Raw genomic sequence first — 70,941 nt, forward strand, 5'->3', positions numbered from 1 at the left:
CTAAGTGACATGTTACTGATTTAAGAATAACCAAAAAACGGACACTCAGGCTAGCTTGATGTGTAGCTATCCATAGAAGGGGCTGACAGCTCTGACAGTTTAACAACGTCAGCTCCCATTAGACACCGCAGTTTTCTAATGCAGAAGTCACAGTACATGTTTGAGTTATTAAGTCGTTTTAGATGTATATTGCGATTTAAAACATCCAAATTATAATACTATAATCCAGGGGTGTCATAGATTCTAACATAGATTATATATATAGCAGACTCGAGCACAGACTCTTTAATATTGACTGGGAGGGCAGGTAAGGTCTATGGTAGAATTTGCTATTATAGCTGTTAAAATGCAGATTTTTTGTCCGGACTTGTTTTTTGATATCTTTGTAGGTAACATTTTATAGTAAGACTAACAAGATTAATATAGTAAATTATAAGGTTCAGTGTTTGTGGATTTTCTGTTATTTCTTTCCAAAACAGTGAATCATCCATAGTTACAAATGCCTGCCCTCTATACAAAATTATAACCTCAAATTCTCCCATGTCATAAACATAACCTATTTTTATCAACTTGTGTGTATCTTAGCCTAATTTCTTTTTTCTTTTTCTTTCCAGGGAAATCAAATGTGGTAGCCAAAGAAGCAGTCTCCAGATGGACAGGTGCGTCATTAATTTATTGTGAAGCGAAAGTTTGTGCACAAATGTTCCCTCCTGCTAACTCCCTGCAATTAGCACACTGCACGCCTCTGTGCTCCAGCTGACCCCGCCTCGTAACCTAGGCAACGGGTGACCTTTAGAGATAATGATGAGCAAAGACGCTGGTTGAATGCGCACCATTAGGTCAACATTGTCTGGTGCAGATCAGCAAAGTTGACTGTTCACATTTTTGCTCGGAGTCAGTGAAGCTTTAGCTTTTACTCCTTTGCAGCAAAAAAAGATGGGTCTATTGTTATATTATACAAACCAATTAAACATTTAAATAAACTTATCACCTACTTTTTATGACATTACATTATCTAAATCTTAACATACAATTAGTGAGTGTTATCTAAATTAGGTATATCTTTAAATAGTTTTTCTGTTGGGGACTCTCTATTTATAGCACTCCAATGTTGCTATAAAAATACCAAAAAATACCTCAAAACATGTGGAAAGACTGTGAGCAGCCTCACCGCTCCACAAATTTGACCTATAGCTTGTCCTGGTGTTGTCCATGGAGGTATGTTCAGTGTCATATTATATATATTCCAGGCAAAGCAATAATATCACCATGGAAACAAGCAGGTAGCACATAGTGCACCAGCTGTGTACTGTATTGCTCATAAGTATAATGCCATTAGTTTCAAATTACTGACCACTGCATAAAAATGTATATATTCTTTTATTGTGTGCAGATAATGTTTTTGCCATAAAGTCATGGACCAAGAAGAAGTTCTCCTTTGACGAAAATCGCATTAACAAAGCTTTTGGGATCCCCGATGACTTTGACTACATGGACTAAGTGTTGACCCTTGAACTCTTGCTCCTGCCTGCATACACTGAGAATGTTTGATGTAGCACAAACCTTAAACCTACACATCTGGCTCCCTGATTCTTATTCCGTCCTAACACACACATCAAGATTCAGGTCAAATGGTCTGAGGATATCAGTGTAAAATATTGGTCACAAAAAAGCCTCTTGCTACGATGAGAGAAGGGACTGAAACAAAGTCAGTCGTATGTGATGAAAGTGTAGCACTATTTACACAAGCACTAGCCTTTAGCAGCTAGTCTGTAGCCACACCTGTTTGCGTGGAAACCAAGCCTTGAGTCGATTAATAGGAATCAACAATTTATACTTCTTTGACAGTTATGTTCCTATACATTTTAACACCCTTGCATAGTATGCATTTGTGTTTTGGTTTTCTTAGTGCACTTTTTAGTTTTTCTAAGTCTATTGATAGTACACTATTTCTTTGTTTATAAGATTTTTTACTGTTTCATGAAAATTAAAAAAGAATAATATTGCTGTTGTACATTGTTTATAACTTTGTCACAAATTATTTTCCTGGCAAATCCAGAACGATATCTGTATTTTTATGCAGATGGATATCAGCCAGGTCCCCACGCCCTTTCTTACGACCAAACATTACCGTTCAATTAGATTATTTTCTTTTTTCAGTGACTTATGTTAAACAAAGGAGATCATTGGTCATCTATCATTTACAAACAAAAACACATTTCTTTCACCTCAAATTAACCTCAGAGTTCAGTGCTTCACTCTTCTGCAGAAATACGCTGTTTTTCCAAAGCCTTGTGATATTTTTTCCCTATTGTTTTTCTCATAAGCAGTCATATTTGCATCAAAATCAAATCAAAAAGACTTTATTTATATCCAAGGGGAAATTCAGATTGTAGGATATAGACGGACCGTGCTTTTCCCTGACTGACTAATCCACCTTTCAATCACACCAATCTGGCCACTGATAAAACTCCCCATGTTCAAAGTATTGAAAAATTGTGTTTTCTGGATCCCCAGCTAACACATATTGCATGCAAACAAGGAGCTAGTTAACAAGAAGCTCTGCTGTTTTGTCCATATTCAAATATAAGTCACCATATTTGTTTCAATCTGTGTTATGGCAACAGCGTCCTACTTCAGCTTTTCTCTATGTGTAGCAATAACTGTGTTTGGTGGAGCGGACACACCCACCAGAAGAGTCACCTACATTTACAAGTGTCTACCTGCCTAACCTGTCCAACTATGATTCATGAGACTAACACGCCACTGCTGCTGCCTTAACTACAGGAAAAAAAAGCAGAATTCTAGCCAACTTATAGTAGATTTACATTCCAAAGTAATTAAAGTAATTTGTAAATGAATTCTGTAATGCATTAACAAAATTTAGAGTTATGAATCGTTGGAGGGCAAAGGCCAATATATTACTCTAATGTAACTATGGGCAATTCACTGCTTTTTAAATTGAAAGTCTTCATTGTTAAGAGTTGCATCCATAAAATTGCCATAACAATCTTGTGGCCTGAGGTGCTTTCAACTGAAAATTCTTCCACTAATTTTTGTATGTCATAAATATAAAAAAATTATATATATATATACATATATACATATATACACATATATACACACACACACACACATATATATATATATATATTTTATTTTTTTTGTATATTTATTTTTTGTATCCTACAAAACATTTCTTTGTAATACCTCAGTCTTCCAGGTATGCCATAGCAAGCAAAAAAATCACTCTTCACTCTACAGTTGACAGAATGGAAAAACATTGACAAAACATTGGACTTTAGTTATTAACATAAAAACAATAAGCATAAAGTAACTAGAAATATAAACCATGACATAGGTCTATTAATATCTGCATTTTGACAGTTTTTAGGCAAATTCTATGAATTCTGACGTACCTGTGCCTCAGTTTTTATCTACGGCAGACCCAATTAAAGGTATATAAGATTTAGTTATCATTTTGTGAAGAGATGAGCCTGTGCCATCTACGACTATTTGGAGGGCACTAGATTTCAGAAGTTTGGCTGATCAATTAATCCATATTAGACAATGGACTGAAGCTAAACTATCCAGTAAGAACCATGGGGAGTCACGCAGTGGCCATCTGGAGTTTGTAATCTTCCCTCTTCAAGCCTCAATCAAGCCTCATAAAAATATTGACTTATAATTAACTAGTAATAATAACTTGAGTCCCAACAGTGCGTGAAAGAAGAAAAAAATAGCTAAATAAAGATTTAGTATGGAGAAGAAAAAAAAATACAGAAAATGTGTGTTAACTGAGATCATTCTGTTGTAAAATTTTCATTACATTTTTACCAGGACTACATCACCAGACACCTGTCAATCTGAAGACAACCCAGGAGCCCTCAGACTAGTGACTATGTGCATTTCGACAGAACAGTCCCAGAGAGAGGCGGTGTGCCCCATGAGCAAACCTCTGCTGGTTCTTGAGTGTACATTGTGCAGCGGGAGGGAAAAGAAAGAAAGGAGGGAGGGAGCTTGTGTGCGCTGCTCGCTCAAAGAAAGACCAACACAGCGAAACACACAAGGCTGGCTGCGACTAGAGAGACAGAGCCAGCAGGGCAGGCAGCATGGCGGGGCCGCAGGACTTCCAACAAGGCAGCCACTGTCACAGGAAAACGTGGATCAATATATTACTAGGAATACTACAATTACTTTTACCATGCGTACAGCACGGAGGAGCCCAGCTGCAAGGTCTGTGCGCACCTTTAGCACCTCTGCAGTTTAAATGTAACGTCTGTGCAGTTAGCCAGCCTGCACTGTCGCAAATAGATTAATGTATTATTCTGTCATAAACCTGCAACATGCATTTTTGATTAATTTGCCTTCATATGCAAGCTGTTAGTGTTCAGTTGCTTGCTTAACCACATTATGCTTAGTTGCTCCCATGAGGGCTGTGTGGGTACAGTTTTGTCACAGGGCTAGTAGTTATGCTAGCTGTAAATGTGAAACCAACTTGTCCGTACTGTCACGCTACACATGGTACTCTTTAAAGCGCATTTGTAGCCTATTATATTAGCGTCACAAACCACGTAAATATACACAATGTGCTAAACTGACGCGGAGCAGTGCGGGAAATTAATACATGTTGTTTGCAAGTTGGTTAGCCTGCGTGCTAAACCTGTGCTAAAGCAGCAGCTAGCTCCCTGTCTTTGTCAGTCTGCAGCAGAGGCGAAGTCATTTCCTCGCTGGACTGTACAGTGTGCATCCAATCTCAGGTTTATGTAAGAAATCTATTTATGAGAAAATACAACATACTTTCAATCTTTATATGCTACACTGAACTACTGTAGATGAATTTATAATGTTTTACAAATCACTTTCTCTGTAATGTAGCTGTAGTATAATGTTATACTACAGCTACAGAAAAAATATCCACAAGTTCTTCTTAACATCATTTAATAGAATTGAAAAAACGTTTTAAAATTCTTTGGTAAGTTATTTGCTGTTTGTGTATTTTTTCCAATTTGTAACAAGTAACAACACTATTGGAATAGATTCAAATTAAATTAAATATAATTGAGTTTTTAACCTATGCGGATAATTCATTAGGCCTACTAATTATTTTCCAATTGCTCATATACTTTTTTTGCATTTACTTATTGTATGTTTTTCTTTCTAAAGCCCTGAGTCAGATTTCTACCAGCGTTGTGGAGGTTTGGCAGCCGGAGGATGCAGAACCTTTAATTCCGCTTCAGGTATTGAAATGTACTTTTTTTTTTGCATATGTAAATGTTTTATACACAGTGACACTATGTTCCAGGTCTTGGCCTGCTTCTTTAGGCTTGTTCCTCTGTATGAGCCATGCGTTATCCTGCCTCTGCCTTTTGTGTATCATTTGCAAATGGTCCAGTGATCGCAGTAATTTTGTGTAGTCTTTTGAAACCGGAGTGTGAGGCCACCTGCCACTTGGCTCCTCCTCGTTTTCTTTTGTACATAGTGTTCATTGTGAGGCGACTATAGTGCACACTTATGGGGCACACTCCGGCATGTAGGGATCGAGCATGCCTGAGTGTAGCTGAGGCTTTACTTACTTGTGTCTGATCCATATTAGTTGTGCCTTTTAACAAGATTACATAAGATGACAATAGTAGTAGCAGCTTGTTTTTACTGATAACCTGTCAGGAGGTCACTTAGCTGTCTGTCTTGTTACCTGTGGGTGTGGCGCTCTAATGTAAACATGTGAGTGGAGTAGGTATTGAGTTACAGAAAAACATTCCCTGCAGAATATAAGTAATTACTCACTGCTTAGCACAAAGGCTGATTTTTATTTATTTTTTTATTATATGCATTGGAATTAGATTTGCAATTTATGTTTTAATAGAATTCTGTTCAAAGTTCACATTTTAAACACATCCCGAAGATTTGGCAAAAGTATGAAAAATCATATGTATTTCTTTGTCTGTTTGTACATATCTAAACTACAGCAGCAGATTAGCAGTTTTTTATGCAGAATAAAACAGAATTTTGTTTGTGGAGGAACTTATGGTACTTTGCATAACTTCACAATTTTACTCATTGTACCCATCCATTCATGTGATTTTGATTCCAATTACGGTAATCTTGCTGGCCTGCTTGGCACACTGCTGTCCAGCATATGTCTTGGACAATGTGCAATAGTTGCCCTTACCTACTGAGCATAATATAACGGTAGAATGCATTTTATACATCTTCTTAATGTTAAGTGACAAATGCAGTGTACCATGAGTGAACAACATGTTTAGAATTCACTTGTTAGCCCTGCCCACTTTGTCTCTCCTGTCACTTTGAACCATGACAGAAACAACTGTTTGGTAATTATAGATAATTGTTTCCCAATTTCTGATAGGGTAACATTCCCCAGCCTTTGTAGCTGCTTTGTTTTTAAAATGTAGTGAATCTATGATTTTTTTCTTTCTTTTTCTTCTTCTGAATGGGCTGATTCCACATCATACATCCTCACTGCGCTGCGCCATGCACTGCGTAGTAATGGCACACCTGTTGTAGGGAATGAGCGCTGTTCCCCCTCCCGTGTATGTGCTGCGCTGGTGCTCCACCACTCCGCCACCCTCTGACAAAATTTTGAGCCAAATCTATTTTCTTCTCCGCTGGTGTCCGGCCAGATCGATCTTCACAGTTCAGAACACACCAAACAGAAAAGAGAACGTGAACTACATCCGGATTGACAGAGTAAATATACTCTGCACAAACTTTATTTTCATCAGAAGACTTCTAATAGATGTGTTTACATTGGGTTCCCTAGACTGTTAACTTTCACTTTATATCACTGAAATGCCGCTATGTGAAACATTGTATTGGACTTGTTCATGTAACAGTTTAATGCCTAATTACCCTTTGTGGGGGACAAAAAACATGTGTAAATTGATGTGACGTGATGTAACTCAAGTAATTTATCAGTGATCTGCTCCTGTTTTACAATAAATTCTTATTTTTATCCTAAATTTACTTCACAAACTCGGGCTCTCTGCGCACGCTCTTTTCAGGCTCGTAGCCCTGCGTGGCGGAGCCATGAGGAGACAAAACACATCCAGTGAGTGAAGGTCTGTGCCCTTTGTCGTAGACGATTCAGTGGCATGGTGGAACAACATGATGCCATAAAACATTACAAATGCCAGTTTAAATCTCTTGTTGATCTCTATGCAAGTATATAATATTATATAATTATATATTATATAATATTTATTGTGTGCAAGTTTTTATACAATCGTGGAATCAAGTGGCACTTTTTACTAGCATCCATAAAGTTGGGAACATGCCATGTAATGCACTGACTCAAAATGCATATATATGCAGTTGCTGTCTGTTTATTGTTCAGTTCTGGAGTTGGCAAATAAAATGAAATGACAGCTTGTGCAAGTTTGCGTTGTATGTCAGGCCATTTAAACATATTTTGTGCACTGTCTTTTTTGACTGATGCTGCTGCAGAAGTAACACAGGAACTAACACATGTACAGTGGAAGGCCTCCTTAAATGTACTCATCTCACCACCTAAGCACATTTCAGTTGTTCTGGCTTGTTATTCATCAGAATGGGAAATTTCTCATGACTAGATGATTTGGAGACAAGTCTTTTTTCCTTACTCCAGTTATTAATTAATTATTGTGATACTGTAGCTGTACTTTTGATACTGTAGGTGTACTTTTGTTGATTTTCAAGATATCACTATAAACAAATATACTTTAACCATTATTGAATAACAGAACAGTGAATAATTCAGTCTGTGATGTTAGCAGTTTTTTTTACCTTACACCCCTGCCAAGAATACAGTAAACTAGAAACTAGTAAACATTTATTTTTGTCAAGGTTAATTATTTGTTTTGTTTTCAGGTGGAGAAGGATAGAAGAAAAGAGGGTCTTCCACTGGAGGAAAGGTAACTAACATGATTTGGCACTTATTGGGTTTCCATGTTTTCATACCAGTGTCCTTTAAAAATGCCAGTTTATCGATCAGGGAAAATGCAGTCATTCTATTCATATGACAACTCAATTTCATTATACAATTTGTAGCTAATTTATAGTAGTCATCATTAGATAAACTCAAAAGTCTACTGACTAACCTTTCACTAAACCGCTAAACTAATCTAACTAGACATATTACCTAGTACACAGTACACTGAAGTTTTGAGAAAAGACATTGTATTTGGCTTATTTACCGGTAAACTTTTTTTTTTTTTTTTTTTACATCATTATCTAGAACTAGTGAATGACTAAACAGAATAATATTTGTAAATCAAAAAAATATTTTTCTTCTTAGGAAAATAGTTTGTTTTTTTTTCATCATTTTCATCTTTTATTTCACTGAAAAACTGTACTGACTGTGAGTGGGCTTGCATCTCCACAACCCTGACTCTTATTTGGCCTGGAGTAGGGCCTCTTCCAGCTTGTTTCCATGGAAATGTTGTTCCTTTGGCTATAATGTTTCAGTATGGAACAAAACTTATCTGCATGGAAAATATTCCGAAGTATGTGCCACCTCCAGAAAGTTAGGCGCTGTTGCTTTTACTTTTATAATACTGAGTGGGTCATATTGTTTATACTAAAAAAAATCAAACCTAAAAGATAAAAGAATTTATATAAAAATGCTGTATGACTTTTCATGCAATACTTAAACATGCCTGTACATGTCTTGGTTGAGGTTTAAGTACATTTCTAATGGTTTCTGATGGAGGATAAAAAATAAAGGGATTCATTGTTGTGATTATTTCCCACCCTGAGGAAGATATGGTTCATAACTGTACTTGGACTGTCTGTTCAGTTTACCTGAGTGCTCTGTCATTGTGATGGCTTTTGGATAGCCTTCTAGTTTATTTAACTTTGTAGTGGACAGACTAAAGTATTATTTATGCTGATGTCACAGTGGGCCAACAACATTTTAATAGTTGTTAAGCCTCATTTTGTAATGTGAGGCTTAAATGTATGAGCGTGATTGCGAGGACATGATTCTATCCTGGCACAGCCCAATGACACACTGTGGTTTGAGCACAGGGCTGCTGACTGTAAAAGGCCTTTTAAAAGTGGTCCTTATGCTCACCATGTTGTTTATATTGGGGAGTTAAGGAGAGTGGGGTGAGTGAGGGGAGAGTTTGTGACGACGAGGGTTTGGGGGCGTGTGTCCGGCAGGCACACAACCAAATTCCTGACTAATTTTAGAACTCCTTGAAAGAAAACGGAGGGAATGAGCGGTGTCTTTCCCAGCTGTTTGGTGCCCGCAGTGAATTGTTCGGAAAAATAAGTGTTTTCGTCAAATGTCATGTCGTCATGGAAATATATTTTATAAAAATAGATTGTTCTGCTTGGTTTCTTGTGAACAGACACCGCTAGTTTACTTTGGCTTGTCATTTAAATTTAAGGTACAATGTGCAACATTTCTGTTTAAGGGTCCATCACCTGTTTGTTTTGATGGAGATGTTCTATTGCTATGACCATCTCTGTTGAGGAGAGCTCCCACTCACAATAAGATTGCATGTTTTTGAAGGCATTATTGGGTACCGTAATTAATGCTAGATGGCTATGGCTAAGAAATGGTATCTCCATGGAGACAAGTGAGGGATTGACCCTGGAAAAGTTGCATAATGGGCTTTTTAAATTGTTGCTTTGTATGGTGTTCCACAAGGTTCGTTTTTATTACATTGTGGATAGCTTGTGCTACCACAAGTTCTACTCATTTGGTCCAATAGCTATTGACTTGAATAATATTCAAAGCCATTCAGTCAAGTGATGTGCACTATGGTAACAATGTGACAACAATATCTGATGTGTTTACTTTTACTGTATTGAGGAAATGTCAATAAGTGGTTTGTATTTCTGTAAATATTCAGATATCCTCTGATGCAACCCACATTCGTGTCTTAGTTAATTTACTTTGACTCATATATTAGATTACCCTGTACATCAAAAGACCTGTGTGCAGACTTGGGTGAAGACGTTTCAAGGAGGTTTGTTAGTGCTGGTTGACATGGGGTTATCCTCTGCTCTGGGCTGAGAGGGACTCGTGCTCGGGTTATCAGTTAGGGAAAGGCTGCTATCACTCCAACAGCACTAGAACCAGCTGCAGCCTATGCAAAGTTCAGACTCTACTTTTAAACGAATAATAAGACCTATGGGGCTACACAATATATCATACAAGTATTAAAGCTGGGGTATCCAATTTCTAAAAGGAGGAAGTAGGTATTTAAATCTAACTAGTTGGCTCTTCCAAATCTTGTGTCACATAATATCCATGTGCATTCATTGATTTAATGCTGGCTTAACAGACCTCGACAGTTGAGTTGGGGGTCTGGAGGAGATGACTTTCAACAGGGGCTGAAGTCAATTCTTTATTTGTTAAGCTGTCCACCTATATACACCCATCATTCCTTTGGCCTGCATGTTTGCTTAGACCTGCTGTGGAGTGTTATTGTTTCTGTCCTTGAGGTCTCTGACCTTGACCTTAGCTGTGACCTCTCTGCTGGAGCATGGCTGATGTCGTGGCTCATGTCCTCTTTTATTTGAGCGCGATCCCAGGATCAAACAGTGCTAAACATAACGTGTTATTTCTGTAGCACGGCTCCTGGAATATCGACAGTGGTGTGCGTGTTTTGAGGTGACACTTCTCCCTCCCCATTTTAACATTTAAGGGAAACCACACCTTGCCAATGAATGTCAATGCTTTGCAATGAAGCAAAAACAAAAAAAAATTACACATTTCCAGTGGTGTGAATTGTTTTTGTTTTGTTGTTGTTGTTTTTTTTAATAGTAGTTTGTAGAACTTGTGGGGTGTGTCTTTAAGGACATTTGCCACACAGTAATGAAATTGTATTTGTTTTTCAAACAAAGACAGTTATAGGATACTGTCAAGGAAGTGCATGTATGTTTTACCCTAGCAGCACCTTGGGTGGCTAACTCTCACAGCAAGAACTTCCAGGTCTCTCTAGCCTTTAGAGTTTGCATGTTTTTTCCTGTGTCTGATGACTTTCCTCTGGCCAACCCATCAGACCCGTGAACAAAAATGCATAATAGGCAAAATCCTCCAGCTAAGGTAGTCATGAAGAACATATGACTTTTCTGTGACTGGGGTCGCCTCTCTAAATGACTGACTTGTAGTTTGGTCGACAAGTGCCAGAAGAAAGATTATTAGAGAAAAGATTATTTTTCTGACAAACGCAACACTTTTTAAAATCACATTTTTATCATGTAGCATGACCATACTCAGCCTTTTCCATCTATTAAACAGCTGTCTATGAATGATGAAAAACAATAAATCAGTTAAATATGGCTTCCAATTTGGGCCTGTCGCTATTAGATTCCACACCAGCAGTTTCCAATCAAAAGACCTTTTTGTTAGACACACAACATCGTAGTAATTGAATCTCATAGTGATGCAGTCTGACATTTAGAATACCTTGTTAGCTGAGCCAGTGGACATGGAAAAAACTATCAATAATGACTCTAGCTTCATTTCACGCTGCTCTTTTTGTCCTGGGGATCAATGCCAGCAGCTCAATAGTCGAATACACAACTGCTCTAACCTAGCATGAGTGTGTTTAATTTAGACTGCACTGCCAGGATCTGTGTTTAAAGGAAGTGGTATCACAGGAAGGAAGATGAGATGATATGACTGACGTCTGGCTTTGTTTTGCAAGTATAGTTGTAGTACTTTTTTAGTATTTTTATGAAGTGACCAGATGTTATGACTATGATGTTGGGTGTGTGTATCTACGAACTCAAATATAAATCTATCAGAAGTGGGGTTTTTTTGTTTTAAAGAACACTTAAAGGACATATTGTGCTTTTGTCCTCTATATAGTTGTAATCTATGACATTGGTGGATCATTATGTTGTATTATGGTTGGACATTTAAAATTTAGGCATTTAAAACTGCAATATTGATGTAAAAGGTTTGCTTTCAGTTTAGAAACTTGTGATGCCAACTGACGTATTGCCCCTATGCCTTATTGCCTCTTTGTAACACAATAGCTGCAACGCTGCAGAATCCTACATTTATCACCGATTAAGAAAATACAATTGGAAAATAAAGTAAAGACCTGTAGGCATGTACCAGTCGTGGTGAAAATGAATTTAAACATTAATCTCTAAATTCAACTTTGAGTGGGTAATGAGAAGGGAATACAATTATAATATGGTTAAAAGCTCTGAAAAGTCAAATTTGCACAATATGTTTCCTTTTAGTATAATAATATACTAAATAATTGTAAATTGTAATTGTAAATAATAATTTACAATACAAAACATTTCTTTAATTTTTTATACTTTTTTGAATCAATTGGATTAATTTCTTAGTTAATCATTTATACAGCCTTACAAACCTTTAGATGAAACTCATTTATTTGGTCACTTTGGTCACATTTGACAGTTTAAAAATTTTACATTACATTTCTACATAAATCTATACATTTTTAGAATTGTTCTCAAAATGTATTCAGTTGTATACTGCATTTTGAGTAAATGAAAATGACCCAAAACTCATGTCACTGTGCATATTCCCTGTGTGTGGACTGTTGTGGCCCCAGCAGGTCACAGCTGTGTCAGTTGTCTATCAGCGGGTCGGCCATGTTTTCACTGCCACACACACTGTTGGGTTTCCATGCTTTATGAGGACATTCCATTGACTTGCATTTATTTCCTAGAGATCATTCCTAACCTTAAAGGGCCTATATTGCACTATTTTTTTTGGAAATCTATGTCATATTGTATCCTCATCAAAACATATCTGGGGTTTGTTCACAAATGTTTAACACATAAATCATGTATATTTATGCTGTGTTACACTCCATTTTCACCTTGTGATGCCATGAAGTGGTAATACAGGAAGCTCTGCACTGTTTTAAACTCCATACACCTTCACTAATAGTCTAATAATTTGTATGATTTCAGCCACGGAACTGCCAAGCTTTGAAGCTATATCTGTTGTTAAAACAACAGGGGCATTAGAAGATATTGTAGACTTTCTGTAACAATCTCAACTGAACAAAGGGCAAAACAAAAATATAAAAAAATTTAAGAAACGATTTTTCTATTCCAGAGTATTGAAGAGTAAAGGAGTTCAATTGAGGCTAAAAATAGTGGTTAGCTTTAAAACTACCACTTGATGACTTCACAAGGTGAAACTAAACATTTTGAGCTTTGGAGATATAGACTGCCGAATAATCTTGGATTACTCAAATGTGTAAATGAAACAAAATACAACTCAAGGTTTTGTTTTTTTTTTGTTTGTTTTTTTTGTTTTTTTTAGGGGAATTAGTCAATTTTACGTAATATAGGCCCTTTAACCATAATTATTATTTGCCCAAGTTTAACCTAAACCTTAACCTTGATCTAAATTAACCAGTACCATAAATTAAAACCATGTTGTTGTTCAAATATTAAGGACTTTGATTGTTGGTCCCCACAAAGCTAAAGTTCACCAAGAAATGATTGAGTGCATGTAGATTTCAGTCCCCATAATGCGATGAATACCCACCGCCATACAACAACACTACACACTACACACTGATACTGCATTATCAGCTGCTGTGTGACCTGTGCTCCGGCATTCCCAGCTCATTAGCACAGGCTGTCCCATACAGCGTAATCAATTACACTCCACACATGTCCCTAAGGTACCCCTCTCACAAATGACATGTATAAAGTGCACTTTGGAGTTTAGTCTCAAATTACTGTTAAAGTGACAATATTGAAATATTCTAACTTGACATCCACCTACCTACTTGTCTCTATGGAGATAAGAAATCGAATACTGTACTACTGTACTATGGGACCTTCTAGGCAAAGCACAACAGAAAACATTTGGACAAGATATTTCCTACCTTATAAACCAGTAAATTATATTATCCCCACTTAGGGTTGTCAAAAAGTATTGAAAATTAGATACTAGTCGATGGTAAAACTAGTATAGTACACTCATTTGAGCAAGTAGATACTAAGAAGTCCAATTTGCAAGACACAAATGAACCTTTCCTGAATAGCTTTAGAATGATCTTAAGCTGTATCAGAACAAGACCACATAGGCTAGTATAAGCCCATGGACCACTGTGGAATCTACCTGGACGACTGAAGAATTACACAGATATAAGACCACATGGTAATATAAAAGAAAGGACTACCATTTAATTCTAAGGAAATTACATTCTATTGTCTAAAGAGTGTTTTTTATTCATATTGTGGTAGCAGAATTGGTATGGAGTATCAATTCTATTCCTTAGTATCAAAATCGAGTTCGACATTTGACAACACTTGACTAGATATTTCTGACCTTTATAAACTAATACATTATGTTATATCCCCATTTAATCTGAAACAAAGAATTATTTAATTGCAACCTTTTTTACTATGTTGTATTGTGTGTGCTTTTAATATGTATAATTTGAACTAGCTAGTTAAACAGTCCATGCCTTGTCTTTTCCAGCTCTTCTTCCTACAGCCAGGAGAGTGGGAGGCCTCTGCACTTTCAGCCATCCGCGCTGGAGTTTGGGACACAGTACGTACACCACTCTACTACAATACAGCCCAATGCACTTTTTCCCCCTTTGTTATTATGCATCTACCAACCTAGCATTTTGGCTAATGTAGACAGATTAGCGACAGTTTCTGAAATGCCATGTTGCCAAGAGTGAATGTCATTATTGCGGACAGCAGCAAGCAGGATATATCCAAGTACGGCTATGAGCTAAGTTTCCCAGCATCCAGCACATACCAGAGAGGGCTTGCTCCAACTGTTCTCCTCCTGCTCTCTCTCTCTCAAAACAAATCAAATCTAGAATGGTCACAAGCCCCAGAGTTTAGAACGCAAAACAAATAAAATCAAGTGAATTCAACTACAAATTTGCAGCACGTTTTAGCTTTGTGTCATTTGGGGCTGTGGGGCCATTATGAAGTCCCATATGTTTACTTGTTGAGATTTTACAATGTGTTAATTGAAGAAGTGAGTGGTCCATTAGAGCTGATTTTAACTGGACAGTCACTGAAAGTAGTGCTCAAAGCTGCAGACGGACCTAATCTGCTTTATCTTTTTTGCTAAGGTTAAAATAGTTTTGAATGCATTGAAAATGTCTGTATTCAATTTTGAACCATAAGCAAAGAATATGTTTCCAGTTGAACTGTTATCCCCGCCCACGTAGTCCTTTCTGTCTGTTGTTGAACTATGACAAGGAAATATTGTATGCCTTGGATAATTACTGGCAGATGTTTCCACATGGGTCTCACCTGATCTCTGGATAACATTTCTAGGTGTTTTTGCAAATTATCTGTTGAGCTTTTGCCTAAACTCCCTACATTTGTATATTAGACATGTTTTCTTAAAATGCTCAGCTTTCAATTAGTTATATTCCATCCGTAATGGTGTGTATCAAGGAAGCTGTAAGGCTATAAAGGTTGGGTCTAAACATCAAAAAGTTTACCGCATTAGCAAGCCATACAAAATCTTCATAGAGATGCATTAGCTAAACCATTATGAAAATTAAACAAAAGAACTGTCTAACATTACCCTGATATTAAGCTGCTGTGCCACTACTCGTATACATTTATCACAATGCTGTTAAATACTAGGCTCTGTGTTCATTCAAAAACAGTTTGTGCGTGTGTGCGTGGGTGCGTCCTCCACACAACTGTAAACCTTTAAGTCAGCTATGATGTTGACTACTCTGTTCAACTTCCCTCTAAAAATAATTTTCAGCTATATCGTTTTAAACCTTAAGGTCAACTCTAAACATAAAGCCCCATAAAATGCAGTCTGAAATGGAAAGTAACTGTCCAAAACAGGAAGCTGAAAGCATCCATCTATGTGGCTCTTGTGTGTGGTGTTTTTTTCTGTTGTTATTAGAGCATTACACTCACCTCACATTTCATATAGCGTTACTAATTGACTTGCCCATTTTAGGCTGTAGTGTAGATAATGACATTAAAAATGTTGTAATGTTTAACTATCCCTTTGTTTATTCAAGTGGCAGCTGCTTGCATACGTGTTTTGTGAGTGCAATAGAAAAACACTGGGCCAAACACAAAAACCTCATTGACTAGACACTAATTACATCAGGTCTCCCCCCCAGACAGATTCCATGTTGTACCATGTGTGCAGTCCAGCACAAGTACTACATGTAGTGTGTACCTATACCAAGAGAGCCTACTTACATGTTACTAAATAGGATCATAGAAGTAACATTACGTTGACTTTCTTCCAATATTTAAATTTCATGAAACTTTTTCTCATGTTCTGCCTATGTTTTCTTCCAACAATCCCACCATAGTACAGTACTTCAACACCGCTTTAGGATTTATAAACAAAATGTCTTGTTGTACATTGTAGAAATATCAATAAAACACATTTAGTCTCAGAAGCCAAAGCATTTAAGTATATAAAAAAACTTATAGAAAATATGTTATTTATATATTCTGAAGTTTTACGCAAGATATGAAGCTTTTAATATTAAGAAGAAGTTGTATTCATTATTGGCTGAACCAGTACCTCAGCTGTGACTGTTGTTCAGTTACCAGGGATATGCACATACTCATTACACAAAACAAGTAGCATGTGTAAAATTAGCTGAGATGTGACCACTTTGGTTTGCCTGTCTGGATGTCTGTACGCTCCAGAGGCAAAAGGAAAATGTACTTTCAAAACTATGCTCAGTTAGGTGTCTCTTGATTTGATAGTGTGCACTTTTTATAGTTGAGTTCATTAGTAAAGTCTTCTGGATGAAATGTCAATAGTATAGTATAAGATATTGTGGCAGTGTTTATTCAACACAAGCATTAGCTTTGCTCGTCTGCAACTAAACACACTGCCTTCCTACTTCAGCAGACATTTCCTTATTTGGACAGATTGTCTTTGACACTGAGGGCTTTGTTAAATATGTATTACTCTGATCTGTTTAAGGGGTGTACCATGTATTTAGAATGCAAAGCAAAGGTTACTGAATAACTAAGGTTTATTGTACAAGGATGTGTTCCAGTGATAAGTGCAAACAGACATGTAGAACTCTTTAGTATGTCATCATGGATCATAGCACATAGTGTCATACATGACACATAAGCACAGAGACTGCCTCCTCTCCTTTTCAGAAGGTACTGGTCTGTCTGCTGCTCTTTGAATGTAAAATGAAGAGTTGTGCAGAGGCAGAGCAGCTGTTTATCCTGTCCTTGTGTGGTTGCAGGCCGCTGGGGCTGCCCAGAGCAGAAACCATATATATACACAACCCCAGCCAGGAAGTCCCTGTGACGCTGCTGTCCATGTTTACGTCCAGCAGCCATTTTTACATCCCTTCCTTTCACAGAAGAGTGAGTAGGACATTCTCAACAACAGTTCAGTATGTTCACCTCCTAACTTCTATATCTTTTGCAGGTGATCCCACCCAGAGGGAAGGCTTCTTTTAAACTTATATTCCTCCCATCAGAGGAGGGCAATGTAGAAAACACATTATTTATAAACACATCAGCCCATGGGCTGCTGTCATACCAGGTGAGTCGTCTGCTCTAAAAGACATTTAACATAAGCAGTAAGATTTCAAATGTTCCCTTTTAAACTTCCCTTTCCCTTTTCTAAGCATGTTGAAAGTCAGTAACTAGACCGCAGAGCATATCAAAATATTTTATGTACACTGTAGACTATAAATATGATTAATAATCTCAAAAGAAAGTTATTTACCATACAGTGCCTTTAGTGAAGGGGAGTTGGGAAATTAATTGACTATCATGTTTATTAATGCAAATTAGTTTTGTGCATTAATGTAGAATCATGTTTGATATACAAACCTGAATCTGGCCCATATGAAGTCATGTGAAAGTATTTTGGCCTTCCTAACTGTTTTTAGGTGCCATTAAAAGCAACATGCCACCAGTGATATGCTCCTGTCTAATATTACACAAAGCCATGTGGAAAAGGCTGTTCATTTATAGCTTGCATTGGATGAGACTAATGAGAGGCTGGGAATCATGATCCTTCCACCGCACTGCATACAGTCTAACACTAGGATTTTACTCTAACCCACTAGTTAAAATGAAAAGGAAACAATACTAATTAAACTGACACTAAAACAACTTAAACAAATACACTACATATAAAACATTATTTTGCTTTTTTCCCAGGTATTTGGTGTGGGAGTTCAGTGGGGCTCTTTAAAGTCTGTTCACAGAAAGGACAGCCTGCTTCTATTCCCCCACATTCAGAGCATTAAGCTGACCCAAACTCAGGTACTGTCCTCTCCTGAACTTCTGCATCATATTTATTCTACAGCCAATTTTTCACTAACAAACCACACACACATTTTACTTGACAGACAAAACTGTTTTGTGTCATCTGAGTGCATAGTCTAAGATACAGTCACAGACACAGATGTCAGTTGTGTGAATGTGTCAATTCTCAGTGCCGCCGCAACAGGAAGTGGAGACACAAATGTCACATATGCTGTTACACTTACCTCAAAACACTCTATTAACTAACTATTCTGCATGAATGTATGGCTGACAAGATTTACAATTTGTCTTGCAAACAATATTATTTTCACAGTGAACAGAAAACTGAAAAATGAACTAATAAGAGGCCGCCATGTATTTTCAAACATGCTTGTGAAGGTATAAAGAACAGGATATTTTGTTTTTGCAGAGGGAATTATGTTTCAAATATTCTGCCTTAAATTATTCAAATTGCAATTTCTATGCAAATGGAAATAGATCTTGTTGCTGTTGGGACTACTGTAATCTTCCTTGTTATTTTTAGTATAATATTAAAACGATCATTCAAATGTATTATGATGGTTATAGTTGCTTAACTGGCTTTGAGTGCCTTGAAGGGGTAAAGGCCCTATGTGAAAATGTGATCATTTGCCCTCTTTTTATTTTTGCTTTTGTAGGAAGATGCCTCAAACATCACCATTCTGGGTCTTCTTCTTGAGTGCAGCTTGCCCAAGAACTTGTTCAACAGTCCAGAGGTATTGCATTTTCTCTGTAGACACTAAAATGTATCTAATCTGATGCTATGTTGAACAGTTGTAAAAACAACCACAAAAACAAAAAGATAGAGTTGGATGAGAAATGTACTTAGTATAATTAAAATTAAAACATTTTTTAAATCTATTGTCCAGACAATGATGTTTTCTCTGGTCCATGACCCTCATTTGGAGCAAGGTCTGGTAGTCTTTGTGGTGGTTAGGACATTACAGACTGCACTGGGTCATGGTCTGAACTCCTACTGTTGTCTCTAAAGACCACACTGGACCCTCTTTTCCTGTCTGACTTTGCTTTCTCCTGTGACTCCATAATAGGCAAGACAAATTTATTTGTATCGCACAATTCATAGACAAAGTTTTTCAAAGTGCTTTGCCGAATAACAGGCATGGGAATAAAAAAAAACCCATAAATATCATAATTTCATAAGCAGAGTTCACTTCACTAAAGTTCCTGTGTTCTCTGCTGCAGTCTTTCAGTGAACCCCCTCCCTCTGTACTCCTGTGCGCCAATCAAACCCTCTCATTGTTGGCTCATGTTTAGGTAAATGTCATTCAGAACACACTTTGCATACTCCTGTTTATAGTGAAATGGGGATGTGACGTGAGGCAAGGTAATGTGCACAGATTTGTGCTGTAGGTGTGATCTGTGAGGACGAAATGACCTGCTGTGTGTGCAGAGGGTTTAATAAATCACAATATATTTGTATGCAACTGAATTTGTTTTCTCCCCACATACTCATTTAGTCAGAGTTCCACGTACTGTTTTATAAATGAGACCCCTGAAATGTCGGGCACCGCTGCTCTGGATGTCACTGGTCTCACACGAGGAAGCCACAGTAGCCTTGGCTTTTCAGGGATTAGATTTGCTATCACAGGCCCTGAGTGGAGGTGGCAGCAGGCCATGGCATCTGTCTGCAGGTTGTCAAACGCTGATTCACCCACTCGGCCGGGCTCTGACCTTTTAGATGTGGGCCGCAACTGATCTGCTGCTTTCACTGGGGTGTCACAGTGTTACTGAGGGAAGGGCAGCTCTCATGCTTTACACTCATCTTAAACTCTTAACTGTTACATTCCCTCACTCTTGTATGTCACTTTGGGATTTCACATATTGAATGTTTTGGTTATAGATGGATTACTGTGTTATAATGCTTGCACATACTTGTTGAAAGTTTGAGACTCCCTGTGATCCTTTTTCAGTCCTGATATTGAAATGGGCAATATTTGCTGATTTTGATATCAACCAATCCCAATAAAGACACTTTACTAAAACAAAGAGGAGCAGCAGCATTGTATAAAATTACCAGCCTAACCCGAAGCAGTGCATCTCTAATGAAGTTTGAAAACTTCAGATATTTAAATATTTTTCATATCATATTTTTTGTGCTGAACTGCTTGCGCCTAATAAATATGATTTAGGCTTAACTTAATACTTGTGTGTGTAACAAATACATTGCGGAATATTATTTAATATTAATTTCAAGCCAGTTTTCCTGGAATCCAAAATACTTATTCAATACTTTATGAAGATGTGAGCCTGGTCGCTGGTGAATTTCCCAATTTTCGAGTGGGCATGGTGGTTTAGCCAATCAGGGACATGTATGGTCGAAGCACTAAACTTAATGTGAGGATGCGTAATAATATGTAAATGATGGATGACCAGTAGGCTTTTTTCAGTGATGCATGTGAAATGAATGTGACGGCACAATCACCTTTGGCAGGGTTTCTTAACAGAGGGTGCAGGGACCAGACTGATATCAATCTATATAAAAAAAATAGTGATGTCATTCTGGATTAGCCATGCTATAAGCCAGTAGAAAATTGTGCCAAAATCTAATTTCTCTTGTGCTTGTCCGTGTTTGTTGCCAGGGCTCCTGTCTGCAGAGCGAGGAGCGGCTGACTCTGCAGATTAACCTATCGGCTCGTGGGGACCGCCCGGCTGACCTGGACAAGCTCAAACCTTATGTCATAGAGCACATCCTGGTGCTGCTGGTGGCTCACGGGGCAGGACTGCTCACTGCAGGTGAGCTCCTTACACTCCACACACTGTTTACATGTCTGCTAAATGCTGTAAAACTACAAACTAGTGTTAAGCTCACTAAATACTAATTGGATCTTTCCTGAATAGTTTTAGAGTGGTCTTGATTTATGTTCACTTATATAAGACCACATGGTTATATTAAAGAAATTACTATCATTTTGTGTTGAAATGATTCTGTTGTCCAAAATATTCATCCATCATCATTGTAGTATCATCATTCCTTTTTACTGAAATTAAGTTTGAAATGTTGATTTAGTGACAACCCTAAAACAAACTGCTTTGTTATTTTCTTTGTCTTCTTTGTGTAGCTGAGCCAAAGCTGGGAGTTTATATGTTAAACTCGGGATGCAAAAAGCTTGACGTAAAGGTAAAGATACAGTGGTAAAGTGGTTGGTCCAAATATAATGTGAAACCTTCTGAGACTTGGTGTTTTTTTTCCTAACCAGAATATGCAGGTGCTCACCAAAGTAGAGGCCATCCTGGATGTCCATCAGGCTTTATTGAGGCCTGAAGCAAAAAACTTCACCCAAGTAGCTACAGTGTCCTGCAGAGGTGACATGTGCTTGTATTTCTGTTTAACAAAGAGTAACTACTTTGTGCGTTTAATGCTAACAACTTTGTTCTAATTTAAATGTAGGTTCAATGCCAGGCCATGGGCGGAAGTGTATCAGTCATATCACTTTAGACATTGTGGGAAACCAGAGCCTGGTTGACCTCTCTGGGCTACATATCCCACACAGGTAACCATTACAATTGATTACACTATATCATCTGAGAGTCTCATGACGCAGTTACATGAAATGAGGACAGGCTCCAGTTTCACCATTTCTGCTACATAAATTATAGAAATCTTCAGAATATACTTTATCTCTGTAACATGTGCTCATATTAGATTAAAAAAGTTACTGCAGTGAGGAGTGTAGAATCATTTTGATTGGATAATCTCCTTCAGAATAAAACTACATTCATGCTAAATTTTTGTAATTGTAAATAATATTACACTTGCTAACGGTATCAGACAGGAGGTCACAGGTAATCAGTGAAATCTTTAAGCAAAATCTTGCATACATTTAGGCCACTGTCTTGTTTACTTGGATTTGTTTATTTTACTGGGAATAAAATGTGTTATACCACGTACTAAAAATTTTGTTGGGTAGTTCCTTTCCATACATTCGTACTGGTTTTAAAATTGGTTGCATCATATTTCCTTTGCTATGACACACCTCCTAGGTTATATTGTTCTCACTATTTATTATATTGTGGTTGTGTTGCAGGAAGAGCACAGAGGAGATGTTCCAGCTGAAGCAGACAGACTCAGAGCAGGTTGAGCTGTGGATCTCTAACCCTTTGTCTGTGCCCCTGACAGTGACCAACGCCTCATTGGCACACAGGTTCAACAGTGCACTCAAGGTAACACTCACCTCATCATAGGGTTGTCAAAAGTATCAAAAATCAGATGCTAATTGATACTAAATCGAGTATCGAAAGTAGATGCTCATTTGAGAAGACATCAATGCTAAAAGACTCACATTGGCAGGACAGAAAAGAACGTTTCCTGAGTAGCTTTAGACTGATCTTGAGCCGTATGAGAACAAGTATAAGACCACATAGAGTAGTACACACCCGTGGACCACTATGGACCACACCTGGATGACTGAGAGATTACACAGATGTAAGACTGCATGGTAATGTAAAGGAAAGTACAATGATTTAATGTTGAAAATCACATTCTACTATCTAAAGAAATAGTATTTGTAATTATCACTAACTGCATTTTCACCTATATCAAATGTGCATATTTCCAAAATTTGCTTCAGAAAAATGCAAAACAAATGTGGCTTTATCTCTGTGTCACTAGTATCGAAATCAAGTTTGAAATTTTAGTTTTGTGACAACACATCTCATACAGTTTTTATTTTTTATTTATCTAGACAAGATTTTCCTTTGTTTAAATGATTTTCTTTTTACATCTACTCTCCCAATAGGCTTTCAATTCTACACACACGGACAATTCAAAAACAACAATACAATTTGTCTAGACAAGTCATTCTGACTGAATTATTAGAAGCTGCACATATTTTTGATGTCAGGTGTGCCTTCTTGTCTCTGAGGAGGGGTAGGTCAGATCAAATAAAACCACATCATTAAATTTATTTTGTTTTTTCCTAACAACTCATCTGATCGTTGGCATCTGATAATTCAATGGCCAGTCTTTTATTTTTCTCCGCTGCCCTCTGGTGTCCAGGTGGTGAACTTCAGCCGCCCCGTCACACTTCCTCCAGGATGTTTTCATGTCCTGTCCCTCCAGTTGCTCCACAAAAGCCCTCCCCTAAACCAGGTGGTCGGCCTGAGCCTGAAAACCAGCCTGGGACCCACGCTACACATCCCCCTGTACTTTCACACCAGTTTCTCCAAGGTAACGCACCTCTGCTGCTAAGAACTATCAAATACTGAACACTAAGACATTGCAAGAGCTGTAACCACTTCAATTGTTTTAGGCTAGAATATTCAAAGTGTAAAGCTTTCTGATAGTTGTCTCTTCATGTTTGTGTCCTCTTCAGCAGGGTGGTGTGCTGTTTGGTGTGGAACGAGAGTGCAGCCGGCCCTGTCCGCTCAGATTGTCTGAAACAGGTGAAACATGAATCTTCTGGAAAAAACAAAACTAACAAAAACTTGGGGATTTATATTAATATTTTGAGTGACTGTTCCTCAGGTCGCTCAGAGTGGCAACGCTCTCTCCTCCCAGACTTCTTTCCCTCCTCCTGGGCTATAGACAGTAAACTGGCCTCACAACTGTGCTCCAGATGGCAGAGACACAGAGACAAGCCCCCTTGCAGGTCTTTATAGTTTTGTTGTTCCAGTGTGTTAATGAGTATGATGAGTGAATAGTTATGATGTTGTTGTCTTGTGTATTATTATATTAATCTATAACATGTATGTTTAGGTGGCCCAGACTTCCCGTGGAAACCTCCTCCCCTTTGGACTTTGGTGCTACACCTGTCAATGAAAGCAAGGTAAGCAGTGAGTTCTAGTTATTACTCCAAGACTCATATTTCAGGTATTAGGAAAAAACCCTTAAACAGAAACATCTGAGCAGCAACATCAACTATCACAAAATTTGATAGTTAATATTGCTGTACTTTATTTAATGTCATTAAAATAAAGATGCAATTTGGCAGACTTCACCTTAGAGTCATTTTTGAATGAGTCATCATTTGTCTGTAGGACTAATTTTACACCCAGCAATCTACTTTAAAGAATAGTAGCTGAGCTAGTTTACTGGGTAAATGAATGAAATCTCGTCTTTTTTTATTTCAGGTAAAAACCTTTGTACTGAAGAACCCTTCCTCATCAGTGGTTGCTGTAGAGATTCGAATCCTCTCGCTGTATCCTGCTCCCCTGGAGGCTCTGGGTCTCCTTACTAAATGGTATTATAAGAAAAAAATAAAATAAAAATATTTACCAGCTTCTTTTGACATTAACATTCTCTTTGTTGCACAGGTTTAATATCAGCCCAGTGTCTGTGAATATCAGTACAGCTGAATTCTCTCTGCTGGCCAGTACACCAAAGGTACTTTCCAATCATTTCTGCTTCATATCTCACTCTACTACATATCTGTTTTCTTCTAGTAAACTTTTTGCATGTGTATCTCCAGTCTGTGGACAGCGAACGGGGCCTGAGCAGAGAGGGAGTGCTGCGCCTCCTGCTGCAGCCTTGGGAGTCCCGGGAGGTTGCTGTGGTCTACACGCCCTCTGAGCACAAACCCACTACTACCATTCTCATCATCAGGTACACACACAAAGCATTTGCAACAATATGATTTAATTTGTCTTTCAATAAAGTTCTCTAACTAAACATACCAGTGGCCATGCTCTATTGATTCTTCTATGCCGTCTAATCGCACAATCTTGTGTTTTATTTCAGCCCTCACAATTTTTTTGGAAACACCGGACCTAACTATATAATGACCTAACCGCATTCATGTGTTTCAAGACCTATTATGCAAAATTGACTTCTCAGAGCTTTTAACCATGTTCTAGTTGTTTTCCCATCTCATTTACACTCTCAAAGTTGTATTTAGAGTGATTCATGCATGTTTGATCTTTAGTCACTTATTTTCAAGAGGCCATATTGCCAGTCAGTCCCTAGAGCAGTACGCCCACTGCTCTGTATCAACTTTGTTCTCCGATTTTACTTTCTTAATCAGTGATACACGTAGGATTTGGCAGTGTTGCGTAGTCATTTTTGCACGATTGTTTTTAAATCCACAGGTGCCGTAGATTATAACTTAGTCAGTAAGTAAGCTCAAGTACAATATGTGTTCTTTAAGCAATTCAAGTAAATTTTTTATCTTTTGCATGGGGAAATGTCCTCACAAATTCACAAATCAAGCAGGAATTGCCCTATAATGGAACTATATAATGAAAAGTGTTTTTATTTATTTTTTTCCTACTCTTATTTAATTTACTTCTAGGAACAACCTGACGGTGTTTGACATGGTGACAGTGCGGGGTCATGGAGCCAAAGAGCTCATCCGGGTGGGGAATAAACTGCCAGGCCCCGGGGCCTCTCTGAGATTCAACGTCCCTCAGTCCACACTCATGGAATGTCGAGATGGTACACACTGGGGGGGGGGGTTATTAATTACTAACACATAACATATTTACATCACCATGTGATCCTTTGTTGGTTTGAAAATAGGGCTGGGCAATAATTTAGAGGACCTTTGCTCTAACCTTAACATGGAGCACACATGGGGTCTGGGGAAAGCGAAACTGCAGCGGAGTGGACTCCAGTCCAAATGTATTGGTCAGATAGGCGCTCCAGGAGTTTCCATCTTCAGTGGGGGCAGCCAAACTAGTGTGCAGTGGACTGGGTCCAAACAGATCTGTGCCAAGGACCAAGCATCCAGACCATAGCACGAATACAGTTTGAGAAGTCTGGCCTTGTTCTGATTGACGGTGTCCTCTGCGTGCGGGTTCTGGGTAGAGAAAACAAGACCAGGGCGCAGTAGACTGGGCTGGGTTCACACGGGTTCATCCGATTTTGAGATGAGACCCAATGTCAAAAACAAAATGGAAACGTATGTTAATATATTGTTTTTGGCAAATTTAGCAAAACAATAAAAGGTAACATGGTGATCTAAATATGTAATGCGCTAGCAGTTAACATGCCATAGAAGTAACATACCTCCGAAGTCCCCTGTTAGATCCCAGTTTTGATGTGTGTGGAAGTTTGTGCTTGCTAGTGTCTGATGGAGGTGCGTCTTTCTCAGGCCTTCGGAACAATAAGCCGCTGTTCGCCATTAGGAAGAGCTTCAAAGTGGAGAACGCAGGAGAGCTGCCGCTGACCGTCATGTCCATGAACATAAACGGCTATAAGTGTCAGGGCTTTGGCTTCGAGGTGCTGCAGTGCCACTCCTTCAGTCTCGACCACAACGCCTCCTCCGAGATCACCATCGCGTAAGTCCACTCAGAGAAAGGGACTTATTTTAATTTACGTTTGTAACAAGGTTGAATGAGAATAATTTAAACCTAAAATCACAAATCTTTTTACATTATAAGTTGGAATGGAATCTTGGCCCTTAAATGCAATAATTTCAAGTGCACTGGAGCATTAGCAATTAAGAGATGAGTAAGGATTAAACAATGAGGAGCAGTGAGTTACACTGACACGGGGTCTAGAATATACTATACTATGACGCACAGCAGTCATCTGGAGCACCAGACATTTTCCCAGTAAGCAGAGGCAGTTTTAGGGCTGGTCCATGTCAGACCTGTGTGCTACAGCATGCACAGTCCTGAAGTAACGCTTCAGCGGCCCGCTTTTATTCGGTTTTCCACAGCGGCTCCATACACTTATGGTCCTGGCCCAGTCTATCACCCGGGCTGACCCATGGGAAGGCCGAAAGGGTGACGTGCAATACAGAAGCACCAGTCCCATGCGGGCAGCATGTGCTCAAAGCTGCAGTTGGTAATGGCCTGTTCATTGAAATCACACTAATTAATAATAATAAAGGCATTTTGTCAACACTAGTAATGTTTTCATGCCCATAAAAGCATTTTATACTCTTCAAGCTTCACGTCACTGGACTCTAGCTGGGAGTAATGTATGAATTGTATACTTGATTATAAGTTTTGTTTCTCCCTCAGGTTCACCCCAGACTTCACGTCATCGTGGGTGATCCGGGACCTGACCCTGGTGACATCACGGGGCACGTCTTTCCCCTTCACCCTGAACGTGACGCTGCCCCACCACATGCTGCCCCTGTGTGCTCAGGTGGTGCCCGGGCCCAGCTGGGAGGAGAGTTTCTGGCTGGTGACCCTCATCTTTACCTGGTCAGTACTACTCACTCCTCACATTATAGGGACTGTAACCAGTTTTGTGTAATAATAAAGTAAAGTTTTTTTTAGCTCCAGTACAGATATATTGTAAAAGCAGCTATTTAGGTATTTTAGCTTGGTGCATCAAATTATAGAATAGGGATGATATGAGATCTCGTGAGATCAAATTGCCACGAGTCTGTGTGCACATTGGAAAAACCATCTTGCAAGATTTTATCCTCTGTCTTTACATTTGACATGGGCATGAAAGGGTTACACCTCGCTCAAGCTTTTGAAAGTTGCCTGTTTTTGAGCAGTTGTAGCTCCACATAGACTTCCAGCTCACATATTCTGACAGAGAGCTCATAAAACTCTGTCCCAGTTTTTACTTCGTAGTGATGAGATCAATATTGATGCAGTCAATCAGCTCTGAAGTTGGTAAAAAAGAAAAAAAGATGTGTGCATATAGATTATATTATTTCGCAATCAAATTCACCCGCGGCCAGTGCAGAACGTGTGACATTTTCCACACATAAACATTGTTTGAAAAGATCCACAAAGAGATATTTTGGCCTTCTTCATCCATAACTTATTTTAAAGTAAGAAAGAGCGAAACTCTCCTCCTCTGTCTGTGTCTTTCTCAGCACCATGTGTGTGTATAGTGCAGCAGCAGTGGGGGAGAGGGTTGAGGAGGAGCTGGATCTTTTCAAACAATATTTACAGTGTAATAAATAATAATAAAAATGAAGTGTAATAGACTTTGCATATTGATAATATTGTAATAATCAGTAGTGATGCATGTAGGGTCTAAAAAGTCGTTTTCATCGTATGCTTTTAAGTTCTATAACTTTATCAGCACATAAAAACACATTCATAACACATGACATAAAAAATGAAACCAATTAAATCATCAAAAGTGTGAATTGATCCAATTATTTCAGTGTATATAGTAAAGGATTTCAGAATCTTGTCTTGCCTTATTCTCATAGACCCCACCTCGTGTCTCACCTCATGAAAATTCTTTGTGTGTTTTATCGTTAGCAAACCAGAAAGTTCATAGTTAGTAGTTTTTGCATTACTGTGATGCTTCTGAAAGCGCTCATAAACTCATCAGAGTGAATAAGGACGCTAGGAATAAAATAGGAAATTGGCTTGCAGCTGTCCAGAATTATTTCCCATCTTAAATAGAGTAGTTTATTTACGTTTTAACACGGTCAAAATCAGGTACTGCACAGAATAACTGAACTTTATTTTACAGCTTTTCTCTGTTCGGTGTGTGCTTGATGGCGTTCCATCAGGCTCAGTACATTCTGAATGAGTTTTCCACACCCAGCATCAGGAGCAACCATAACTCAAGTCTACCTCGAGACAATGGAGCGGTCAACAACATCACACCCAATGGAGTCAAGTATGTGCTCTCTGACATGTTTGCCCTCTTCTGTATGTGAAGCTGTTGAATAGTTTAAATTTGTTTTGTTTTTTATAGTTATTGTTTTTTCTGTATATGTACTGCATTTGAAGTATTCAGTTCATTCACCATCAGCAGCTTATTGCATGGTAGTCTTGTCATAATACTAAAATTTCAAACTCTATTTGACACTAAGATGAGGGCTAAATATATTATGTTTTTATATATATGGGGTTTTTTTTTTGTTTGTTTTAAAAAAAAACAAAAAAACAAGTCAATATTTCAAAAAGACAATACAATTTATTTTCTAATACAAAATAAGTAGTTTCATGTTGCCAGGTGGTCTTGTGCTGTTGTTTTGTTCTGGTATATTCAAGATATTTCTAAAAGGACTCAGGAAAGCTCCAAAATGTCCCATTGTCCTATTTTCTGTCCTATCAAAACCAGACACCCATTAGAACTAGTTTCAGTATTGATTAATAATGTGTGAGTATTTATGTGTAACAACATTGGTGCCTCATATTGAACATACCTGATACTAATATAAATCATTTTTGTAAATTCCTTATCAGTCAAGGAGTTGTCCAGGGTAGAAACATTTTCTACAGTGTAAGTGTTTGTTTTTGTGTATGCAGTAAATCCAAGGGAAGTTGTAAGAGCTATGTGGACTCGTGCCACCCATCAGACAAAGGAAAAGGTCGAGGGTCACCTGCTGTGGCCAACACTCCTCCTCAGAGACCTCAGTCCTCAAAGAAGGGCTCCTCCTCAACACCGTCCCAGGCCCAGAAAAAACCCAAAGTATCCCTGTACTACTCCAAGTACAAGTACAGCCCAGCTCCTGCGGCAGCAGTGAGCATGGAGGAGGAGGGCGAGGAGACAGAGGAGCTGCTCCCTGACACGCCCTCCAGCCCTGAGCCTGATAACCTGGAGCCCGCTTTCCTCTCCGAGCTGGAGAGTAAGGCAGAGTACACGGAGCCAAATGGTGCGGAGCCCCCAGCAGTGGTTATGTTTCCCATGGAAATGCCTGCTGGCTTCCCCGACAACGTGACCGTAAGCCCCGGTCCTCGGCCAGGCCTGCTCATGTGCACGCCCACAGTACAGAGCTTTACACAGCCCTACGACAAGATGGAGGCTGCCAAAAGGGAATGCTCCGAGCAAGAGGTAACAGGAACTGCTCTAAAGACACAACACTACTTAAACACCTGATTTTTACTATTAGAAACGGCTCCAAACTCAGTTTTCCTTCAGTGTTTCCACTTGTGACTCAAGTAGAAAGAAATGCTTTTTGCAAAAAATGTGGGCAAATTTGAGCAAGAACCTTTGCTCAGTTAATGATAAAATAGCTCAAAATGCATCTGTGTCTACAGCTCAGAGATGGAAAAGGCCAGAAAAAGAAAGTGCAGAGTGCAGAATTTGGCACTACACCAGGAAATAAGGGAAAGAGGAGCCGCAAAAAGGCCGAAAACGGCCTAAGGTAAGGGGTCAATTTTATTACATCAACAGCTATCACGACATTTTTTTATGTATAGTCTTAAAATTTCTCTCTGAATCCTCCTCCATCTGCAGTGCCCCTGATCACAGTGTGGTGGCAGCAGAGAGGGAAAAGGAACCCGAATGGAAAAATGGCAATCACAACAGCGCAGCTCGCAGCAGGAACCGAAACAGCTGCAAATCAGACGCACCAAAGACAGGGCCGTGTGCAGAGAGCGCCCTCCGACTCAATGGTCAGCTTCTCCTTGTTATTACACTTTAAATAGACCATCATTAGTTTCTGTCTTATCTTTATTTGTAAAGTTATCAAAAAGTTGATTAGCCGCATCAAGTATGAAGGTTTTGGCAAACTTGCCGTCTGTGAATGGCTTTCCGTACTATTGCTACAGAACCAGCAAAGCTAGCCGAATTCCTGCCGCCTTGTTGGGTCCATACGCAAAGGTGCTGTTGACTGGCTTGCACTCTGTTTAGTAGCTCTTGGGTATCTGCTGGATATTTTGATGCAAATGTGGCATGGCATGTGTCAAAGTGTCGCTTTATATTTAACTGTTTGAGCAATGAAATTTTATCATTGCATATTAGACACACTGCGGCCCCTGCTCTCTCCACAAAGGCTAATTTCTCTGTCCATTTGTGCTGATATGTACGGTACTCCTCATCTTTTTTTTCTTTTTGCGATCTTCGTCAAAAGAGTTTGCTCTGCATAAATCAGGTAGCTGACTTATTGATTAAATGGGGGGAAGTTTACTTCTTTACTTCACAATGATTTGTGTAGGCTACCACATATAATCCAATAAATATAGAGGTGTGAGACACTCCCATACCCCAGACAGATGTGACTGGCTCCAGCGTGACCTTTAACAGGTGCGGTAAAAACTTAATGTTGGATTAAAATGCATGAGAAATTTTTATATATATATCATTTTTAACACTGTGATTTCTATAATGTTTTACTTTTAAGAAATGTCAGCTAAGATTTATCTGAAAGCCAGATGCATCAAAAGAGCCACATCTGGCTCGCGAGCCATAGGTTCCTGACCCCTGCTTTAGAGTCTGAATGTGAGTCATTTTACTGTTGACAGGAAACAGCCAACGCAAGCTGTGCTGGCTTTGTTAGCTCGTTTTTTGCTTGTAGTGTGCGGTCTCTTTTCTGCAGTCTTTGTGCTTAGAGATTTTACACTTTTTCTTCCACATTTAAAAATCATTGAAGACAAAAAAGTCCTGTACTGTGTGGCTGGCTTAAGTTGTCGGAATGAAGAAGATCATGTTATAAACCACTAACAGCAGAGCTCTGACAGTCTTTGCTGTGTTGCAGGGATGTGTCCCGGTCGCGCTCGCCGTAGAGGCCTGTCTGATCGCCGCACAGGGCCTTGTGAGTCGGGCTCAGACTCGGGCAGCTCCTCCGGCAGCGTGCGGGCCAGCAGGGGGAGCTGGGGCAGCTGGAGCAGTGCCAGCAGCATGGAGGGGGAAAAGGAGCAGAGCGGACGAGCACACACCTGCCCTACCTCAGCCAAGAAAAGTACTCTCTTTTGTCTGTTTTACATCATGTGAACACAACACAACACATAATACAGGGTGATTTTAATTGCATCTTTTAAAGAGCAGCGAACTATTTGGTGATTTTTGAATTAAATTATTTAATTATTAAAATATCTACATTTGATGTTACAGTCGCTGTGTTTACATGCACACCAAAATCTGGTCTTTATCTGATTTCTGGAGTTATCGGATTCAATTGAAATTGACTGTAAACTGTTGCTCTGGATGTAATTTCTTTCAGATTGTTCACACCTGTGCAGATTTTGACAATCACTCTTGTGCAAAAAAGGATTAAGTAATTGGGCGAAGAGAAAGTACAATGAATTGTGAAATAAGTCTTTCAGTCTTTAAAAAATACAGCAGTTGCACTAAATTCCACTACTTAACTGACTCACTCACTCACTAGGGGTTTTTGATGCTCAGATTTGTGAATGTAAATGCACAACAAAAATCTGATCTAATTATTAGGTGATTTGATTATCCTAGTTATGTTTTTAATTTTCTGGTGATGTAAATGTACCACTACATTTTGTTTTTTTCCAGGAGAACCCATGCAATACAGCACTTACCCATCCGACAGAGAGTACCAGAACATCAATACAAAGGCCTTCAGGTACATCAACAGTTGTTCTGAAACTTTGAGAAATGATTATCTTAACTCTAAACACTCCTCCTGAGGTTAATCTTGTTTAGTTGAGTAATGGAATCCTCTTTCCCTTCAGCATGAACACATTGTATGTTAAAGACCTGTGCCAAAGTCCAGAGCCCCCTGGGCCCAGCTTTAACCCCAGTTTTGCTGCAGTGGCTGCAGGAGCGGACAGGAATATGGGTATGTCAACTCTTTCACACAATATACTAGCATGGTTATTTAGTGTTAATAAAGCAGCATTTTACGGAAATTAATCAGATTTTATTCAGTCATTTGTAATGGTCAGTGATCAACTTGACTCTTTTTAATGGCAAGATTTCATGTCAATGATTAAACATCTGTATTTTTAAATTCATATTGAAAGCCTTTTTTTTTTTTTTTTTTTATTTATAAAATAAATATTGCCAAAATGAGATAAAAAAAAAATTTTTTGTCATTACCCATTCATAATTACAATAATGGCCAACATAAAATCCAATAACATCTATATAATGCTAAAAGTGATTAATTAATGGAAAAAAAATTTAATGGCTAAATAGTTATTATATACAGTAATTGAAAGGACAACACATTAAATTAAATGCACAAATCTGCCATTTTCAAAGCATAGACACAAAAATAAAAAACTAAATCATGTTCAAAACATTTCATATTGCCAACATAAATCTTTTGTCAAGTAGGAGTAAAAGTACGATGCTAGAAAAGTACAATTTCTAGGAAAAGTTACCAAAGTAAATGTAACTAAATGTAACACTTAATAATAAAGGTCTGTCATTAAGTGTTACCAGAATATTGAATTGTAACTCTGTAGTAGTTTTTTCACTGTCTTTTTTCTTTTTTCTTTGTGTGTGGTCAGAAGTGTGCGGTCAGTATGTGCCTGAGGAGACATGGTCCGCTCCCTCCATCCCTCTGACTAATGAGTTCCGATACAACACCACAGAGGCCCTGCCCTACCTCCCCCAGGCCGCAGTCCCCAGCACGTACAACGGGTATGCCTTTCACTTACTGTCTCTGTCAGCTAAATGTGTTATAGTCCTGGGACTGAATGTTGTATCGCCATTTTTCAACAGGTTTACATGGAATAGTGCCAACAACCACTGCAGCCCATACACGTACTGCGAGGATAACGACTACATAGGTAAGTGTATCCGCAGAGCAGTTGAAAGGGTATAGCCACTTTTTAGGCAGATTTGGTTGTTTAGAGTTTGTTCTTTACAGTTTTTTGGTGTTTGTTCCCAATCTAATAAACAGCCTGATCACTATTTGTAAATACCGCTATCACTCTATAATGACAGAAAATAAATGAATGATCTTAAAATCTCCTTTGGTTTAACGCGAACCTATCATGCAAAATTGACTTTTTATTCTCATTTACATACTCAAAGTTGTATTAACTGGGATTCAATTTTTATACTCCTGTATTCAAGGCGTCACTTCTGATCCACCCGTTTTCACCTCCACCAGTATATGTCCACTGCTCTGTACTTACTTTATATTCCTATTGTATTTCTTAATCAATGATAGAAGTAGGATTCGGCAGTGCCGCTTATTCATTTGTTATAAATGAAAAAAAATCTTCCACTCGCTAGTGTGATGTGCAGCTGTCCATCAGAGGTGCCGACAGCTGTGCAGCTTTTTGTTATGATGTTGTTAAAGCAACATCACCTCCCATTGGGCACCTCAGTTTTCTAATGCACAACTCAGCGGTCCTGCTTCTTTTATTAAGTTGTTTTAGATTAATATTGTGATTTTAACATATGCAGATTTTAACATAACATGATCCACAGGTGTCAGATTTTAACTATATTGCAGACACAAGTACAAAATGTCTTGTCAATGATGTGTGACGACAATCCTGAGCTCTCTAAGAACTGTATGAAGTTTGTTGTAAACTTGCTTAATCTGTTGAAAGTTTGTCAGTGCTGTGAAGCACCCTCTAGAGTTAAGATTGTATATCTTAATAGGAACCTTTTGAGTTAACATGAGATGCTTGAGCAGAACCTGTGTGTTATAGGTAATGGGACGTTCCCTAGTGCATACCCGGGTCAGGAGTGTCACAGTGGCCAGTCTCCGAGCAGCTGGACAGAGGAGCAGCCCCAGGGCTCTCCTCCTGCCTGGGACACTGCAGCAGCCTGTGTGGGCACCAAGGTGAGGACAGTGCTTTAGTAAGTCCTGTCTGATATGAGACGAAATTCAAGCTCATTGTACAGTTTGATCTTTTTTCTTTAACACTCTGGTCTATCAACAAATACATACACACATGCACATACATCAAGACCACCAAATCTATTCAGGAAAGGTCCAACTTCATCCTACTTATGTCATTTCTGCAGTATTGATTCTTGTTTAAACGAGTGTCTAGGGTTGGTATAGGTTTGTATCGTTTGTTATTGTCCGCATTTTGATACAATCATTGCCAGCTAACAGCTTTTCAACTGTTTTTCTCTCAGTGGCCCTCATTTTATCAGTAGACATGTTGGAGACCCAAATTACCTTTAAAAAAAAGTGCATAAGTTTGTAAATATTCATGCTTCCTGAAGCTTTAAAGCAGGTGTCAATCACGTTTTCACCAAGGGCCACATTAGCAAAATGGCTGCCCTCAAAGGGCCAGTTGTACTACGGTACTTTTTTAACTTGTTAAGTAAATGTTTCTGTATTTATTACTTATTCAAATTACAAATATTGCATATGCATTTGCCTAGATGTAAAAAATATGGATGTGTAACTGCATATCTCCTGATAAAATTACATTTTAAGACCATCATGCCTTTTAATTTACCCTGTCGAGGGCCACATAAAATGACGTGGAGGGTCACAATTGGCACCCGGGCCTTGAGTTTGACACATGTGCTTTAAAGAAACTGTAAACAAAACGGTTTCTGAGGTAAAACAACACCAATGTAAAGAGAGCATCGTTGTATTGACCTGTCTATGATGTGTCCACAGCCGTTCTTCTCTGGAACCCGCAGCCTGTCGCCCATGTCTAGTCTGTTTGGCTCCATCTGGACTCCTCAGAGCGAGCCATACCAGAACCACTTTCACCCGGAGCGCTCAGCACCCATTTCGCCCGTGTCCCCTGTCACCCCGCCCCGCTCGCCGTTCACTAGGGAGCCCCAGGGCCCCTGTGTACCCACCCAGTATCCCGGCTTCAACCCCTTTGGCCCTCACATGAATCTGGACATCTGGAACTCCTCGTCCAACCGCAGCTCCAACTCCCAACTGTCTAACGACTCGGGCTACTGCGGCGACGTCTAGGCCACAGCCACATGTATGCGACATGTTAAACAAAGGAAATCAAGTGAATGTTCTTTTATCGTTATTGGGGAAAATGTGAATATTCCTTCTTTTATGTTCCCATTTTCAAATGTTCAATGTTGTGAAAGGTTAAGCATTTGTTGTATATTTTTCTAGATGTTTTGCAGTTTTGATCATAGAAAAATTAAAAAAAAAAGGTTTTGTACTTGAATTGTCTGTTTATTTTCCCTACAAAGCCCAAATCTGGCCAGTGTGTCCAAATCATAGTTTGTTACGCCAGTTAAAAATGGTTTCAGGTTTCGTTTGTCCAGCATCTGAACTTCCTGCTTCGTCCATTTACCATTCAGCAGAGGTGACGTTGCTTTTATCGTGCGTCCTCTACTTTCGATTGACTAAGTGCTGAGTCCTTTATGCCAGTCCACTGCACATGCATTCTCATAAGCTCCACAGATCTGACATTTAACTTGACCTTGAGGCATTGTACGTGCTCGTCTCTATGGATAAGTGAATTATGTTATACTCTGGAACTTGGTATAACCTTTAAATAAAGACAAGCAGATCACATTTTTAGACAATTACTCCTGGTTCAGTCCAGGTTTAGACCTTCCTTGCAGAGAGGGAGGGTCTAAATGATTCCATGGCACAGTTATCCATTTTAATAAATACATAAATAACAATGAAGGGGTTTTAATCATAATTTTTATGAAACCATATTTTTATTCACAACAAATAAACAACATTGTGATGAGACCATTTACAGTTTCATAAAAGTAAATTACTTACACTAACAAATAACTTACATATGTCAAATAAGCTCCATGCCAAAAAATGGAGCAAGGCATGTTTTTCTTATTATTCTGCACCTTCAGTACAGTACAGTTGGTATCTGTGTATAATACCAGAGTTCAGGGCAACAGTCCATTTTCTCTTTTTAAATTAAATACAAACAATATAATTTGATAGTAAATTTTTCTTTCCTACTAAAATTCATTGTATTGTATAGAAATTATTTAAAGAAGACCTATTGTGCTTATGTCTGCTATATAGTTATAATCTATGACACCCGTGGATCATTGTGTTATAATTTGCACATTTAAATCTAAACTAAAATGACTTAATAAAAGAAACAAGTCTGCTGACTTCCACTTTAGAAAACTGCAGTGCCCAATGGGAGCTGACCGATGGATAACAGTACATCACGCCAGCAAATAGCTTTTTCATTTGTACCAAAATGACAAGAGAAATCCTATACGTATTACTGATTAAGACAATAAAATTTGAGGACAAAGTAAGTACAGAGCAGTGGAGGTATGCAAGCGGTGGTGATAATGGGGGCTGATCAGTAAAATGGCATCTTGAAAATAAGGAATTGAAGATTGCTAAAACATGCACGAATCCCTCCAAATATAACTTTGAGAAGGTATGTGATAAGGGGAAGTACTGTAATATGGTTAAAAGCTCTGAGAAGTTGATTTAGCATAATAGGTCAGCTTTAAATAAGTGGGTGAAATTATAAAGACACAAATCACAGTTCGTCTTTGGCGGTTTCATTGACTGGTGAGTCTGCCTCCTGAAAGTAAACAAAATAAATAAATCTTCACAAAATCTTATCAAGAAACATTTAGTGTAAGCATATTGATTTAAAGAACAAGTATTATCCTTTTGCTTTGGCCTGTAAGTATGTTGTTTTGCAATTTCATGATTTAGAATTTAAAATAATCCCTTTTTTTTTTTTTTTTTTTTTTTTAAATCTGATCAGAATATACCATCTGGTTCAGCTTGCCCTCTACTGGCAACAGAGGGAATTACCACAGAAAAAAACAATTAATAAAAGTAATGAGGAACATGTTAGTTGAAGCATGCAGCAGTAATGAACACGGTTTGACAGCATCCTTGCAAATGTTTAAAACAAGTTTGATATATGGACTTAAAAACTGCATAGGCCTTTTATCTATAACATCACAATCCTGGGAAAACTCAAATGAAGTGTTTGGAGAGGCTCAGAGGCAAAGGACTTCCTACAGAGAATTACTGAAACCATCATGGCTGAAGCTACATACAACTCCAGGTATGTTTTAATGAAAGAACAATATTGTAACATGGTTCAAAACATTCATTTTCTCATAATATGTATTCTATAAATCATACAAACCTTGGTCTCCTCTGCTGCTTTCTCATCACTAACTTCTTCATCGTCATCCTCGTCTTCATCTGATTCCTCTGGCTCCTCAGGCATGACTCCTCCATTGTCAAGGAACTCAGACATCTTCTCCAAAGTCTTATCTCCGTGGTATTGTACCTCCTGAAGAACATTAAATCAGATTAAATCACTCATGAACTTGTAATGTTCATAATAAAGATCTAATAACCATTTCATTAACAGGCCACTGGACTAAATTCTGGGAGTTTAAGCATCCACAACATGTATGCTCAGAGGATGCACTTTCATGATCTAAGCTCTGACTATTGGCCGAATGCCTCCTCCCGCTCTCGACACCCATTTCAAGCTTGCATTTGTTTTGTCCAATGCGGCGTAGGGGCCAAAAATGACGCGTAATATCCTGTCTCATGAATGTGGAATGTAGCTTGAATGTAGGTATATTTATTGTGAGTTAGTCAGTTTTATTGTGAGTTTGTCAGTTAATCAAGATTTATTTGAATCATTCTTTTTATTTTGTGTCTAATTTTAGATTCCTAATACTTTTAGTCAACCAGAAAATATTATTTTAATTTGAACCCATTCAGTAAATGCCTCATTCATCAATAATAGTTAAATGTGTTACTTACTTTTGTGTTGCTAGTCTAGTGTGTGGTTATTAGAGTTGTCGAAAGTATCAAAAATCAGATACTAATCAATGGTAAAACTAATACTGAAACTAGATACTCATTTGAGCAGGTATCGATACTAAAAAAGTAACATTCACAGGAACTTTTGCTAAATAGCTTAAGAATGATTTTGAGCTGTATCAGAACATGTATAAGACACATAGACTAGTACACACCCATGGACCACTATGGAACATGCCTGGACAATGAGTACACAGATATAAGACAACATGGTAATAAGAAAGAACTATGATTGATCTATTGTCTAAGTAACATGTTTTTTTTTTTATTACCACAGTGATATCAGAATCTGTACTGAGTATCGAGTCTATTCCTTAGTATTGAAAACAAGTTTGAAGTGGTTATTATAGTGACTGTAGCCCACCTCTTTGCCTTCTGCTGGGTAGTACACAAGAGTGGGGAAGCCTCCGATGTCCACACCCTCTGCCTCATTGGCTGTGGCGTCCATCTTGGCTATGATGATGTTCGTGTGATTGGCGTATTTCTCTCCCAGCTGATCCCAGATGGGGGCCAGCTCTTTGCAGAAATGACACCATGGGGCATCTAGGGAGAAACACAGTTATATATTATTTATGAATGGTCAGGGTTGGCTGCAATTTGAAACCAATTTAGAAAATGTTGTTGTTATTTTAGTAAATCTTTCCATGTTGTCTCAAATATGAATACCCTGAAGGTGCTTCAAATGTGCACTTTAAAATTTATTGATGTTAATTTATAAAAAAAAAAACAAAACTGTAACTCTAAAAGGAATATGTGACAAAAAACACAGTTTGATTTCATTCAATTATTCAGTTTTGGTTCTGTTGTCTAGTCTAAAAATTAAGTTTAACTATAAGTAAGAAGAATTTCATACTTCAAGAAAAAGTGAGACAACAGAATTTCTATCTTATAGCTTTTTACACTTATACAAACTTTCTTAGTGTTTACAATATATATATATAAATTAATTTTTTAACAAAAAATAATGAAACATAACAATTACCCATTTTTTGGAATGACTTTTTACTTCTACTGGAGTGATACTCAAATACTTGAATACAATTTTGGCTACGCACACACCTAACCCTAAAGGTTATAAACTGCTGTAGATCATAATAAATGGTAAAGTGAATATGACTTACAGAACTCAACAAACACATTTTTGGTGGGGTCCAGGGCTACGGACTTGAAGTTCTTTCCCACTAACACTTTGACATGGCCTTTGTCCCAGTCCTCAGGGATCTCCTCTGACATGTAGAACGGCTGTGCATACCACAGAGACAGAGTGCATGTTTTACTCGATGTCATCATGAAAAGACTGGGTCTAACATAACGTTAAAACATTCTGTCCATGGGCTTCAGTGAGGAAAGATTTGTGCCAATTCAGTCCTGATTATCATTTCAAAATATCAAATCAAAAGACCTCAGAGAGCCACTTATAAACAGAAAGTTGAAACCCAAGAATAAGCCTACAGTGTTTAACATACATGTTCTGAGGATCCACCGCCCGCTTGTCTCCATGGAAACATTGTTGCTTTGCCTGCAATGTTCCACAATATAAATGTATTTATGTCCATGGAGACAAGCAAGTGGCACCACCAGCCCGAGTTACAGGTCAGATCTGTGGAGATGGGTGAGTGGAGACAGTAAGGCATGGCAGATAAAGCAATTGAGGCCACCTATGGAGACCACCAGGTGGCGCATTCCCCACTAGAAAAGTTACATAGTGTGCTTTTAAAATGTGAACTGCGACAGTATGTTTTCCGTAACTCATTCCTCCCTCACATTGTACAGTAGTAGAGACTGTGTTACCTGTGCGGTCCCGTCCAGCACGCCCTGGCACAGCTGTCTCACTGCGTCTGCGCTGAAGGGACTGGGGGACAGGTTGTACTTTTTCCTGCTGATCATGTCAAACATCCGGACAGTGGGGATGTCACGGATCGTCACACCAAAGTACTCCAGAATTTTAGCTTGTGATTCGTCATTCACGTCCAACACAACATAGAGAATCTGAAAGAGAGAAGGCATCAGACGGGTCAGGGAGGCTAAGGACGAGGACTTCATAGCTATAGGACAGAGTACCTTTTTACACATCTCGCAAGGACTCCAGCAGTATATATCAGCTTTTGATATTTGAAAGATATTATGCTTAAAGGGCCCATAGTACTCTGTTTTCTGATCTGTTATAATATTTCCTCATCAAAAACATACCCAGAGTTAAGTTTTGTTTTCACACACAAACCCTGTATATTTAGATGTTTCTCTTAAACAGAAAACACTCTACTGTTCAATCTTGTGATGTCATGTGGTAATACAGGAAATGCTCTTACACTTTCACTAGAATCATAATTTCAGCCCTGGAATTATGTCAACTAAACTAAAAGTAAAAGGTAGGATTAAATACATGTATGTCTATATCTTAAGTCAGATCTGGGGAGATTCCAAGCAATAAATACATACTGTTGAATATTATAGGTAAAGCAATGACATTTCTATGGAGACAAGCAGGTGCAGGTTTCTCGTTAGAAAAGTTACACCATGCACCTATTAGTATTTGAAGTACTAGTATTCATAGCAGTAGGAATACAAGTAGTCACAGTTGCAATAGAGTAGAAGTTGTAGTAATTGTAATATTAGAGTTACCTTGCCCTTGAAGTCCTTGGCCACACTGCGGGTCTCTTCCACCAGAGCCACGTGAGCGTCTATGGTAGAGTTTATAAACATCAAGGTGTGGAGTTTGATGCTAGAACCAAAGATGGCCTGGGATTTCTAAACACAAATAAAGCAAAGATTTTTTTTTTAAAATAATGTGTACAGGGCCCTTCACAACACTAATACTGTGCAGGTTTGGTAAATGGAGGTTACCTATATGAGTTTTGATTTGCATTTCATTCTGTGAAGTTATTTGTTCATATTTTAACATATTGAGATCAAAATTTTAAATAATCACCGGCTTCCTCATATTTATCAGGACCAGTAGTGTTGTAGTTCACTGTGTGGCTTAAATGGTCGTGTGTATTCACCTCTGGAGTGAAGTGGATGATGAGCTCCAAGCTGTTCTCTTGAATGAAGCTGGTCAGGTTCTGTTTGTCCAGTTTGCCCTCCTCGGTCAAAGGAAAGTCCACTCTGCCCTCGTCAAACTGGAAGACACAAATGTTCCACTCAAATACTACATACTAACAAATTAGTACAGCTGTAAATCACTGATGACAACTATTACACTCTACTGCTAAACAGAGTAATAATACTCATAATACTACTAATCACAATAAACTTCTACAGTTTAAACTAAATATCTATATGATAACAACCATCTGTCTGTCACAACCAAATCTAAAAAAAAAAGATAGTTATAAACAAAATAAGCATATCATTTGATTGCTTTAGTTTACTTAAAGACACATCCTCTATCCTGTTATGTCATATTTTAGACTGTGGAAACAAACTGGACAGAGATGACTCCTGCTAAAGCTATTTTTTTCTGGAAATAAAGTCTTGTAAATACAATATATCTGAAAAAAAAAAAAAAAAACACATTCTTTTGCATTTCTGATTACCCAAATTATAAATATTTTATTTGAGGAATGTACTTTTTCCCACTGCAATAAAATCTGTTATTGTAATTACAGTATATAAATCAGGAAATAAAAAAGTTACAAAAAATGACGGTCCGTGTAAATGATGCAGTGTCAAAACTGGGAGCGTGTGCCATGGGAGTATCACAAGGCGCTGTCCTGGGGCCACTTTTGTTCAGTGTATATATTAATTATCTCCTAACCATGAGCGATGATACCCGTGTACAGAAGTCTGCTGATGACACTGTCATCTACACATCAGAACGACCCCTGAACAAGTGGCATCCAATTTATCAGTGGCAATGGACACAATTGTCCATGAAATGCTAAGCTTTATAAACATTATTCAATTTGCAAATTTGCAAATTTGCAAATTTGCAAATTTGCAGCGGTTGTTCAAGAATATTAACAATATGGCACCTCCACCACTCAAAACACTCGCCACATAAACGTCTGAACAGATGATAAGAACAACAATGGCCAGTGTAGCAAAGAAAAACAGCTCTAGGCCAATCAGCTTCCTCTTTCAAAACTATAACAGAATGGAACAAAGAACCAACACAGTTAAAATTATGCAAAGTTTAGTGCCGAGTTAAGAAAATATTTTTTAACAACACAGACAGTCCCAACATTAAGTGCCAACAAATATAGAAAAAAATCAACATTTAAGGGCACAGAGGAAGTAGGGTGGGAAGGGGACAGAGCTATTTATTAATGTCATTATCATTTTTATCACTGTTTGTATATCAGTTACATTGTTTTATGCTCTTTGTGTGTTCTGTGTTTTGTGTGTCTCAGGGACTGCAGCAGGTGGAAATTAGCTCCAAGAGCTATAATCTGGCACAAAGTATCTCTTCAGTGTTTCTTTGTTTAATGCTCTCGTATATGATCACTGTAAAATAAACTAAATAAACTAAAATATGACATAAACAATATCAGGGCCAAAGGAAGATCATTCCCAGATAAGCCAGATGAGGCCCTCCTCCACGAAAACATAAGAATCAGGTTTGTGGAGATGCAAATCCGCTCACAGTAAACATGTATGTTTTTATACATTTTTCAGTGCAATAACAGCATCCAATATAAACATGATTTTATTTTCCTGTTTAATTTGTTTCTTCTCTGTTTGTTCTCAAATGCTACATAAAAAATTGCAGTATTTTAAGTATATTATGTTCATTGTGATAATTTATTAGTCAATCATCCATAACCTCCCCTAATTACATTAATACTGCTATGATGACTTCTGCTGCTAACACTACTGTAGTTCTCTCTCGAATACTGTGTGTACTGTGTATGTAGCTGTGTAGTGTAGAGTTGTCAGTATGTGTGCGTTTACCTTCTTAAAGAGCACCACAGAGTCTGCAGTGACTTCATACTTGTTGAACACCTCAGGGCTGGACGTCTTGGCAAACTCCACATCTGTGCTGAAGTAAAGCTCATCCAGGACTTTGGCAGGTTCACTCTCCATGTCCTGACAGAAACACACACATCCAATTTTAGTTTTGTTTTTAATATTTGCCAATATTTTATTATGCCAATTCAGAATTATATGAAATTGTGTTATTGTTATTGTTTCGTATGGCTTAGACTGCAGATTTTTTTTCTTTTTTACTGAAGCAAATAGTCCTGACTTTTTAGTATAAATATCTGCTCAAATTAGTATCTAGTTCCAATATTAGTTTTATTATGGATTATTGACTGATTTTAGATGCTTTTGACTGCCCTAATTTGAAATACTCTGATAAGGTGTACAGTACATACAGTTTTGTATTAACATAAATTAAAGATGTAACCTGAGCCCCACCTTAAAGAATCCCACTACAGAGATGTTATGGGCTTGGATGAACTGTGCTGCAGAGGAGGGGGAGTCCAGGGTGGGGGTTCCAGGAGATGCCTGACGCTTCATCCATGTGACCATTGCCTCAGCAGACCGCCCTCCTACAACAGACACACAGCACTTATGTAGTCATACAACCAAAATACACATTAAATAGTCATAACTTCATTATTTATTATTTATAGTATAATGTATTAAATTCCCACTTCATCTCCAAACAAACACTAGAATACTCTTATTTGACGGATTACAATTGACTAAAAAGTAAGCAAGCGAAGAAATGACAAAAAACTATATTATTAATCAATATAATTTTGAATATACTGTACACTGAACCAAAAAAAAGCCCAACTAATTAATTTTGTTTATGCTTTGTCTTATACTTTATACTTATACTATACGGTTCTGATACAACTTAAGATCATTATAAAGTTTTTCAATAAAGGATCATCTGTGTCCTTTGAATGTGACTTTTTAGCATCAATACTTAGTTTAGTAAAAGCCAAAAGTAAAATCTGTCAACTATCATTTACTTAGTTTAGTATTGATTTGTATCTGATTTTCAACACTTTTGACAGCCCATTCTCAGAGTAATTGTTCATTATGAATTAAGTCTTTGTCCATGCTTTATTAAGCCTAAATAAGGTGTAGTTATAAAGTGCTACTGATTTAATTCCACAGGGTTAATTCCACATATACTGTTGAACATTTCAGTATGTACCTGTGTAGTCTTTAGGCTTTGTGCGGTCTCCATTGACGAACAGCTTGATGGTGGGGTACCCTCCGACTTCAAACTCCTCTGTCAGCTCCTTCTCCTCAATGGCGTTTACTTTGGCCAAACGCATGTCCTTCTCCTCCTGTTTCAGTCTCCCAGCCACCTCTTCATACACAGGGGCCAGGCGTTGGCAGTGTCCACACCATGGAGCATCTGAAAATGAAAATAATTCATACTAAATTAAATGGATATTGGGGGTGTGATCAACTAAAGAAATCCTTGGTTAACCAAAGACATTTCAAAGCAAAATCTGACCCAAACTGACTACAATATTACACATTACACTATTTTATGATATATGTTATAATGTTGTTTCCTCATCAAAACATACATTTTGTTTTGTTTCATTCACATGTTTAACACACAAACCCTGGATATTTAGGCTGAGTTCAGAAAACACTCTGTTCCACCTTGTGATGTCATGTGGTAATACAGGAAGTGCTCCACTGTGTTTTTAAACTACGCACACCTTCACTAGAATCATTTGGATAATTTCAGCCCTGAAATTGCCAATCTCTACTGAACAAAAAGTAAAAGGTCGCTGTTAATTTGAAAACTACCACTTCATGACATCACAAGGTGGACCAGAGCATTTTGGGCTTTGGAGATCTAGACAGACTAATAATAAAGTGTTACTCAAACATATGTGGATAAAACAAAACATAACTCCAGGTATGTTGTTTATGAGGTAAAAACATTCTAACATGGCTTAAAGTTCACAAGAGTCAATTTTGCGTGATATAGGATGTTTGGTCTGCCTTTTAAATACAAAAAATACCAAATCTCACTAACTTTCCGCTGCTGTTCCATATAAATCATTCTAATCTAAATGAAATGGTTATCTGACACCGATTTTAATCGACTAAGACTCCATCAACCAACCAAACGACTAAAGCCCTACTGCCCTAATATATCAGGCTAAGAGAGAAAAAGTTTGGATACAGTTGGTGGAGGAGGTGGATAAAATGTAAATGTGCCCCTTGTATCTCGGTGACAGTTGCTGCGGTGACCTGTGGGGATAAGGTCAGCTGTGGGAGAGGAAAGTGGGAGAAACACCTGGACCAAGTTTTATCTCACACCATGAGTTTAATGCTCCTTAAAACCAGCGCATTCAGTATTTTTACAAGTACAGTTGTGTTTTAAATTGCATATTTGTTGTAACTGAATATGAGATCAGTAATTATTTGCTTGCTTGGATTACATATGGAAACAAACAAACTTGCAAACTCACGTATATTCAGAAATATAACTGATTTTTTTTTTTTTGGAAGAATAAAGGAGAAAAAAATTGTAATTAGTACAACTGGTGGTTTTCTGAATGTGATGATGTCATACTCCCAGCGGTCATAAAAAATATTAAAAATTTTAATTCACAAATATTGAACCTGATCATTTTTATTAGTGATTACACCCAAGAAATTTTAACAACATTGAATGGGCCTGTTAAATTAGTGTTCATTGTGTCAAATTCAAGTTTTCATTGTTGAAATGAGAAGTTAATTTCAACACATGTTCTCAAACATACAGTATAGAAAAAAAACTGAACCATGTGGAATTTTATACTTACAGAATTCAACCAGCAGATACTTGTTTTCACTCAGCGCTCTCTCAAAGTTGTTAATATGCAGCACCATGACATCACTCTCCTCTTCTATCTCTGTGGTTTTATTTTTCTTGGGTTTTTCCTCCTCTACTTCATCGTCTCCTAGCTCTTTGCTCGTCTCCTCAGTTGTCTCCTTGGGTGCCTCCTTGGGTGTCTCCTCTTCGGCCCGGGTGCAGGAGGCCCAGAGGAGCAGACCCAGCAGAGCGGTGGTCAGCAGCGTGGATGTCCTCATGTCTCACCTAATTACACCTGCAAATACACGTGGACCAAAGTCACTAAACAGCTTTAAGTATCACACATCCAGAGTGTGTGTCGAAATCTCACTGGCCCTCCCCTTTCAGCCAATCACAAGCCGGGTCTGGAGCGGATAAATGAAGATATCAACCAATCACACGCTGCCTTCTTGAGTCATCACACGTAGGTCTTATATTCTCTTCACACTAATTTGCATATTTTTCCCAATTAATCCAGTTACAAATCAGTGTACATGCTGTTTATAAAGAGACATTAAGATGACTTGCCAGCTCACATTTGAATTGAGGGTTTATGGTGCGTTATCATGAGTTGGTTTATCTACAGCGGTGAGAGTGGTGGTATGGCTGTTGGTCTATCTATGTCACATCTTTATTGACTTACAGCAAACACTTTTTCTGTATAAACCACACCTTCCTGCAAATACAAATATGCAGTTATAAGATATGCCATTCGTACACATAAAGGTTCATAATACCTGAGTTGACAGAATAACCAATTGGTAATATAATACTGATACTGGAGATAAAGGGAGATTTTATTTGGCTGGTTCTGCATCATGTAGGGATCTAAGCTGCTGTTGTTAATTAAAGGGCCTGCACCCAATTTAAATGTATTTTTTATCAAGATAAATTAATGATGCAATGTTTGAATGAGCTGGCTCTTTTGAACTGTTCCTTTACATGAATGTTTGGAAACGAACCTCATTTTTTAAAAGAACCAAATCTTTTCTTTTTTTTATTCTGCATTTTTATTGTGATCAATGCTGAACCAACACAAGAATCAACACAAAAGCAGAGTAGGCGACACGAGTGAGAGCTTTGTGCACAAAAACATATCTAACATCATAATGACAGTTATTACCAGTATTATTATTTAGCTCAACGTTTTATTTAGATAATTTCAAAGGGTAAACACACTCTCACTCTCAGTTTGAACCATTTCTAAGCCTATCTGTTATTAGTTTGTCGTTCAAATGAGTTCTCACATTGGCCTCTGTTGTATGTATAAATAGAGCAATTCTTTACAAGAGCTTTTTGAAATCGAGGGATTCAAAACATTCAGATCCCATAAAAGAGCTGAAAGTCCCATCACCAAGATAAAAGATCATACGATACGTACGATAAAAGCTGCTAAACAAGAAAAAACTGTAAAATATAATCTTTTCATTTTACTTTTTTTTTTTTAAGTAATAACTAATACAGGGCTACTAACAGGAGCACCTTTTGTCATCCAGTCAGGTGTACAGTTACTAAGAATCTTGGAAACCAACTGCCTGTCACTATCCCAGACACTTGGGATAGTGACATGGTGCATTTTCAAGGGTGACAAAAATCAAATAGTTGGCAGAGATTGAGAACTGTAAGGTTGTTTATGTGTCATGGTGCAATAAAAAATATGTTCCTGACTCCGGACCGGTATGTCCTGCCCAATAGAGACCATAACCTTAAACAAAGTCAGGTTAATAGAAGCTCATCATGTATAGCAGTAGCCCCAGACATGAGCCCTGAGTGCACCTAAATTTTCTGTAGTATTTCATTAATTTATGTGTCTTTAAATTTAGGATTTACTGATACAGACCAAATGTTTACAATGAGTGAAAAGTTAACTGAAAAGCTTCCATTGTCATCATTATTACGGAGCCAGTTCTAGGCAACATGGTGCCTTAGGTAAAAATTGTGTTTCCCCCCTGTTCATCTCCCTGATGTGCATCTATTTCCCCTACATTTGTTTTAACATTTAGTATTAATCATCCTTTTTTTACTTTAGAACTGTACCTATACCTAACACTGTAAGTGTCAAAGTGTCCTGGAAAACTAAAACCCAAAATCATGTGTTGAATTTTAAAGAGACAGTAGTAGATTTAATAACCTTTTTTTTTTATTTTATCTTTATTTATTTTTTTTTAGATTATAAGGATTTATATGGGACAGCAGTAGAAAGGAAGTTAGTGAGATTTGATATTTTTTGGTATTTATAAGTAAAAAGGCAGATTAAACTCATGATTCACAAGTTTAATCTGTCTTTATATAAATACACTGTTTCCTAGTACTTTTTTATGCATAAATAGTTGTTTTTGCATGAACTCCTGTGCAGGTGTAGTCTTCTGAGTGCAGCGTAGGTGAGATACATAGAGATATACTGTATATTGTAGTGAATTATTTAAAAAAAAATACAGAGAGATCAAACAACCAATCAAAAAACAGCCGTTAATAGCAGTAAATGGGGGGCAGCTTCTAGTTTAGCAGTCATTTGTGTGTTTACGTAGCTGATAAGATGATATGCTAATGATAAACAAGCAGTGTCACGGTGTTTACACTACCAGATCATAAAAGACATTGTCAGACCTTAACTACTTGTTTCTGACTGCACATAAAAATATAATTGTACAACCATCTTTACCAGTTGAGCTTAGTTTTTAGGTTATCCATATAAATAAATAAATAATAAAAAAGATAATTTAAAACAAACAAAAAGACCATATATATCTGTTTTATTTGTCTGTCTATTTTAAGCTGTTAACCTCTAGCAGTTACAGCAGAGTTCAGTGCTGCATGTGTGTGTCGTCATCAGTTAGAGGTTGGGGGGGCTCAGGATGGGAGTCCCAGAATGCCAGCAGGTCGCTGAAGTCCATCTGTGCCCCGTCTAAGTGGTGTGTGTGAAGAGGCAGTTCTTGGTCTTGTTGGGGCTTGTCACTGTCTGGGCTGAGACCTGGTCCGGGCTCGGTCCAGAAGCTCAGGGGCAGGAGTCTCTTGGTCATGGGGCGACCCTGGCTCAGACCCTTTTGGTCGAACAGTTCAGCCAGGGGCCCCAAACTGCTACTACCCTTAGTAACACTCTGTTCATCTTCACAGGGCTTGAACCTACCACTCTCTCTTTCCTCCAGACTCCCTCCTTTGGCTATTTTAAGCAAATCGTCATAGTAACGCAGACGGCCGCTGGCTGTTAAGGAGACAGAGTCATTATAGATGTCACAGGCATCTTGGTCACCGCAGCTGTGACCAAAATATCGCTGGATGTCACGACTGATGAGCTCGGCAAATTGCAGCAGCTGACTGGTCATATCCAGAGTGGTGGGGGCAGGATCTAAGAACATCTCCTCCTCTTCCTCTTCTTCCTGGAGCTCTTCTTCCTCGTCACGCTCACTCTCATCTGGATGCAGATGTGTCTGCTCCTCATCTGGGTCAGTGTGAGGAGAGGGCTGGAACATCAGGGGGAAGTATCCTGATGGTCGGACTAAGAAACTGCGGATCACACCTGTCGCCATGACGATCTCTAAAAAAAGAAGAGAGACAGAAGTCGTACTAGTACGAATATGTGGCCAAAGAAAAAAGGTGATTAGGGGTATATAAAACAATTTCACCCCCAGAAAGATCTCATCTGAGACTTGAAATATCTTCAAAATATGATCCATTACAGCTTTCAATATTATTCCAACTTGCAATATTATACAATGTTTTTTAGGAGAGAATAGCGCAGTAATTTTAAATTACGTTTTCCCACCCTGGTTCCCTGTTCAAATTCTCAATGCACCGTCAAGCTCAGAGGTGGGTATTATACTCAGTTTACTAATAAATGTAATATTTAAACAAACTGATCTTCTCAGGAATCACTACTTTTTACTTCAACTTGAGGTCTATTACAGTAATAATAGATTCACTTGCGTGCTGGATGTAACAATCTAAAGTAACATAAGGAGCCCTGCCTTTAACAGATAGCTGGGAAGGTTCATCGCAAGACCAATAATTATCAATCGAGTAAAAGGTGAAAAGTTACAAAAATACTAGTCTACAGCATGTTACTTTCCTAATCCAAATGCACTACATACACAGACTAACTATAAGATATAAACATCCTAACAATAGACAATAAGAGTTCAAGCATTATAATGAAGGGTACATTACCTGGCCTGTCTGGTCCAGTAGGGGCTGGTTTTTCTGATGGACTGTGTGTGTGGATTTATACTGGGCCCCATCCCGCTGAGTGTATGTCAGCTGACCAGGCTTCCAGGACAAATATGGAAATATTTGTGAGTCTCATTGTCCAAACATATTGTGTTGACTTTATCACTGGGCAACGCGGGAGGGGTGGTCCCGCTAATGGAGATGTACTAAGACACGCTGGAGGGTCTGTGCACATGCACACACACCCAGCACAGGCCCTTCCGCTCAGGTTATCGGGCCTGTTTAAAGAGAAAAGAGCGTGAAATCTAATCATATGCTGTTTTGACTTCTAAAGGGGGGCACTCTGAGAAGCGGAGAGCTTATGTACTCAGAACAAAAGAAAGAACAGCCTCAAATCAACTAATGGACAATTAGGAGAGTTAGTTATTATAGAAATAATGGGACAGACAATAGCAAAGTCTTTGTTAAATATATAACTTACTGTAAAGAAAAACAGTTTTCAAGGCCACTTAACAGAGAAGCAAAACCAGATCCAGATTAAATGTCTCTGGATGTTATTTTAAAGACTACTGAGCCCAAGACCTAAAATTCCTACCTCATTGTCCTTTCATCTACTTGTCCTCTCCTGATTGGACTATTTGTAGTTCTGTGGCACGGGGGCTTTACTCCAAACAATAAAATCTCACCTTTTTAAATGTATTTTTGTGTGCACTTTTAGCACTTATTTGACACACATCTCTTGCCATTTTATTTTTTTTACTTCTGTCACAGTTTTACATTGAACAGAACAGGTTAATCTGAGCATGAGATTTATGGAAGGCATTTACTCAATAGGTAACTCACAACATAATCAGCTGTAGTTTCTTTAGGCAGGACAAATACAGTCTATTGTTATTATATAGTTATTTCATGCTTATCCTCTGGTCAAACCTTTATCTTTAACATATTAGCGGTACCTGTTGTCCCATGGCGCTGACATATGTAGGTGTGTGTGTGTGTTATCTGTGTTAGCTGCTGCTGTCCTCAGTTTCCAGGCTTCTGTGTTGATTCAGGTCTAAAGATCAATAGAAGCAATATGTTAGCTCTCAAGGGGCTAACAATGAATTACACACGCTTTTAGGCACAGGAGCACATGGACACACGCACCAATGTACACAGACAGGTTTACGAGTTTACATCACAAAGTACACATGGTAATGCCTAAGAAAACCTGCACTTTTCTAAACTAGTCTTCCCATGATGCATCTCTGCACTCTGATTTGCCAGGGGTTACTACAGTAAACCAGATTACAGGTGTGCAAAAAATGTATATCACAATATTCATGGAGTTACTTTAAACTTAGTGCATTAATATTGCCTTGAAGAGGTAACTTAAGACATCTCTGCTTTTACTCACTCAAAACATTACTAAGGCTAACTAATATGAGGTGTTTGGGGGAGGGGCTGTTTATAAAAGAGAAAAAAACGCCACAAGGGAGTGAAAAACATCACAAATTTCTGCAGAATCAGCACTAAAATCTGTTAATCTGAGGTGAGGAAAAAGTGATTTTGTTTGTAAACGACAGATTACCAATGAGCTCCTTCGTTTCACACGTGTCTCTGAAATAAACAAATCTGATTGTTTGGTTCTGGTTCGAGACGTGATGGAGGGAGTGGGACCAGACCGGAAAGATATCTCCCTGTATGATACCTTATGTGTTTACTTCTATGGGGTGTTAACTGCTAACAAATAACACATTTAGATTACCATGATACCTTTTATTTTGAAAATGCTATATCCGGCAAAAAACAAACAAACAAAAAACAAAACACATATCACCATGTTTTATAAGTTTCACTTTCATTTTTGATGCTCTGAGTCTCCCCTCCTGAGAGAAGCTCAGACAAAGACAGCTGGGCTATTTTACCACAATTTAAAGTATTTTTAATGAGCTTTTTATAGGTCACATTGTCCTGGGTCTTATTATTTAATACATTATATCTGTATTATTATTATTATTATTATTATTATTATTATTATTATGTATAATTAATAGTTAATCAATTAATTAAAATCCAAGACTAAGACTGGACCAGCACAAAATGGCTGTGGTTCAGCTCTTGCAAAGACAGTCAACCCTAACAAATATAAAACAGTGAGGAGTCAGCATGCACAAAGAACTGAACATGTAATCATGTGAGAAAAAGAAGTGAGGCAAGGATAGATAGAGATGGAGGAGGGACTAGACATATAATAGCCCGACTACAGAAGGCAACACAAACCTTTGTCTGATTCTAAAAAGTGTGGTCCACAAGAGTGACTTTATGGATGCACGACATGGAAGATCACCAAGAAAGAAGAAAATAAACTAAATGGGTTTCAGAGAAGAGAAGCATACTGAAAATCCACTGGCACCAACATATCTAATAATACCATTAAAACACTCACTGGACTGAAGAAAATCTATGATGAGGTTAGGAAAAGGAGAGGTACATGGCAAAGACACGTGTTATGCAGAGAGTGTAGAACAGCATTAGGGAGGGCATCTGAGGGAAAATGAGTGAGAGGAAGACCCCAAACAACACGAAGAAGAAGAGCGATAAAAGAAAAGGAAGAATATTAATACTCACAAGGAGTAAGTGGAATTTCAAGGCACTTGTGGAGACCTGGCCCTCACACAGCGCCACCATGCTGTTATTATTACACTTTGTCCTTTCATTTGACATTTAAGGAACAGGTGTGGGAGTCCGGTGTGCTACTGTAACATATCGCCCTGAGCATGTTTGATGGACTAATAATTAGGCTAATTACACAAAAGCAGACTGCCCAATGAAGGATCCAAGAGCAGCAAATGTGTATGTGAGGTGCAAACGCCACACAGCCAGGCCTTTGCATTGGCAGACTACGCCCTCTTGTGGACAAAATACATTATAGCCAACGCTGTGCTTCTGAAACGTTTTTCACCACAGCAGAAATCTTTTTTTAAATGTTAGTCGAGTACTATAAACCAGGACAGGCCTGAATTAGAACTATTCCAGGTCTAAACTAACTAGTACAAGGCACCACTATAAAACCAGGACTTGGCCTACTTATATGATTTTAATATGAGGCCAAACTATGCCTCATGTGAAAGCTCAGAATCTCTAAGTTAAGAGAGGCTGCAGGTGCTGTAACATTAAAGCAGACAATTAGAGACTTTTTAGGTAAGGCAAGTATATTTGTATGGCACAGTTCATACACAAAGTAATTTAAAGTACTTTATAGAAGTACGCTGAAGGTGAGACGCCCATAACACCCCACAATGATGTTACCTCCAGTAAACAAGAGCATGGCAAGTTCACTCTAAAACTCTATTTGGGGCTGGACTTCATTAACTTAGAGTAGGATAAATCCTTGTGCCTCGAGCCAGTACCATCAAATTGAAAATGGCTTATGGATGGGAGCCAGAAAAGTCTAGGTTGCAATAATAGTGTCCAGGTGAAACCTTCTCTAGATTAAATCTGCAGTAACCCCACAAAGCCAGAAAGAGGCGCTGTTGAAACTTTCTTCATAGCAGCCCTTAGGTTTTGTGAATGTTAACTCCAAAACAGAATAAAAAGTAAAAGAAAAGTAAAGAGGTTTATATGAGGCTATTAGTAGATTATCAAAATGTAACATAGTGACATGAACCACTGCACAGTAAAGGAAGAAACGCCACACTCCATTTAAGCCATTACATTTATTCAGTTGGTTTAATGTGACATTATATTTTACATTATTTATAAAACATATACATACTATAATACAAAACACACTGCAATATTTTCAACATATCCATCTCAGGGTCCCTCTGGCTTCCACCATCCAAGGACATGTGCTGTCTTTATTAATGCAGGCTATTTGTAAATTGGGCTCCCAGTTAAACACGTAAGAGGCATTTTACTTGATGCATCTATCCAAACACAAATGAATAGACATCTCTAGTGGAGCTTTGTGACTGTGTTACTGAGAAGCACAGGAAAAACAAACCACAGCCTCTTACTTGTGTCCTTTGAACTGAACATGCTGCAATTCTTGGTTACAATCCCATGATATGATGTTAAAAACTGTGCTGTACTTAGTTCTTAAATATTAGTTCTGCTTTAAGTGGACAATCGAATATGAACAGTGTAATCATTATGTATACATGACTGTCTCCACTACTCAGGCTGTACCCCTCAAAAGTCCCATATAAACCTATAAGAGATTGTCTAGTGTAGATGCACTGAGCTCTGAACAAACCTTTAAAGAGAAGAGCACACCACTTGCTTGTTTCCATAGATATGTAATTGCTTTGCCTGGAATGTTTCACAGTTTGGCATTAAACTTTTCTATCTCCATAAATAAGTCAGGTCTTTGGAGATGACTCTGCTCATAGTAAGGCAATAAAACCACCTATTAGCCTATTATATTAATGCAAGATAGTTACATTTAAAGGTCCTGTATTACGCTAAATCGACTCTTGTGAGCTATAAGCCACATTATAATGCCGTTACCTCCTCAAAAACATACCTGGAGTTATGTTTTCTTTCATTGACACATGTTTGAGTAACCCTTTATTATGGTATTAATCTGTTTACATCTCCAAAGCTCAAAATGCTCTGCTCCACCTTGTTAATCATGTAGTGTTAGTTTCCAAGTTAACAGCTACCTTTTGTTTAGCTGTAGTTTACCAAACACCTTTAGTGAAGGCTCCAGGGAGAGTCAGTAAAAAAACAACATTTGGAGATGACATTACAATGTAAGAAAGATAATAAATTAAGAACTAAGCTGATGCTCATGAGATGGAAGAGGGGGCTATTTACTGTGTACTGTCTAGAAGAGTTTTCTGTTGATTAATTTACTTGCTTGTTTCACTGTTGATTTTCTAATTTTCTGTTGGTTAAATCAATTATCATATTCAGCCCCAAGAGGCAACTGCTGCTGTGATTTTGGGCTTTACAAAAATAAACTGAAATTGAAATTGAATTGATAAAAGCTGTTAAATATATATCTGTGTCCACAAAATACAGTTTGATCGTGAAATAAGTGGTTATTCAGAGATTAAAATACATGAACAAATATTGTAGCTGCAAGAATTCAAATCCTAAATAGTCCTACACACAGAATATCAGGATAAAAGCTTGATGGTGCGTTCAAAGCCTGCTTAATTGGCCATGTTGGTTTTTTTTTTAAGTCATAACATCAAGAGGTTTTGATGCATGTTTTCTTTTCATCATTAACTTTTGAATAAATAGGAAGTGTCTTGCCTCTAAATCTGAGGAGTGTCACAAACAGCTGTAGCTTTAAAAACACTGTTCTCTACTCTGAAGTAATAGCTCTCATCATGACTTTTGATTAAATCAGAAAACTTTGTGGTGCAGTCTTTGTTTTTCAGATCCCCAGTGAAATTCATTCATTTAGTTCAAAAGACTTCCTGGGGTTTCCACTGACTGAAAGCACATTGTCTGAATTTGTATTATAGTATGCACATGATCATGTTTAACCCAAATGCCAGTGACAGGGCTGTGTCTCTGTCTTCATTTTCATCCAAAGGTTTATAAGTGCATGGGATTCATTAACAGGGGTTTCATTTTTTTTCAAAATCTCAATTATTAAAAACACATATGAATTCAATTAATTGCCCGGCCTTAGAATATGTTTTAGGTTTGGGTACCACATGAACATTGCTCACTCAAATCAATTACACACTAAAGATCAGTTATGAAATATTGATGCAACTTTTTCATGATTATTATACAGAGATGTGTAGAGTTGCCAAAAAACTTATGTAAAAGTAAAGTTACTTTTAAGTAATGTTACTCAAGTAAAAGTACAAGGTAGTGGCCCAAGAAATTACTCAAGCAAGAGTAAAAAGGTACTTGGGGAAACTTATACTCAGGTAAATGTAATTGTAAGCTTAACTGTCTGGATGTAGTATATTTATTACATATTACACATATATATTTACATAAGTAACTTTAGCTAAAAGAATAAAACATAAAATAATGCACAAAATCTGGTATTTTCAAAGGATAGACACAAAAACGAGAAAACCCCAACCATATCTGAAGTAGTGTTGCAGGCAAAACAAGTTAATCATTCGAAATTGTCAACATAAAGTTTTTTATGACTTACAGTGAGAATAGTTACCAAAATGTTTACTCAAGTAAGAGTACTGTTACTTCAAACTAAACATTACTGAAGCAGGAGTAAATGTAGTGTTTGAAAATTACTCTAAGAAGTACAATTTCTTCAAAACGTTACTTAAGTAAATGTAACTGAGTAAATGTAACTGAGTACGACCCACCTGTTTTTAATTTTTATACATTTTATAACTTGTATAAAATTATCATAATATTTAACGTTAATCTGTACCTAAGTTTCTGTGTTAACTCAGGTCCCTCGCTCTCCTCTGTCCAGTGTGGCTGATCTGAATGGTGTGAGGACATACCATGCATTCCACTAAGAACAGGTCGGACCGGGTTAGGATGTCACTTCAACTTGCTTCCTACTTCCTAGTCCCTCATCTTCTGTCTTCCTTGTTTGTCCCAGGTCAGTCCTCGTGTAATCTCTCTTTTCCTCTCTTCTTTCACTCCTTCTCCAGGACAGAAGCTCACGATCGGGGGTCATAATCAGAGCCGGGATGAGCTCTGCGCGGGTTGGTTCTGGAGTACCATAGAGCGCTGGATTGGCAGGTATGTGTACAGTGATACAAAAGGTTTTAGGTGACATGTGACAGTGGACAGCGTGTGAAGCGTGTGCGCATGGTTTACTGTAGTACTGTAGTTAGTTATTTTTATTTTTGTTTTTTTATGTTTCATAGTATAGCTGCTTTTTATGTATCATTAGATCAAACATTAAACACAACCTATTTTTAAGTATTGAACCTTATTGTCTTGTTACATGTAAAATCTATTTGAATATCTCAAAACATCTTACACAATTATGAGAGTTACGATCAATACATTTACTTCAATTGTCATCCCTGATGTCAGTAGTTATAGGAGGATATGTAACATTTATATTTAAAACAACTGTCTAAACCCCAGCTCCTGCAGTCAATCATGAATCAGTGCTAATACAGCCTCTGCAGCTCAGTGACTGAATTCTGGAGGTTCTGAGCTTCACATGAGACATACTGTACTGAGAATGTACTGAGAATGAGAAAAACTTGTGTGTGTCCTCTATGTGCAGTCTATAGGCACAGGAAACAGGAAGAATAATTGCAATTTGATCATTCTTATCAAATTTCAAAGTGACACAACTGATATTATGTAAAACTTGTGAAAATGATATTGTAATATGCTAAATTAGAAGTTCCTCCTCACTGTTGGTGCTGTTCCTCAAACTGAAATACAACATTGTCCCCAAATAAAGAGAAGCCACTGATAAACAAACAAGTGTTTCCTGTAGCCAGTTTCACCGAGGGTCATGGCATGTGCAGTAAATGAGGGTTATTGTGGTTTAGTTTAGTTAGTTTAAACATATTTCTTAACATTTCTTCAGTGCATCTATTCATTCCACAGCCACATATACAGACAGTTGGTGGTGAGTTACTTTTGCAGGTGTGGTAGCTATAATGTCCTTACTGTTTAAGTGTGTACCTGAGGACACAACAGCAGTGTAAACTAAGTAAACAGGATTCAAATCACCAAACTTTGTAACCCAACCCTTGCTCTTCACACTCTACATGAATCACACTGCTGTTATGACACAATGTTTTAAACCAGTCAACAACAGTCACTAATTATTACTAGTATTACTTTTTTTTTTTAAATGGCCATTCAGATTTAATGTGCCCTCAGTATTTTTTTTACATTAATTTGCTCATTTTGGCACTATTATTATATTGCATTTTTGATCTGCTTTATAAATGAATACTCTCACTATCAACAGCTCTTTCAGTATTGAAGCTATTATATTTATCTGTAGCATTATCCTGTTAGGCCTTTAATGCACATTATGCCTTTGACAAATAGACAGTGTTTATTTGTTGTACATAAAATTACCTAACCACTCTTATTCAGATAAATAAATAAAAAAAACAAAACAAAACATTGTGCTATTATTTCCAGTAAGATAATGCCGACATTTATTTTTCCATTAGTCTTTTGTCAGTCAGCACATCAGATAGTGGCTGTTTCAGTGGTATGTGCGACTAACAGGCAGGTGCTCCTATTGTGTAACAGCTCCTATGTAAAACAGCTGAGGGAGGGGCACATTTCCCTGACTAATGTTGAACAAGTTTGTAAAAAAGAGTGACATAAAGTGTTCTATTTGTGGACCTGTAGTGTCGTCTGTGCACTGTAAGACAATGATGGAAGTTAGTGACAGAAATAGCATGTACACCTTGTACAAACTGTTGGGCAGTGTTTTTTTTTTATTTTATTTTTTTTTAGCACGGACTGTGTTTTAAAATGAGGTAACAGTTGTTATTCTGTGCAGCTACATCCTGATAATCATAATAATATCAATATTCTTTTGTATTTGTGCAAAGTAAAGAGTAGAATGATTTGTGCAATGTATCATTCAGAACTATCAAATTTTCCAAAATAATAATATTTTTCATTGAAATCTGGTGCTTTTGTTCATGTGTTTGCAGCTTCTTGTATGAGTGCCTGAGCTAATGGACCTTCCTTCGTATGACGAGGCAGAGCAGCACCCTCGGGCGCAGGGGCCAGGAGTGCTCCACATCCCTCCTCCTCCTACCTATGATGCTTCTGTGACCTTGCCCTCCACCCCACCCCCCTCTTATGGAGAAGCAGGTGTGACGTCATCTCACTGTGCACACATCATCAAGTTAAAGTTATTCTAGATGATTCAGAAATCCAATCAACCTGCTTTTATTCTTACTTACCTATATGTTTTGGCTCACAAGTTGGTGTAGTAATTTTAAGTTGAGAAGGATATGCAAAAAATAAAAAAATAAATAATTAATAAAGTGTATAAACACATGTCCAGTCAAGATGCAAATTAAATTATAACAAGTTTTGAAATACGTTTTCAGGTATTACATTTGCTTTATGTAAAAAATATATATTTGTGACTGTTTTGTGTTCTACAGTTGAGTTCGTGCCTGATCACTTTCCTGTGCTGACTGTGCCTGTGAGCCCTCGGCACAACACAGGGGTTTTCATCCACCCTGCCACAGAAGGTACCTCCTCTCCTCATCTTCTTCCCTCTCTTCTTCCTCTTACTTCTCTTCCTCCTTTTCTTCCCCTCACACATGAGCCTGGATCTGCTCTAACCTGTGCTGTGCTCCCCAGTGCCTGTGGTGGTGACCCAGTCCATCAGTGTGACTCAGAGCAGCCCTGTGGTCATATACCAGCCTCAGCCCGTGCCCCTGGTGGTGCCCTCCCAACTGACTGACAGCCCTGCCCACATACAGTGCCCTCACTGTGGGCGCACGGGTACCACTCTGGTGTCACATGTGCCCAGTGCGACCGCCTGGTGCTCATGCGCTCTGCTGGCGTTTATGGGGTGAGAACAAAACCAATTACATTGTTACGATTAGGACTGAGAATGTTCACGCCACATTCATGTGTAAATGGACAAATGACTGTGGTATTTTTCACTAAATTAAAGTAAAACTTTCCTTTCATTTCATTTCAGTTTCACTAATTGGTAATATAACATTAACATTAGTACACATTCCTTGTATTTTTTTGTGTTCTTGATATTTAAAATCCTTGATATTGAATTATTTTTGTCTGCCTTTATATTATAGCTTTATAAATTTCAGCTTTAATGTACAGCCCTTTGTTTAAAACTAGCTGGCAATGTGAATTTACAATATTATCATTGGGCTCTCCACTGCCTGTTTCCAAAACAATACTGCTCACTTATGAGGCATCTGTTGCACTGGCACATTAAATAGATGAGACAAAGACACAGCTGATGTTTGTGTGTTGCAGGTTGATCTGTGGCTTCTGCCTGATTCCACTGTTGGTTCGAAGCTGTCAGGACACACATCACTCCTGTCCACACTGCCACAGAGTGGTGCATGTTTACAAAAGTTGACCAACCCTATGAGCAAAGACAGGGTCAAACTCATACTGGACAGAATGTCATGGGCTGCTCCATAAAGGACTCTTCAAAGCAATGAAGGACATGCATTTTATTATTATTATTATTATATTAAAATATAATCATTTCCCACTTGAGCCTGTGTCACCCATGTCCCATTTTGACATTATCGTTAAATAACTTAAGGAATCTTATCTATCATGCTAATCCTGCTACTTGTAAACTGGATATTATACCTGCCTGTTTCATGAAGGAAATCTGTGACACTGTGGGCCCCGACATTGTATCCATTATGAACTGTTCATTCTCTTCTGATTGTTTCTCCTTTGGTTTTAAGATGCCATTGTTCAACCAGTCCTCAAGAAGCCGTCACTTTATCCCTCAGACCTGAACAATTTAAGGTCTATTTCCAATTTGTCCTTCTTGGGCAAAATTTTTGAGAACATTGCTGCCAGTCAATTGACTCAGCACATGAACAATAGTCATATTTTTGAAATGTTCCAATCTAGACTTCGTTCCAACCACGGAAACAGCCCTTATCAGTTAGAAATGATCTTCTTGTATCAGCTGACCAAGGTTTATGTTCAGTTTGAGTTTTGCTTGATTTATGTTCCACATTTGATACAGTTGATTATCTTGGTTCTCATCCTCGCTTAAGTCTTGTTCTTTCTCTGTTGTCCTGGGACAGTTCTCATCCCCTCCTCTATGGTGTTCCTCGAGGTTTCATTCTTGGCCCCATTTATTTCAATATATATGCCTCCCCTTGGCAAAATCATTCAAAAGCACAAAATCTATTACCATTTGAATGGACATAATACACAACTGTATCTTTCTCTGGGCAAGAATAACCACAGTTAGTACAACCCCTCAGCTGCCTCTCTGACATAAAAGATTGGACGTCCACTAACTTTCTGCTTTAAATGAGTCCGAAACAGAAATAATTGTATTTGGCCCAACTCACGTAACCCAACATTTTAATAAAACTCTTGGTATCTTGGCCCCTCTTGTAAAGCCATCAGCCCACGACTTAAGTGTTGACCTTAATTCACATATAACAAAGACTGTCCAATCACAATTTTAGCAAATTTTATTACTGTATGGCCAAAATTTAAAAAAATGTATTCCTTATGCAGACCTAGAGAGAGTCATTCAAGCATTGGGTCTTAGCCACTTGGATTACTGTAACACCCTCTATGCAGGTTTGAGTCAGAAATCCATCGCCCTTCTCCAGCTGGTGCAAAACTCGGCTGCACGTCTGCTAAACAATACAAAAAAAGCATCAGCACATAATTCCAATCCTTGCTGCATTGCACTGGCTCCCAGTAAATCTTAGAATTTACTTCAAAATACTGCTGATCACTTCTAAAGCCACGGCCTTGCTCCTACCTACATTGATGAGCAATTGTCACCATATGTCCCTGCCCCCTGCACTCCTCAGAGTAGATGCTCCTCGCTGTGCCTCCCTCCTGACTTCTGACCAAAGGGGACAGGACCTTTTCAGACAAAGCTCTGTAGCACACTGCCAGAGGAGATTAGACTATTGAACACTGTAGGTGCTTTTAAATCTAATTAAAAAACCCACTTTTATAGCATGGCTTACTTGTAATGTATTTTTAAAATATGTTTTCATTTTTATGTGTTATTGCTGCTAGATGTTTAATTACTGTTTTATTGTTTCTGTGTATGAGATATTTACATGTTGTGAAGCACTTTGTAACTAGTTTTTGAAAAAAAGCTATACAAATAAAGTTGTGTTATTATTATTATTATTATTATTATTATTAGCAGTAGTAGTAGTAGTAGTAGTAGTAGTAGTAGTAGTAGTAGTAGTAGTAGTAGTAGTAGTAGTAGTAGTAGTGGTAGTAGTAGTAGTAGTAGTAGTAGTAGTAGTAGTATTTCATTACCCCTGGATGGATTTACACAGTTGTATAGTTGCACATATCATTTATATTTAGCCTAAAGAATGCTTTTTGCTTCAGAACTGACCTCTTGGATGAGTGGCCAAACATTTTGTCCAGTTGATAGAATTGAATTTTGTAATGAAACCTGCCTGGATGACTGAGGGATTACACAGACATGCACCTCAGAACAAAAAGATTTTGAAGTGTTACTATTATTATTGTGTGTCTTATAAAATATATAGTTTTCTCTCTATCATGTTGATAATTGAATAATTGAATAAATGTTTTACAGCTAGTATATATATATATATATATATATATATATATATATATATATATATATATATATATATATGCACAGGCACTCAACAACAGGTGCGTATTCTGGCTCCTTTTTCTTACTTTTGTACAAATAGCTTTTTACAGAATTATTGAGCATAAACAGCTGTATAGTAAATTACTGGGTCTTAAATACATGTAAACACTACTAGCTGTACACAAACATGATTCCTTTCCTTTTATGTGCTATTGTCCTTTTTTATGGCCTGCATGATACTGTTTTGAATAATGGTCAAAGTTCATTAGATATTAGTGACATAAATGATTTGACAGCAGCCAATCGCAGGTATACAGCAGAGCAGATAGAGAAGTTAATCAGCTACAAACCTGGGCCGAGCTCAGATAACAAGCACTCACACTTCCTATCTGTATTCTTTTTCAGTCATCTACACTGGTCATCACTGTCCGCTGTGAGCACCCCAGGAAGACATGAGGGACAAGAGCCTGATCATTCTGGGGGTCGTGACCTTTTGTGTGTGCGTGTCTACTGCAGTGGAGGAGGATATTCTACAGCTCAACAACGGCAACTTCAATAAGGCTTTGAGGGAGCACAGTGAGCTGCTGGTGCACTTCTGTGAGTTACAATAGGATAGATTTACTTCAGATGGTAATGGTGGGAATTCTATGTAATTCTATCAGCTGGTTTTAGGGTGAAGACGTTGCACCACTCATCCAAGCGGCGTCAGTTCTGGTCAGCTTACTGGTGGGACACTGCCTTATATCTGTCTGACTAACACACATTTGTTTATGGTTCCTGTTTGTTAGCTAGGTCTATTGAACTACACTAAATGTGAACTGTCCCTCATATTTTGTATATTTTTTGGTGGTTTCACACCTATTAGCATACTGGCTATTGTTTTCACTGTTTAGATTTTGGTCTGAGGATTGATAAACAAAGAAGACAACCAATCTGTATATACATGTGTTTCCTCTAGACGTCCCCATGACTGCAGATGTCCATAAAGTGTCTGAGGCCTTTCAGGAAGCAGCTGCAGAACTTCAGGGGTCAGAGGTCAGGTTTGCCATGGTGGATATAGTAAACGAGAAAGACTTGGCTAAAAAGCTGAACGCCACAGAGCCCCCCTTCATAAGACTGTACCTGTCTGGAGACAAGCACAATCCTGTACCATGCCCTGGTAAGTTACATACACCAACAAACTACTGTGTGGGACATCAGCAATGGCACTGGCCCTATCCTGCAATAGCTCTGTAACGTGATGTGGACTCCAAACTAGGGATCTCAAGATAACCAGTAATTATAATTGTGATTATTTAGATCATCAGTATAGTTGTAACAAGCTAAAAAAAAAGTTTTTTTTCACTCCTGCGATTGGATTGGAGAAGCATAGTGGTTGTAGAGTTATTTTTTCTATGCAAAGATTATGTTGTTCTGTCTGTTAGTTTAAGAACTTCAATAATGTGTCTGTTCTTCAAACATGAGTAAAATAATATTAGTTTTTCCTGATTGTAGTTCCTAAGACGTCCTCCTCCATCCTGACCTGGCTAAAGAGGAGGGCGGGCTCTCCTACTGACATCATCACAGACAACATCCAATCAGATGACCTGCTGGTGGTTGGGTTCTTTAAAGTAATAACCATTTGAATTTCATGATCTTCACACTGAATTGATTAATCCTTGTGTGTAGCTAAATGACCAGCTAGCTCTTGTCCTTCCTCTACTCCACTTTAGACCCATGTTGGTTGCAATATTTCCATTAGCCAGACTCATTCCTGTAGATGAATCAACTACATATCTTGCCATATGCCTCTATGACGGCCCCTATGGTTCTGTCTTAGTTATAACTAATTGAGAGGTGTGACATGGATGTGCTGGAGCGTAGCACATCCAGACAGCTGCAAAAGTGACCTGGCCAGTCAGTACCACACACATTAACAAAACTTTACAAAGTCGAGTGGGTCTGAAACTGTATCCTGTTTCCCTGATTCCAGAGGATCCAGAGGCCAATCAGAGAGACACACACTCCGGTCATGTCAAAACTAGCATGGCTGCTTATGAGTAAAAAAGGAAAAAATAACAAAGACAACTTAAAATATGGGGCGGATTTCTGCAGAATCAACAATCGAAGCACCAAACTCTTATTCGCCTCCAGTAAAAGAAGTTATACATTTCCTTCTGAATTTAGAGAGGCCTTTTGTATTTGAGAAATGTCTAATTGTATTTCTTCATAGGAGCTGAATGATGCTTACATCCAGGTGTTTTATGAGGCAGCAATAGACCTCCCTGAACTGACCTTCGCCCTGACCCAGAATAAGGATGTCGTCAGTAAATATGACCTTGTGGATGATGTCATTTTGGTGCTTAAAAAGGTACAAAACAGAGAGCAGCTGATAGTGATGTAAGAGAGATCATATTCATAATACTACAATTGTCCCTATTTATAGTATCAAATAATAAATGTTTAAAATAACATTATGTTGTTGTATTTAGTGTTGCATTAATGGACAGACATCATCGATAATAATCTTACCCATGCTTACCACTTGCCAGGCCTTTTTAAACATTTTCACTTGAATTTTAAATAATGTTGTACTAATAACAAAGTATTTAAGTCATAGGGACTAGATTTTTTGTCCCCATAAGAGAGGCAGGTCACAATGTTCTAAATATCTGCCCATACTCTCTCTCACTCACTAAATGATGGGCATTAGTGTTAATGAAAATTTTGTTTACCAATACTAATCATAATAGTACAATAATGATGTAGCATTAGATAATTATTTTGTGAGTTGATTATACCATAGTGATTTCACTGGCCAGATATGTCATGTTGATGCAGTAATATTACATTGTGTGTGTGTTGCAGTCCAGGCTGATGCAGGCTTACAGAATGAGGCCGGAGACGACTAAAGAGGAGCTCATTTTGTTTATTACCGTCTTCCAGATGGACCCAGTCACTGAATATTCAGGAGAGGTAAATAAATGTTGCTTAAATAGACTGCAAACTAGCATAGTTTTTCAAGTGAATGTATTTATTTAAGGAGGTTGTTGGTGGCTTCCCTTACTATGTCAGGTATGTCAATTTTTACCTTCCTTTTGACCTTTTTCGATATTAAATGTCTTATATTACAGAAAAGGAATTCTTGTGAGCTCTAAGCCATGTTATAATGCATCAAAAACACTCCCGAAGTTGTGCTTTGTTTCATTCACACATGTTTGAGTAATCTTTTATTATTAGTCTGTCTACATCTCCAAAGCCAAAAAGCTTGTGATGTCATGAAGCGGTAGTTTTCAAGTTAACTTCTCCTTTTACCTTTAGTTCAGTAGAGATTGGCAATTCTAGGGCTGAAATTATCCAAATGATTCTAGTGAAGGTATGTGGAGTATAAAACACAATGTGGCACTTCTTGTACATGGAAGAAAATAGCATAATGTAGACCCTTTAATAATTGAGAATTAAGATGGGAGGCATGCTGTCATGGTTTATATAATACCATCATTGTTAAAAATATGTGAATTATGTTTGATATTTAAAAAGTGGTTTAGATAACCTCTTTTATTTTGTGTTTACTATTTCGATATTAAGGCAAAAAAATAAAAAAATAAATAAAATAAGTATTTTGTTTCAGACTGCTTCACAGATCTTGAGCTCTCCCATTCCAAACCATGCACTTTTATTCATCAGTAAAACATCTCCAGATTATGAAAAGATATATATCGCCTTCAACCGCTCTGCTGCTGCCTTCAGGTTAAAAGTAAGTTCTGACAATTCTTCTACTGATGCAATTATTCTCAGGGATGGGTAGAGGAGCCAACAATTGTAATATTGATAATGAGTAAGAAAGAGTAATGTCAAAATAATAATAAATTACTCAAGTAAGAGTAAAAAATGTATTTAGGAAAAATACCATTCAAGCAAGAGTAACAAGATTGTCAGGCTGTGACATCTGAATTTGAAGGACAAAACATTAAATAAGGCACAAAATCTGGTATTTTCATAGATTAACACAGATGAAAAAAACAAAATTATATCTATCATATCATACTCTGAAAAGTACAGTTACTCAAGTAGATGTGAGTACTTCCCGCTTCTGACAGCTCTTCTACTGTGGTAATAAATATGAATAGTGAACTAGTGTTTTGGTAATTCTTTATTTACATGCCAGATTTTGTTTGTCCTGGTGAATGTGGATGAGTCCCGGAACGGCCGCCTCCTGGAATACTTCAGAGTGCGAGACTTCGAGGCTCCTCTGATCAGAATAGTGAACCTGACTGATCATGTGACCTACCAGCTGCCCTCGCTCACTCTGGATGTGGACACCATCGGCGGCTTCTGTCAGGACTATCTAAATCGCATTGCTAAGGTACCTTCTACTAATGTTTTCACACGGGATTGATACCAAGGATGACAGTAAAAAACACTCTGTCTTTAAATGATAGAATGAGATTTTCAACATTAAATAATAGTACTTTCTTCTATATTACCACATGATCCAATCTGTGTAATCCCTCAGTCGTCCAGGCATGTTCCATAGTGGTCCATGGGTGTCTATGTCTATGCATTTGTGTGGCCTTATATTTTTTCAGACACAGCTCAAGATCATTCTAAAAATATTCAGGAAATGTTCATTGCGGGCCTGTGAATGTGACTTTTTTAGTATTGATACCTGCTCAAATGAGTGTCTAGTATTAGTATCGATTAGTATCTCTTTTCAACTCTATTTTCTACATACTTTATGAGGATTACTACCTGTTCCCCTTTTGGTTTATTGAATAGTAAGATTGAGCAATATGGTAAAAATTCTAAGCAGAGTATATTATGTTATGTGAATTTTCATTTACATGTTTTCATTGCTGAAAGATGAGCGTGTTAAATTATAAAATCAACATGTTTGACTCTTTTTTTTTGTAATAGGAAGTAACTACAAATAAGTGAGCAGAGATAGGGGATAGGCACATTTTTTAAGCCTCAAACCTCAAATGTAAGACACTACAGGAGTACTGAATCTATGTAAATATAACCCTGTTGTAATGTGTTTAAATGCTCATTAAAGTTGATTTTACATCATAAGTCCCATAGAAGGTACAATCTGTAAGTCTCGTTATATCTAGTTAAACATTGATATTAGTGATAGCAACCGAAAAATTCAGAACTAAAGAAGCTGCTTGGATGAGCAGCGAAACATTTTCACTCTAAAACTTTTGTCCAGTTGATAGAATTTAATTTTTCGGTTGCTATGGATCATATCTGGACAAGTGAGCAAATGCACAGACATTGTAAGTGATGCTTTTTAAACATTCAGAGAGGCTGCACTAACGTTTCAAACATATTTTCCATATTTTTGTGTCCACAGCCAAAGCTGCAGAGTGAGCCTGTTCCAGAGGGGTGGGAACAGGAGCCGGTGAAACAGCTGGTGGGGTCCACTCTAGAGAAAGTGGCTTTTCACCCAAACAAGACCGTCTTTGTCCTCTTTTGTATGTAGTGCAAGAGCGTCATACATGTCCTGATTTCTTACATTGAACACATTTTAAAATGTAATAACCAAAGATGGTACACGGGGGTTTGTATAAATATACTTAGATAACTTACATTTTTTATATGCTATTTCAGGCAATAACTCTACTCAACATCTAACTTTAAAATGATTTGTCCAGACCTGCCATACAGCCCACAGTCCCGCGCTGTGTTCCCGCTGTGGGAGGAGTTGGCAGAGGCGTTTGAGGACCAGGAGGATGTGGTAATCGCTCGTATGGATGCCTCTGCCAATGACATCAACATGTCTATGCACCGCCAGTACCCCTCGTTCTGCCTCTTTCCTGCTCTGTACGCTGAAAGGGTCAGTCACTTTGTGTATCAAAGTATAATATAATATTGCAACTTACATGACTGTGGAATATTAATTAATATGGATATGATACACAAATCTAAAAAATAAATAAATACATATTTGTAAAAAAAATATAAATAATTTAGCAAGTAATCTAAATCTAAATAACATAGCTATTTTTTTTATTGACACCCAACAAAACACGACTATGTTGGATCACGAATCCACAGGACAGGAGCACAGGAGTGTCAAACACATTTTATATCAGCCATATCAGCAAAATGGCTGCCGTCAAAGGGCCAGAAGTAAAATAAATGTAACTACTTTTTAAACTTGTTAATTAACTGCTTCTGTATTTATTACTTATTCAAGTTACAAATATTGCATATACGTTTGCAAAGATGTAAAAATATGGCTGTGTAACTGTGTATCTCCTGATAAAATGATATTTTAAGACCATCATACCTTTTAATTTATCCTGTCGAGGGCCACATAAAATGATGTGGAGGGCCACATTTGGCCCTCTGGCCTTGAGTTTGACACATGTGGTGTAGCACATACAACATCAAGTCAATGGGGTGTGGCACAGAGCAGAGCTGGAGGAGCCGTCCACTGTCCAGTGGTGATGACCTCTGCTCTTATCTGTCCGTGTGTCTTCAGGACTTGTGGGACTGGTGTGTTTGCTAACAGTCTGTACTATACAGTTCCCCATTTGAATGGCACTAAGCAGTGGATTATGGGAGATTCACACCTACCCTAGACTACAGACTAGGGCAATTACTGAACCTATCTTTAAATCTCTCTGAAGAAAGCCGTTGTCATCGCTCAGTTTGGCAAAATCCACACCTGCCTCACTATAAGAAAATCTAAATATTAGAATTTGTAAAAGTCCATTGATTAAAGTACTGTGAGAATTTTCCAAACAAATACTTAGAATCACAATGGGTCTTGTTTTTGTTCTTCTTCCAGGTGGTAGTTTACACTGGTAAGCACCAACTGAAGCACCTGGTAAAGTTTGTACATAAAGAAATGGAGAAAGCCAAAAAAGACAGAGTTAAGGTAAATACAATTAACTCACCAGAATCTGTTATTACCCATTTTGGTGTTTTATCATTGTTGTTTATCTTATGTTGTATGTTCTATGACTGCAGGAAGATGAAGACAGAAGGAAATACATGGATTCCTTGAGAGAAGAAGAAGCCAAAAAAGCCAACCAAAGTAAAGACGAGCTTTAACAAAGCTTAAATGTGGCAACAGCACAAGACATAAAATGCCCTTAACCACCCCATTTGGAGAAATCTGCCTTTTTACATTATTAAAATGTTTTAAGAAGTTAAGCAGAAGTTTGTGTATTTTTTAATTCATGTTTATTTTGTCCCTATTTATGATTCACAAACGTGGGTAGTATTTATATTAGCCCATTTGAGTAACACTATAGCCAACCGAGCAGGTAATACATGATTTTACATGAGGAGGCCACTTAATACTTTGAAGTAAGCAAACAGTTGTACTCTTTCTTGAATAAACATTTTGGTTGTTATCTCCTATGTAAGTGATAAGTGATTTTATGATTTATTTTGACATGAGATCATTTCAGTCTTTCAATTTATAGTCTTTTTTTTTTTTTTTTTAGGAATAAGTTACCGAAATGTGCTTATTTGCTATTCTTATGTTTCAAGAATATATGTTATACCAGATAGGCCTTGGTCAATAAAGTTGTTTCACTAAAATGACCGGATTTCTACTTAAGTGTTTATATTTAATGATTTTAATTATTTTGTTGTGGCTCTATATTTCAAGGCTACTTATTTTTAATTGTTCTGTTATTTGTATTAATTTCATGGCTCCTCAGTCCACCTCTGTCTAAAAGTAAAGAGTTTGTCCTAAAGTCATTTAACAGTGAGAGTCACGTCTGTGCGTTGGTCTGTAGCAACAGAGCCGAGGGGCCCATATAAACATCTGTTTACACTTGAACGTGAGTGGGATACCTGTACAAAACTGTGATATTCATGTGTCTTTAAGGCTGAAACACCTCATCTCAGCTGTTTCAGTGTCAGGAACAGTTTCTAAGACTTTGTTAACAGTTTTGAAGGTTTGGCAAATGCTTAAACTTCAATCAGCTCTGATCCATGGTTCACCCTGCCCGCCTGGACGAGGACAACGTGGACCTTTTCCCTGGAGGTTAAATTAAATCATTTAAATATTGATGAATATGGAAAAAATTTGCTAAACGCTACATGATATTAAAAGTTTTGTCCAACTATTTTATAAATGTTTAGGCCAAGTGGTTTTGTTGCCAAGTTTGTGAAATGATTCATCTGAGTTATGAGTTATGACGATCGACAATTTATTCTTGAGGTCTGATTAGCTGGTAAAAACGTACCAATTTTCTTGGGAAAAGTTATCGAAGCATTTACTGGAAATCTGCAGTATCTTTGTTTGTGGGTGT

At 37.9% G+C, this 70,941-nt stretch overlaps 6 protein-coding genes across 9 annotated transcripts in view; 4 read left to right on the forward strand and 2 right to left on the reverse strand.

Annotated features, from left to right (window-relative positions):
• Positions 1–1,860, forward strand: part of mnd1 (meiotic nuclear divisions 1 homolog (S. cerevisiae)) — an 11,083-nt gene extending 9,223 nt beyond the window's left edge. The window contains exons 7-8 of the mRNA XM_033965087.2: positions 615–659; positions 1,394–1,860. Coding sequence (XP_033820978.2) covers positions 615–659; positions 1,394–1,500 — 152 coding nt within the window. The 3' untranslated portion in view covers positions 1,501–1,860. The remainder of the gene's footprint in view (positions 1–614; positions 660–1,393) is intronic.
• Positions 1,861–3,997: 2,137 nt separating this feature from the next.
• Positions 3,998–35,888, forward strand: tmem131l (transmembrane 131 like). Of its 4 annotated transcripts, none has more exons than XM_055221443.1 (34): positions 3,998–4,236; positions 5,167–5,240; positions 7,870–7,913; positions 14,447–14,518; positions 17,190–17,313; positions 17,378–17,494; positions 18,121–18,225; positions 18,885–18,962; positions 20,847–21,000; positions 21,327–21,385; positions 21,465–21,570; positions 21,656–21,758; positions 22,293–22,428; positions 23,264–23,434; positions 23,580–23,649; positions 23,732–23,855; positions 23,963–24,032; positions 24,337–24,446; positions 24,520–24,589; positions 24,675–24,808; positions 25,494–25,636; positions 26,295–26,481; positions 27,172–27,357; positions 28,601–28,750; positions 29,386–29,911; positions 30,118–30,224; positions 30,317–30,474; positions 31,557–31,760; positions 32,324–32,393; positions 32,503–32,609; positions 33,289–33,418; positions 33,500–33,567; positions 34,444–34,577; positions 35,376–35,867. In XM_055221443.1, exons 1-34 carry the CDS (start codon positions 4,113–4,115, stop codon positions 35,682–35,684), a joined length of 4,524 nt encoding a protein of 1,507 aa, XP_055077418.1. In that variant the 5' UTR covers positions 3,998–4,112; the 3' UTR covers positions 35,685–35,867. The 4 variants fall into 4 exon arrangements, with proteins under 4 accessions (XP_055077418.1, XP_055077424.1, XP_033844017.1 ...); XM_055221449.1 differs by having other exon boundaries at positions 23,583–23,649; XM_033988126.2 differs by having other exon boundaries at positions 3,999–4,236; positions 33,286–33,418; positions 35,376–35,888.
• Positions 35,889–36,367: 479 nt separating this feature from the next.
• Positions 36,368–46,580, reverse strand: pdia2 (protein disulfide isomerase family A, member 2). Its single transcript, XM_033965099.2, has 11 exons — positions 46,268–46,580; positions 44,647–44,853; positions 43,893–44,026; positions 43,425–43,559; positions 41,534–41,650; positions 41,154–41,279; positions 40,323–40,520; positions 39,653–39,773; positions 38,896–39,074; positions 37,837–37,986; positions 36,368–37,254 (listed from the first exon to the last, which is right to left on the reverse strand). Exons 1-11 carry the CDS (start codon positions 46,533–46,535, stop codon positions 37,210–37,212), a joined length of 1,680 nt encoding a protein of 559 aa, XP_033820990.1. The 5' UTR covers positions 46,536–46,580; the 3' UTR covers positions 36,368–37,209.
• A 2,513-nt stretch (positions 46,581–49,093) lies between these two features.
• On the reverse strand, positions 49,094–50,472 carry LOC117369770 (protein PERCC1). The gene is made up of 2 exons (XM_033965109.2): positions 50,461–50,472; positions 49,094–49,831 (listed from the first exon to the last, which is right to left on the reverse strand). Exon 2 carries the CDS (start codon positions 49,821–49,823, stop codon positions 49,101–49,103), a length of 723 nt encoding a protein of 240 aa, XP_033821000.2. The 5' UTR covers positions 49,824–49,831; positions 50,461–50,472; the 3' UTR covers positions 49,094–49,100.
• Positions 50,473–57,044: 6,572 nt separating this feature from the next.
• Positions 57,045–62,046, forward strand: si:dkeyp-75b4.8 (lipopolysaccharide-induced tumor necrosis factor-alpha factor). Its single transcript, XM_033965120.2, has 5 exons — positions 57,045–57,135; positions 59,043–59,205; positions 59,505–59,594; positions 59,707–59,920; positions 60,355–62,046. The coding sequence occupies exons 2-5, from the start codon at positions 59,067–59,069 to the stop codon at positions 60,458–60,460; spliced, it is 549 nt and encodes a 182-aa protein (XP_033821011.1). The 5' UTR covers positions 57,045–57,135; positions 59,043–59,066; the 3' UTR covers positions 60,461–62,046.
• Positions 62,047–63,079: 1,033 nt separating this feature from the next.
• zgc:136472 (uncharacterized protein LOC678514 homolog) lies at positions 63,080–69,956 on the forward strand. The gene is made up of 11 exons (XM_033970531.2): positions 63,080–63,280; positions 63,642–63,842; positions 64,178–64,293; positions 64,896–65,033; positions 65,531–65,638; positions 66,294–66,419; positions 66,831–67,028; positions 68,019–68,139; positions 68,320–68,501; positions 69,462–69,551; positions 69,644–69,956. Exons 1-11 carry the CDS (start codon positions 63,136–63,138, stop codon positions 69,725–69,727), a joined length of 1,509 nt encoding a protein of 502 aa, XP_033826422.1. The 5' UTR covers positions 63,080–63,135; the 3' UTR covers positions 69,728–69,956.
• Positions 69,957–70,941: the final 985 nt, after the last annotated feature.

The sequence above is a fragment of the Periophthalmus magnuspinnatus genome, chromosome 1 (assembly GCF_009829125.3).
Source record: "Periophthalmus magnuspinnatus isolate fPerMag1 chromosome 1, fPerMag1.2.pri, whole genome shotgun sequence".
NCBI classification, from domain to species: Eukaryota; Metazoa; Chordata; class Actinopteri; order Gobiiformes; family Gobiidae; genus Periophthalmus; species Periophthalmus magnuspinnatus.

What these genes read in the sequence shown, in the direction of transcription:
- tmem131l (XM_033988126.2), top strand. Translation starts at nt 4,113, where the DNA reads ATGGCGGGGCCGCAGGACTTCCAACAAGGCAGCCACTGTCACAGGAAA. An exon ending in TTAAGCTGACCCAAACTCAG is followed by an intron (nt 18,226 to 18,884) that starts GTACTGTCCTCT and finishes TTGCTTTTGTAG; the next exon opens with GAAGATGCCTCAAACATCAC. An exon ending in GGTTCAACAGTGCACTCAAG is followed by an intron (nt 22,429 to 23,263) that starts GTAACACTCACC and finishes TCTGGTGTCCAG; the next exon opens with GTGGTGAACTTCAGCCGCCC.
- pdia2 (XM_033965099.2), bottom strand. Translation starts at nt 46,535, where the DNA reads ATGAGGACATCCACGCTGCTGACCACCGCTCTGCTGGGTCTGCTCCTC. An exon ending in TCATCCACTTCACTCCAGAG is followed by an intron (nt 41,280 to 41,533) that starts GTGAATACACAC and finishes ATTTGTGTTTAG; the next exon opens with AAATCCCAGGCCATCTTTGG. An exon ending in CCAAGGACTTCAAGGGCAAG is followed by an intron (nt 40,521 to 41,153) that starts GTAACTCTAATA and finishes TCTCTCTTTCAG; the next exon opens with ATTCTCTATGTTGTGTTGGA.
- LOC117369770 (XM_033965109.2), bottom strand. Translation starts at nt 49,823, where the DNA reads ATGGCGACAGGTGTGATCCGCAGTTTCTTAGTCCGACCATCAGGATAC.
- si:dkeyp-75b4.8 (XM_033965120.2), top strand. Translation starts at nt 59,067, where the DNA reads ATGGACCTTCCTTCGTATGACGAGGCAGAGCAGCACCCTCGGGCGCAG. An exon ending in CCCCTCTTATGGAGAAGCAG is followed by an intron (nt 59,206 to 59,504) that starts GTGTGACGTCAT and finishes TGTGTTCTACAG; the next exon opens with TTGAGTTCGTGCCTGATCAC. An exon ending in GCTCTGCTGGCGTTTATGGG is followed by an intron (nt 59,921 to 60,354) that starts GTGAGAACAAAA and finishes TGTGTGTTGCAG; the next exon opens with GTTGATCTGTGGCTTCTGCC.
- zgc:136472 (XM_033970531.2), top strand. Translation starts at nt 63,136, where the DNA reads ATGAGGGACAAGAGCCTGATCATTCTGGGGGTCGTGACCTTTTGTGTG. An exon ending in TGGTGGTTGGGTTCTTTAAA is followed by an intron (nt 64,294 to 64,895) that starts GTAATAACCATT and finishes ATTTCTTCATAG; the next exon opens with GAGCTGAATGATGCTTACAT. An exon ending in TCATTTTGGTGCTTAAAAAG is followed by an intron (nt 65,034 to 65,530) that starts GTACAAAACAGA and finishes TGTGTGTTGCAG; the next exon opens with TCCAGGCTGATGCAGGCTTA.